The sequence below is a fragment of the Choloepus didactylus genome, chromosome 13 (assembly GCF_015220235.1).
Source record: "Choloepus didactylus isolate mChoDid1 chromosome 13, mChoDid1.pri, whole genome shotgun sequence".
NCBI lineage: Eukaryota > Metazoa > Chordata > Mammalia > Pilosa > Megalonychidae > Choloepus > Choloepus didactylus.
The window spans coordinates 96,202,176-96,263,123 of NC_051319.1; the positions used below are offsets into that span (position 1 = coordinate 96,202,176).

The 60,948-nt window shown below is 42.1% G+C and overlaps 2 long non-coding RNA genes across 3 annotated transcripts; both read right to left on the reverse strand.

Annotated features, from left to right (window-relative positions):
- Window positions 1–20,685: 20,685 nt before the first annotated feature.
- Window positions 20,686–27,280, reverse strand: LOC119507893. Its single transcript, XR_005211359.1, has 2 exons — window positions 23,842–27,280; window positions 20,686–22,079 (listed from the first exon to the last, which is right to left on the reverse strand). It is a non-coding gene; the product is annotated as an uncharacterized LOC119507893 (long non-coding RNA).
- Window positions 27,281–43,721: 16,441 nt separating this feature from the next.
- Window positions 43,722–47,561, reverse strand: LOC119507892. 2 transcript variants are annotated; one of them, XR_005211358.1, is made up of 3 exons: window positions 47,507–47,561; window positions 45,383–45,475; window positions 43,722–45,174 (listed from the first exon to the last, which is right to left on the reverse strand). It is a non-coding gene; the product is annotated as an uncharacterized LOC119507892 (long non-coding RNA). The 2 variants fall into 2 exon arrangements; XR_005211357.1 differs by lacking the exon at window positions 47,507–47,561 and adding an exon at window positions 46,168–47,483.
- Between the last annotated feature and the right edge of the window lie 13,387 nt (window positions 47,562–60,948).

Here is a 60,948-nt window from a genome sequence, read left to right on the forward strand (position 1 = left end):
CTTAAACCCAAGTCTCTTTCGCCTCAATTTCTTGAGATAAGGTGAGCCTCTTTGCCCTTTTCTGAGGCCCATCCAGCATGGCCCCATGACTTTCCTTCTCCTGCTCCTGGTCCTGGTTCCTACACCTTTCCCAGATGGGAGCCTCTTGTAATGAGCCTTGGAGAGTCTCCATGTCAGTGGTTGTCAAACTTGATTCTGCAGAGCTCCAGGAGTTCAATGCAGGAGGCTTGAGGGGCAAAAGGAAGACCAAGGGGCAGGTCTCCAGGCCCCATCCCATCCCTATTTTGATTAGAGCAGCCCTGCTTTTATCATATTGGGCTTTTGCCTAATACTGAATTTCTAAAAATTTTCGTTACTTAAAAAAAAGAGTTTGAAATGCAGTGATTTATTTCCAACCCAATGGTTCTACCAGTGAAGAAAGGGAGGGATCTGTCCAAGGACATAGCATCACAAACTGAACCAGGCAGCGTGGGAAGAGCCATGGGTGAGCCACACCAGATCCTGGACACACTCCCCAGAAGCTCAGGTTCTGATCTCTCGGGGCAGGCAGGCAGGAGTCAGGACCCGGAAGAGGGCAGAAGGGACTCCAACTACCAGCTGGAACCTCCCCGGGGGAGAAACTGGGGAAACCAGCGTGGCAAACTCAAGCCTCTTCAGGGCAGGCAGCTACACCGATGTGAACAGTTCCTTTAGGACAATACATCAGGAACGGGGGGCCCATGCCAACCTGGAGCACATGCCCCTCCCAGAGGGGTTCACTGCCTTCCTCATGCTTTTTAAATATTGGCTAGAGAAATTTCCCCTCAGGCCACTGCTTTGTTACCCTTACTGATAAGGACTGGATACATCTTTCTTTAAGGGAGCTGAGCATCCCTCTTTTGTTTTCTTCTGGGACAAGGGCCAAAATCCAACCTCCAGGTTTTGAAAATTTTAGAGTGACTCAGTCTCTTCCTTCCTTCTCCTAATCTTTTCTTCTTCTCCTCCGTTTTCTCACCTCTTGTCTCTCCTTTGCCTTTGCTTAGACCCCTCCTCTTTCTGGCCTCCCAATCCTTTTGGATAGAGCACCAGACAAGGAACCAAGAGACCCAGCTTGTACTAATGGAAGAACAACATTGTGAACATAATTAACACCACTGAATTGTAAACTGGTTAAAATGGGAAATGTTATATTGTATATATATTACCAAAATAAAGATTTTTAAAACCTGTAGAATTGTGCAACAGAGTGAACCCTACTATAAACTATAGACTATAGTTAGTAATATAATTATCATAACATTTGTTCAATTGTAACAAATGTAACACACTAATGTATAATGTTAACAATAGAGAAAACTGTGTGTGTGAGGGAGAGCATATGGGAACTTTATACTTTTTGCATTATTTGTCTAAACCTACAACTGTTCGAAAAAGTAAATTAGAAAAAAAAAAAAAGGAGAGAGCTGGGTTCCTTACTCACTTAAGTCATTTCTTCTCTCTGGGACTTAGTTTCCTCATCTGTAAAGGGCAAGTGTTGGGTCAGGTCACAGTTTCCAAACAGCAGTGACAATGATTTAATTACCCCCCTTAATCCCCCTGGAGGCAAAGTTCATTTTGACTGTTTTAATAGTGGCTATCATGTAAGCAAAGGGTTTTGTAGCTAGTAAAACTTGGAAATCGCCAGACCATGTGTAAAGGCCTTCCAGCCTTTAAATTCCGCATTTCATTTCCCTCCTCTCTTATTCTTCCGTCTCCTGCTTCTCTCTCTCCTCTGGATTCCTCACTCAGATACTAGGGTTTTGCTAGCGGAGCCTTACGATTCTTCAGGACTGCACCCCTAAGCCTGTCCTGTTATCTCTCAGGAGGTTAGGCTCTGCCCTTTCACTTGCAACATGGGAGAACAAAGTGTTTCCTCCTTGAAATTCCAGAACAGTGATCTCCCCCTACCCCCCAACACACACACACACACACACACACACACACACACACACACACACACACACACACACACACACACACACTGGGCACCAGGGGCCCTGAGATACGTATCCAGCTCCCGCACCCTGGCTCCCTGTCCCAGTTCTCCAACTCCTCCCCTCCACCACTAAACTGCCTGCTTCCCAGCTCCATCCCAAGTTGGGTTATTCTCCTGATTCAGACATTTCTGTGGTGTGAAATCATCTCCGCCCCAACCAGCTGAAGCTGGGAGCTCTCTGCCCCTCTAAAGCCCACTGGCCCTCCCTTCCCCTGCCACGTCCCCACACCCTCAGCTCCTCTCCTCCAAGCACTCAGAGTTTCCACTTGATTTCCTTCCAATTCTGTAAAGAAATGCAGATGGAGAAGCAAGGGCATGTCTGATTCAGCTCTGTCCTTCCCCCACAGCTCCTGGTGCAGTCCTGGCTCATGGCTGACTCCCAGGACATGGTGATTAAAATGAATTTGTTAATCAAGACAGAGAGAGAGATCGAGTCAAAGGAAGAGAGTCAGACATCAACACATAGAGAGTCTGAGAGAGAGGGTCAAGAGAGAGACACAAAGAAAGACACAGAGGTGGGGAGATAGAAGAGACAGGCACAGAAATAAATGTGCAGAAAACTTATCTAAAACTTGGCAGTAAGACAAAAGGGTGAGTGCATGTCTTCTGAATGTTAGGACTAAGCATGGTCTAATAAACTCATCTGGGGTTTATCTTGTTCTCTAAGGGCTGTGTCTTTGTGTGACTTGCTCTTTACTGTTGATTAGTGCTCTGACTCTGTGAAGTTGCCTGTTGACTCAAGGATTTCCATCCATATTAAAAAAGAACCCCAGAGGTTGGTTTTATTGCCTTATAGGACATTAACCAGTTTTTTTTTATCTAACCTAGCAATTCCAACATTGTTTTAGTGCCTAAATATATGTAAATCTCTCTTTGTATTCTCTTTGAATCAGCTTTGCCATTTTACTCCCTCCCTTATTAATGGGCTAACCTATTGACATAGGGTCAGTTTTTTTTTTGTTTCTACTTGTATCAGTTGTGTTTTTTACTTTTTAGAAACTAAACTTTGAGATGCAGAAGTAGAATGAGATATAGACCCAGAAAAAGGGTGAGACAGTAAGAAGCAAAGGTGGAGATATGAGGGAAATGAGACATAGACACAGAGAGAGGCAGGAGAAGGAGACACAGAGGAACAGAAAAAAGCAAGGCCGAGGGACAGAGACCCAGCAGGACACATACAGAGGCCAAGCGTTAGAGGAATCACGAGGGCGAGAAGCCCAGACCCGGGTCAGCCATGCCACAGACAGTGGTAGGCTTTGGGGAGAGGGTGGGTTGGGTTGGAAGATGGGGGTGAAGGGGAGTTTAACATTTACTTCTTTGTACTTCCATATGGGATATCTTTCACAAGCATTGTTCCAGTTTGCTAATGCTGCCTTTTTGCAAAACACCAGAAACGGATCGGCTTTTACAAAGGGGGTTTATTTGGTTACACAGTTACAGTCTTAAGGCCATAAAGAGTCCAAGGTAAGGCATCAACAACCAGGTACCTTCACTGAAGGATGGCCATTGGCGTCCAGAAAACATCTGTTAGCTGGGAAGTCACGTGGCTGGTGTCTGCTCCAAGTTCTGGTTTCAAATGGCTTTTTTCCAGGACATTCCTCTCTAGGCTGCAGCTCCTCAAAAATGTCACTCTCAGTTGCTCTTGGGGTGTTTGTCCTCTCTTAGCTTCTCAGGAGCAAAAGACAGCTTTTAAAAGCTGTCTCCAAAATGTCTCTGTAAGCTGCAGCTCCTCTCTCAGCTCCTGTGCATTCTTCAAAGTGTGCCTCTTGGCTGTAGCAAGCTCTCTCCTTCTGTCTGAGCTTATATAGTGCTCTAGTAAACTAATCAAGGCTGAAACTGAATGAGCAGGGCCACACCTCCATGGAAATTATTGGGTGGGTCGCATTTCCATGGAAAACTCAATCAAAGAATTACCATCTAATCAACACTAATTAGTCTCCCCACACAAGATTGCATCAAAGATAATGACGTTTTGGGGGACATAATACATTCAAACTGGCACAAGCATATAATAGTGTTATTCTATTTTTTTAAAGTAGAGAATCATACATAGAGGGAAAGGCAAAGAGAAACTGTGAGAGAAGCAGAAACCTCCAGAGAGACACAAAGAGCAGCAAAAGCAAAGAAGCAAGGTACTGGTAGAAGGAACGAAGCTCACTGGAGGTTGAGCCTGGAGCTGCTTGCTTTCATCATTAGTCTCTCCCACTATCCTGGAAGGATGAGGGCAGGGACCAAGAACAGTCCATGTCTGAACTCCTTGTTCTCACCAAGCCTGGAGCCTGATGCACTGTGGTGCTTATCAGAAGTTTGCGTGGGAAGCAGGGAGGAAGCTGGAGGAAGGAAACAAAGAGGCAAACACAGACGGATAGATGGAGGCCACACAGACCAGCAGGAGTAAACAGAGCCTGAAGCAAGCGGAAGAGCAGACAGGAGCCTGGGCTGGGCCTTCTCTCTCCTGGAATCTGGGCTCCCAGGCCTGCAGGTTGGTGCCTTTCGGAGATGTAGGGTCAAGGAGACAGAGGACAGGAGAGGAAATTTGGAAACTGGAGATGCCGGTTCCCTCCCAGGCATGTCAATGTCTGAAATCCTCCTCCATATTCTGTGCACCAAGAATGCAAGTAGATGCCCTGGAAAGGGGAAAGGGCTGCTCCAGGGCCCGGAGTCAGTTCTAAACCCTCCTGAGAACCACCAGGCCCACAGGCAACCACTTTTCTTTGATACATACAACTTCATAGCAGAAAGAGAGCTGAGTGCATGCCAAATTTAACTAAATTTAAGTAATGAGGTAACACAGGCCCAGGGAGAGGTAGAGAATTGTCCAAGGTCATGTGGTTAATTTTTGCAACATCAGGATAAGAAACCAAGTCTCTGTTTCCTACTTTGATATTAGTCCCACTCTGGACCGTCTATTTTCCACATAGTAGCTAGAATGATTCTTTTAAAATGCAAACTATGTCCCTGCCCTGCTTGAAACCCACTGGCAGAATTCTATCCCCAAGGAGATGTGCAAAGCTTCTGAGAAGGCTTCTTTCAGGAATTTGACTCAGTTGGGAAATCCAGCTTTTTTGCACTTTTCCTTCTTCCTGCTGCCTAGGATTCAGACATAGTGGTCGGAACTCCAGCAGATCTACTGGGCCTCTCTGAGCTAAAACAACAGAGCAGAGAGAAAGAGCCTGGCACCTGCTGACCAAGGAGCTGCCATACCAGCCCTGGACTTTTACCTGAGGGAGAAATAACTTCTATTCAAACCACTATTATCATTAAGCCAAACTTAGTTCAAATTGATTCGCCCTCTAATGCTTCCTATTCCATTAGGATAAAATACAAATTCTTTCTGTTGGCTCTCAAAGTCCTGTGTGATCTGCCCTCTGCCCATCTCTCAGACCTCAGTTTAAACTCTCTTTCTTGCTCAGTACTCTACCCACTGGTCTGCTCTCTGCCAGCCGTGATCTCTGGTTTCCTACTCGAGGGTCCAGCACGTGCTGCTCCTTTCCGGAATGCTCTAACTCCAGGGCTTCAAAGATAAGTTACTTCCCAGCCAATCTTAGCCCTACTGACTTCTCAGACAAGCCCTCCTAAACTCAGAAAGGTTCATTACCCAACCCCCAATCTCCAGTCATTCTGTTACAGAATCCTGGGATATTTTCTTTAAAGCACTTATCACTAGATAAAGGTATCATTTTCTATCACCCTCTCCTTGGAATGTTAAGTGCTACAAGAGGAGATATATGTTTGACAGTGGTGAGTTTTCCATTATGTCAAAATATTTATCAAGAATGTGGTTAAAAGGGGAAATTTTAGGTTGTGTATATGTTAGTAGAATAAAAATTTCTTAAAAAAAAACCATAAGACTGTACAATACAAACAGTGACCCCTAACATAAAACTATGGACTATGGGTAATAGTACAATAATCATATTATTCCTTCATCAATTATAATAAAGTTACCACACAAATGCAAAATGTTAATAATGGGGTAGGGGGAAATATCGGAACTCTGTATGTTTTCTGCATGCTTTTTCTGTAAATCTACAGCTTCTCTTAAAAAAATATATTAAAAAGAGCATTTATCAACAACTCACCACATGCCAGGGATGTGCTGTGGGCTGTAAAGCATGAATCAGGCATAAATTGTGTTCATGGGTGACTTTGTGGGTGAGAAAGCCACATGCATATGTAGCTAAAAGACACTAGAGAAAGTTGTTCACCCAAACCTTGAAAATATTATGCAGTGTGAAAGAAGCCAGTCACAAAAGACCACATATTGTATGACTCCATTCATATTAAGTATCCAGAATAGGCAAATCTATAGAGACAGAAAGTAGATTAGTGGTTGCCAAGGGCTGAGAAAAGCTTGGGGGGAGATAGGGAGTGACTGCTGATGGGTACCAGGTTTTTTTTTTTTTTTTTGGGGGGGGTGGTGAAAATGTTCTAAAATTGATTTTGGTGATGGTTGCATGACTAAGTGAATATACTAAAAACCACTGAATTGTACACTTTAAATGTGTGATTTGTATGGTATATGAAATATATCTCAGTAAAGCTGTTAGAAAGAGAGAGGGAGAAAGAAAGAAAGGAAGGAGGGAGGGAGGGAAGGAAGGAAAGAAGGAAGGAAAGAAGGAAGGAAGGAAGGAAGGAAGGAAGGAAGGAAAGTTCTCCCAAAGCAGAGGTACAACATGTTGAGGGATTCAGGAAGGAGAACTTGATAGTACAGGAGTCCAGTGAATGACAATAAGGATAGAAATGTGGGTACAAATTTGAGAGCTACCTCTAGTATAGCATGAACAGTTTCTTAAACGCAAATTGATTATGTCACTCTCCTGCCCAAACACTTCATTACCTGCAGGATACTGTTCAAGAGGCTTAAGGCGTCTTACAGTCTCTGCCCAGCCTGGACCCTGCCTACCCCCTCCAGCCTCATCTCTCAGCTCCCCATCTCAGCCCGAACACAGTCTCATAGATTGACCCGCTTGTAATCGCTCTACCACATCAGGATCTCTCAAACCTCCAGCTGCTTATATATATATATATATATATATATACTGTTCTCTCTGCCTGGGAAAATTTCCCTATGGTCTTAAACACTGCTCACTCCTGCCATCCTTCAGTTCTCAGCCTAAAATCACTTCCTTTGGAAAGCTTCTCTGACTCTCAAGGTCTGCGTTAGGTAGTGCCCCTGTGTGCTCCCTGGTTGTCTGTTTGCCCATCTGTGTTCCTCACTCTCCTGTGAGTTTCACAAGACAGAGACCATCCCTTGTTCTCTGTTGTGTCCCTAGCATGTTGCTCAGTTGCCCAGCCCAGAGGAGAAGCTCGATCACTCATTTGAATGAATGAGACTTTATAGGGAGATGGAAGGCAAGGAAACGGCAGGGCCGATGTTTCCTCTTAGAACGCTCTTTTATCTCTCCCCAACCCCAGTTGCACAGTTCTCTGCTTCCTGAGTCATCAGAGAGAAGTCTCAGCTTCTCTGAGGTCATTCCACAGCCCCTCGGGCCATGAATGGCTTAGGAGCCAGGGGCTAGTCAGGCTTAGGCTGAAAACACCCCTCTCCCAAGGGTTTCTGAGTCACTTTGGTTTATGAGATGATCACAGTCATCATGTTACACTGAGCGAAGTGCAGATTAATAACCCTTTTATAAAATTAATTTCACCTCATTTGTATCTCAAGATAAATTTCTACAAATCAGGTAACTTTTTCTGAAGATCAGTGTACCAGCTAGACATTTTGAAAATGGTTTAAAATATTTTCCTACATGTTTTCAAAAAACCAGTTTATTTTGTAGTTTTAGCCAAAAAGTTACCTTTTTGTGTCACTGAACTCATCTGTCATTCGTAATTTGTTTTCATACAATGAATTAAAATTGCTAAAAAATCACAGCCTTTCTGTGGTTGGATTTCAGGTGAGATGCATTTGAGGCCAGAGCTCTTCCTCTGTATTTGACTTTTGCAATATTTGATTTTTTTTTTTAATATACATAGGTGCTATAGTTATATCTGCTGGTTTAAATTCTGCCATATTTCACTTCTAACTTTTAGTGTGGAAAATTATGTTTTATTTTAAAATAAGCCTTGGTGATTTAGAGTATCTGCTAATAGCTAGAAAATAATTCTGTAATTGAGTTGTGTACTATATATGGATCATCCCTCATCCATAATGTGCCCCCAGTGCTGCTTCATTTTCCAGAGGCCTTTATGTGGAATAAAGGTTTTCATCATTAAGAAAAGAGAGAGCTCTGTGCTTCCTGGGAGGGCAGCCGAGGGATGGGTTTGGGGGCCGGGGGAGGGAGGACAGGACCAGGGAATGCCCGGGAGAGAACCGGTCGCCAGTATCCATTTCAGGGGCTCTCGAACCCCTTCACCCAGTGACCTCCCAGGGCTTCTCCTGCTCTTCCCAATTATCAAGATCATTTCTCACGTTTCTCAGAGGCTCTCAGAGGTCCAGGGTAAAAGCAGCCAAGGAAGGGCCCAGGCGGGAGAGGAGGCTGTTTCCCAAAATCCAAGGGAACCGAGTGTCCTGAGCAGGCCTTCTCAGATTTCAGACATCCCCATACCACCTTCACCATGTTTGGAATATCCTCATAACTCCTAGGGTTTACATGGCTTTTTTTTTTTTTTTTTTTTTTTTTTTTTTGAGATATATTCACATACCATACAATCATCTGTGGTTTACAATCAACTGTTCACAGTACCATCATATAGTTATACATTCATCACCCCAATCTAGTTTTTTGAACATTTTCTTTATATCAGAAAAAGTAAAAATAAGAATAAAAAATAAAAGTAAAAAAGAACACCCAAATCATCCCCCCACCCTATTTTCCATTTAGTTATTGTCCCCATTTTTCTACTCATCCATCCATATACTTGGTAAAGGGTGTGCGATCCACAAGGTTTTCACAATCACACTGTCACCTCTTACAAGCTATATTTTTATACAATCGTCCTCAAGAGTCAAGGCAACTGGGTTGCAGTTTGATAGTTTCAGGTATTTACTTCTAGCTATTCCAGTACATTAAAACCTAAAAAGGGTTATTTATATAATGCATAAGAATGTCCACCCAAGTGACCTCTCGACTCCATTTGGAATCTCTCAGCCACTGAAACTTTGTTTCAATTCACATCCCCCTTTTGGTCAAGAAGATGTTCTCAATCCCACAATGTCGGGTCTAGATTCATTCTCAGGAATCATATCCTGCGTTGCCAGGGAGATTTGCACCCCTGAGAGTCAAGTCCCACATAGGGGAAGGACAGTGAGTTCACCTATCGAGTTGGCTTAGCTAGAGAGAGGGACACATCTGAGCAACAAAGAGGTCCTCAGAGGGAGACTCAGGCACAATTATAAGCAGGTTTAGCCTCTCCTTTGCAGTAACGAGCTCCATGAGGGCAAGTCCCGTGATAGAGGGTTCAGCACCCCAGACCACCAGTCCTCAATGTTTGTGAGAACATCAGCAACAATCCAGGTGAGGAAGTCCAACACTTCCTCATTTTCCCCCGGCTCCTCAGGGGGGCCTTGCATATATATTTTTTTATTCTCTGATGTGGCTTTATTTTGTCTTTTTAAAAAAAAACTAAATAAATTTAATTTAAAGGAAAGCTTATATCATTAGTGAAAAAACAGGATCACTTGCTGTGTCTGATGGTCCCTGTTTGCCCCTCATATTCACTCTCCTCCCCACCCCCATCTGCTGGGGACATGATGTCCCCAGGGAGGGGACATGATGGCCTGCATCTCTGGGCTCCCATGCCCGCTTTCCATGTGGGATTGGCCAGTGAAGAGCACCAGGATGAGACTGGGAAAAGAGGGAAGAGTGAGGGGGTACTTTTCCCCTAGCTCCCTGCTGGGGAATTCCCACTGGTTGGTGTGTTCCTCAGCCCAAGGTCCTAGCTCCTGTCTGGCTGCCTCCCCTTGGTTCTAGAAAAGATAAAGGTGTCTGCCCTTACCCCTCAGGCCCCTTGCAATGCTGGCCCTGGGGGGCTGCACTATCCCTTATGCTTTCACAGCATGCAGCCTACACCTTTATAATTATAGAACTGTGATTAAATTCTCAAGTTACCCACTTTGAGAGTGCCATCTGTTACTGATACACTTGTCACAAATAGAAAGTCATTGGAACAATGATAAGAAAATTATGCTATTAAATTCTAACTAAACGTAAAAAAGGAATGAGGAAGAATTTCTCTAAAATGCTAAAGAGTGATCTCCAGGATTCCAAAAGGAGCCGAGAGGTCACTCTGGTGGGCACTCTCATGCACACTTTAGACAACCCTTTTTAGGTTCTAAAGAATTGGGGTAGCTGGTGGTGGATACCTGAAACTATCAAACTACAACCCAGAACCCATGAATCTCGAAGACAGTTGTATAAAAATGTAGCTTATGAGGGGTGACAATGGGATTGGGAAAGCCATAAGGACCACACTCCACTTTGTCTAGTTTATGGATGGATGAGTAGAAAAATAGGGGAAGGAAACAAACAGACAAAGGTACCCAGTGTTCTTTTTTACTTCAATTGCTCTTTTTCACTCTAATTATTATTCTTGTTATTTTTGTGTGTGTGCTAATGAAGGTGTCAGGGATTGATTTGGGTGATGAATGTACCACTATGTAATGGTACCGTAAACAATCGAAAGTACGATTTGTTTTGTATGACTGCGTGGTATGTGAATATACCTCAATAAAATGAAGATCAAAAAAAAAAAAAAAAAAAAAAGAGTGATCTCCAGGATATATCATTAAGTGAAAAGCAAACCAACAAACAGAATAATGTTTAGAGTTCAAGAAAGGAAGGAAAAAAAAAACACAGCTAAATATAAAAAAAAATTTCTATAAATTTTTAAAAAAGAAACAAATGAGCCTAATTTTATATCAAATTGGTGGTATAACCATCCTGAGAAGCATCATCTCAAGTGAATTTAAGAGTACTTTGGCTACTCACCCGTAGTGGGATACATCCCAAGGAATTACTTATATGATTACTTATTACTGTTGGGTTTTGAAACAGTAAGATAAAGCAAATAAACTATTATATATAATAAAGCAAATTATTTTAATAGTCAGCAGTCAAGATTTATAGCCTAAGAAAAGAGAAAATTTTAAATGAAAAAGTTAAATTTATAAACTTATAATCTTGAAAGGATGTCTTTTTTAATAAAAGGTACAGGATTAATTGAACATAAACATGGAAAGAAAATGGATTCTAGTCAATCAAATCATTATTCATCAGAGAAGTTAGCTATCTGATCTATGGTGTAGAAGTTCAGAGTGAGTACCTCTGGGGAGAGGAGAAGTTGTGACAAGGGGAGGCCTGTGGGGGCATCTGGGATACTGAGAATGTTCTAAATAAGACCTGAGTGTGGTTACATAGGTGAAAGATCATCAAGGGGACATGTAACAATTTTTGTATTCCATTATATGTATTTTTTTTTAAATCTTCATTTTATTGAGATATATTCACATACCACGCAGTCATACAAAACAAATTGTACATTCCATTGTTCACAGTATCATTACATAGTTGTACATTCATCACCTAAATCAATCCCTGACACCTTCATTAGCACACACACAAAAATAACAAGAATAATAATTAGAGTGAAAAAGAGCAATTGAAGTAAAAAAAGAACACTGGGTACCTTTGTCTGCTTGTTTGTTTGTTTCCTTCCCCTAGTTTTCTACTCATCCATCCATAAACTAGACAAAGTGGAGTGTGGTCCTTATGGCTTTCCCAATCCCATTGTCACCCCTCATAAGCTACATTTTTATACAATTGCCTTCGAGATTCATGGGTTCTGGGTTGTAGTTTGATAGTTTCAGGTATCCACCACCAGCTACCCCAATTCTTTAGAACCTAAAAAGGGTTGTCTAAAGTGTGCATAAGAGTGCCCACCAGAGTGACCTCTCGGCTCCTTTTGGAATCTCTCTGCCACTGAAGCTTATTTCATTTCCTTTCACATCCCCCTTTTGGTCAAGAAGATGTTCTCCATCCCACGATGCCAGGTCTACATTCCTCCCCGGGAGTCATATTCCACATTACCAGGGAGATTCACTCCCCTGGGTGTCTGATCCACGTAGTGGGGAGGGCAGCGATTTCACCTTTCAAGTTGGCTTAGCTAGAGAGAGAGTGCCACATCTGAGCAACAAAGAGGCATTTGGGAGGAGGCTCTTAGGCACAATTATAGGGAGGCCTAGCCTCTCCTTTGCAGCAACTGTCTTCCCAAGGGTAAATCCTATGGTAGAGGGCTCAACCCACCAAACCACCAGTCCCCTATGTCTGTGGTCATGTTAGCAACCATCAAGGTGGGGTAGGCGAATACCCCTGCATTCTCCACAGGCTCCTCAAGGGGGCTCTAAATATTTTTTTCCTTGTTTTTTTTTTTTTTAACCTTTTTTTTAAATCAACTGTATGAAAAATAAAAAAAAAAATTTAAAAATTAAAAATAAAACCATACAATAAAAGAACATTTCAAAGAGACCATAACAAGGGAGTAAGAAAAAGACAACTAACCTAAGATAACTGCTTAACTTCCAACATGTTCCTACTTTACCCCAAGAAAGTTACATAATATAGCAACATTTCTGTGAACTTGTTCCTACTATATCCATCAGAAATTAACAGACCATAGTCATTCCTGGGCATCCCCAGAACGTTAAATAGCTTATCTGTTCTTCTTAGATTATTGTTCCCCCTTCCTTAATTGCTCTCTATTGCTAGTTCCCCTACATTCTACATTATAAACCATTTGTTTTACATTTTTCAAAGTTCACATTAGTGGTAGTATATAATATTTCTCTTTTTCTGCCTGACTTATTTCGCTCAGCATTATGTCTTCAAGGTTCATCCATGTTGTCATATGTTTCACGAGATCGTTCCTTCTTACTGCCGTGTAGTATTCCACCGTGTGTATCTAACACATTTTATTTATCCATTCATCTGTTGAAGGACATTTGGGTTGTTTCCATCTCTTGGCAATTGTGAGTAATGCTGCTATGAACATTGGCGTGCAGATATCTGTTCGTGTCACTGCTTTCCGATCTTCCGGGTATATACCGAGAAGTGCAATCGCTGGATCAAATGGTAACTCTATATCTAGTTTTCTAAGGAACTGCCAGACCGACTTCCAGAGTGGCTGAACCATTATACAGTCCCACCAACAATGAATAGGAGTTCCAATTTCTCCACATACCCTCTAGCATTTGTAGTTTCCTGTTTGTTTAATGGCAGCCATTCTAATTGGTGTGAGATGGTATCTCATTGTGGTCTTAATTTGCATCTCTCTAATAGCTAGTGAAGCTGAACATTTTTTCATGTGTTTCTTGGCCATTTGTATTTCCTCTTCAGAGAACTGTCTTTTCATATCTTTTGCCCATTTTATAATTGGGCTGTCTGTACTATTGTCATTGAGTTGTAGGATTTCTTTATATATGCAAGATATCAGTCTTTTGTCAGATGCATGGTTTCCAAAAATTTTTTCCCATTGAGTTGGCTGCCTCTTTACCTTTTGAGAAATTCCTTTGAGGTGCAGAAACTTCTAAGCTTGAGGAGTTCCCATTTATCTATTTTTTCTTTTGTTGCTTGTGCTTTGGGTGTAAAGTCTAGGAAGTGGCCGCCTAATACAAGGTCTTGAAGATGTTTTCCTACATTATCTTCTAGGAGTTTTATGGTACTTTCTTTTATATTGAGATCTTTGGTCCATTTTCAGTTAATTTTTGTGTAGGGTGTGAGGTAGGGGTCCTCTTTCATTCTTTTGGATATGGATATCCAACTCTCCCAGCCCCATTTGTTGAAAAGACCATTATGACCCAGTTCAGTGACTTTGGGGGCCTTATCAAAGATCAGTCGGCCATAGATCTGGGGGTCTATCTCCGAATTCTCAATTCGATTCCATTGACCTATATGTCTATCTTTGTGCCAGTACCATGCTGTTTTGGCAACTGTGGCTTTATAATAAACTTCAAAGTCAGGGAGTGTGACTCCTCCCACTTCGTTTTTCTTTTTTAGAGTGTCTTTAGCAATTCGAGGCATCTTCCCTTTCCAAATAAATTTGATAACTAGCTTTTCCAAGTCTGCAAAGTAGGTTGTTGGAATTTTGATTGGGATTGCATTGAATCTGTAGATGAGTTTGGGTAGAATTGACATCTTAATGACATTTAGTCTACCTATCCATGAACATGGAATATTTTTCCATCTGTTAAGGTCCCCTTCTATTTCTTTTAGTAGAGTTATGTAGTTTTCTTTGTATAGGTCTTTTACATCTTTGGTTAAGTTTATTCCTAGGTACTTGATTTTTTTAGTTGCTATTGAAAATGGTATCTTTTTCTTGAGTGTCTCTTCAGTTTATTCATTTCTAGCATATAGAAACATTACTGACTTATATGCATTAATCTTGTATCCCGCTACTTTGCTAAATTTGTTTATGAGCTCTAGTAGCTGTATCGTCGATTTCTCAGGGTTTTCTAGATATCAGATCATATCATCTGCAAACAATGACAGTTTTACTTCTTCTTTTCCAATTTGGATGCCTTTTATTTCTTTGTCTTGCCGGATTGCCCTGGCTAGCACTTCCAGCACAATGTTGAATAAGAGTGGTGACAGCGGGCATCCTTGTCTTGTTCCTGATCTTAGAGGGAAGGCTTTCAGTCTCTCACCATTGAGTACTATGCTGGCTGTGGGTTTTTCATATATGCTCTTTATCATGTTGAGGAAGTTTCCTTCAATTCCTACCTTTTGAAGTGTTTTTATCAAAAAGGGATGTTGGATTTTGTCAAATGCTTTTTTCAGCATCTATTCAGATGATCATTTGATTTTTCCCTTTCGAATTTTTAATGTGTTGTAATACATTGATTGATTTTCTTATGTTGAACCATCCTTGCATGCCTGGAATGAACCCCACTTGGTCATGGTGTATGATTTTTTTAATGTGTCTTTGGATTCGATTTGCAAGTATTTTGTTGAGGATTTTTGCATCTATGTTCATTAGGGAGATTGGCCGGTAGTTTTCCTTTTTTGTGGCATCTTTGCCTGGTTTTGGTATTAGATTGATGTTAGCTTCATAAAATGAGTTAGGTAGTGTTCCATTTTCTTCAATGTTTCGAAAGAGTTTGAGTAAGATTGGTGTCAGTTCTTTCTGGAAAGTTTGGTAGAATTCCCCTGTGAAGCCATCTGGCCCTGGGCATTTATTTGTGGGAAGATTTTTGATGACTGATTGGATCTCTTTGCTTGTGATGGGTTGATTGAGGTCTTCTATTTCTTCTCTGGTCAGTCTAGGTTGTTCATAGGTTTCCAGGAAATTGTCCATTTCCTCTACATTATCCAGTTCATTGCCATACAGTTGTTCATAGTATCCTCTTATAATTTTTTTAATTTCTTCAGGATCTGCAGTTATGTCACCTATTTCATTCATTATTTTGTTTATATGGGTCTTCTCTCTTTTTGATTTTGTCAGTCTAGTGAGGGGCTTGTTAATCTTGTTGATCTTCTCAAAGAACCAACTTTTGGTGTTATTTATTCTCTCTATTGTTTTTTTTGTTCTCTATGTCATTTGTTTCTGCTTTAATCCTTGTTATTCCTTTTCTTCTACTTGGTTTAGGATTGGTTTGCTGTTCATTTTCTAGCTTCTTCAGTTGATCCATTAGTTCTTTGATTTTGGCTCTTTCTTCCTTTTTAATATATGTGTTTAGTGCTATAAATTTCCTCCTCAGTACTGCTTTTGCTGCATCCCATAGGTTTTGGTATGCTGTGTTCTCATTTTCATTTGTTTCTATATATTTAGCAATTTCTCTTGCTATTTCTTCTTTAACCCACTGATTGTTTAGGAGTGTGTTTAACCCCCAGGTATTTGTGAATTTTCTAAGTCTCTGATGGTTATTGACTTCTAATTGTATTCCATTGTGGTCAGAGAATGTGCTTTGAATAATTTCAATCTTTTTAAATTTATTGAGCCTTGTTTTATGTCCCAGAATATGATCTATTCTGGAAAAAGTTCCGTGAGCACTAGAGAAGTATGTGCATCCTGGTGATTTGGGATGTAATATTCTGTATATATCTGTTAAATCTAATTCATTTATCAGATTGTTTAGGTTTTCAATTTCCTTATTGGTCTTCTGTCTGGTTGATCTATCTATAGGAGAGAGTGATGTGTTGAAGTCTCCCACAATTATTGTGGAAACATCAATTGCTTCCCTTAGTTTTGCCAGTGTTTCTCTCATGTATTTTGTGGCACCTTGATTGGGTGCATAGACATTTACGATTGTTATTTCTTCTTGTTGAATTGCCTCTTTCATTAGTATGTAGTGGCCTTCTTTGTCTCTCAAAACTTCCCTGCATTTAAAGTCTATTTTATCTGAGATTAATATTGCTACACCTGCTTTCTTTTGGCTGTAGCTTGCATGAAATATTTTTTTCCATCCTTTCACTTTCAATTTCTTTGTGTCCCTGTGTCTAAGATGAGTCTCTTGTATGCAGCATATTGATGGTTCATTTTTTTTTATCCATTCTGTGAATCTATATCTTTTAATTGGGGAGTTTAATCCATTTACATTCAACGTTATAACCGTGAAGGCATTTCTTGAATCAGCCATCTTATCCTTTGGTTTATGTTTGTCATATATATTTTTCCCCTCTCTCTATTAATATCCTTTATTGTACCCATACCGAATCTCTTTAGTACTGAACCTTTCTCCAAGTCTCTCTGTCCTTTCTTTGTTTCTCTGTCTGTAGGGCTCCCTTTAGTATCTCCAGTAGGGCAGGTCTCTTGTTAGCAAATTCTCTCAGCATTTGTTTGTCTGTGAAAAAACTTAAGCTCTCTCTCAAATTTGAAGGAGAGCTTTGCTGGATAAAGTATTCTTGGCTGGAAATTTTTCTCACTCAGAATTTTAAATATATCGTGCCACTGCCTTCTCGCCTCCATGGTGGCTGCTGAGTAGTCACTACTTAGTCTTATGCTGTTTCCTTTATATGTAGTGAATTGCTTTTCTCTTGCTGCTTTCAGAACTTGCTCCTTCTCTTCCATGTTTGACAGTGTGATCAGAGTATGTCTTGGAGTGGATTTATTTGGATTTATTCTATTTGGAGTTCGCTGGGCATTTATGATTTGTGTATTTATGTTGTTTAGAAGATTTGGGAAGTTTTCCCCAACAATTTCTTTGAATACTCTTCCTAGACCTTTACCCTTTCCTTCCCCTTCTGGAACACCAGTGAGTCTTATATTCAGCCATTTCATATTATCTATCATATCCCTGAGGTCCATTTCAATTTTTTTGATTTTTTCCCCATTCTTTCTTTTATGCTTTCATTTTCCATTCTGTCATTTTCCAGGTCACTGATTCGTTGTTCAACTTCCTCTAGTCTTGTACTATGAGTATCCAGAATCTTTTTAATTTGGTCAATAGTCTCTTTAATTTCCATAAGATCATCTATTTTTTTATTTAGTCTTGCAACGTCTTCTTTATGCTCTTCTAGGGTCTTCTTGATATCCTTTGTATCCCGTACTATGGTCTCATTGTTCATCTTTAGTTCTTTGAGTAGTTGCTCTAGGTGCTGTGTCTCTTCTGATCTTTTGATTTGGGTGCTTGGGCTTGGGTTATCCATATCGTCTGGTTTTTTCATATGCTTTATAATTTTCTGTTGTTTTTTGGCCTCTTGGCATTTGCTTAACTTGATAGGTTTCTTTTAGGATTTGTAGACCAATTGAAGTCCTTATCTCTAATTTATCAGATCTACAGCTTCGTGGAGTACACTTTCTCTAACTAACCAGCAGGTGGTGTCCATGAGCCACCTGTTCTCCACAAGCCAGTTCTCCCCTGCTTTGCCTTTCTGGTGAGTGGTGGAGTGAGTTTTGTGGGGTCCAATTTGTGAACCAAGCTTGCATGTGTAATTGGTGTTGCCCGCCCTGTATATGGGGCGTGTTTCTGTGTGGTCAGGGAAGGGGGGTGGCTCTAACAGTCAAATCTCCCTGGTGATCCTGGAGTTTTAAAGCTGCTGCAATAGTCTAATACTTCAGTTCAGTCCTGCCACAGTTTGTCTCTGCCACTGACACACAAGTCCTTGGTATTGGCGTATGGCTCCTGAGACTTGCGAGTGGGTCCCTCTTCCAGTCCGTGCACCCCCTGGTCCTCTTTTGAGGGATGATTGTGCTATGTCACAGCCCAGAATCCCAGGGCGGTTCTGGGCTGCTGGGCTGTGTAGGGAGGCTCCCAGTCTGCTGAAATGATGGCTGAATGGGGCTTTGTTAATTCACACTGCTCCACCTTCCCAACTCTGGGACAACCAGCTGAGGGTGCAGGGAAGGCTAATGTCCACGCCCAATTTTGTGGTGTGTGCCTGTTATTTGAAGCACTTCCGTCACACTGGGTTGTCTGGGGCAGCTCTGGGCTATGGGGCTGGCGATGGGCAGGAGTGTTTCCTGTCCACCAGGATGATGGCTGTGAGTGGATACCCCCCTTTTCTTGGGAAGTTGTGGTGTTTAGTGAATTTTCTCAGCCACTGGATTATTGCCTTTTGTCTCAGAGCTCTCTTAGTTCTGCTCTTGTCTTGACCTGCCCAAATTGCAAGTCTTTGAGGCTTTGTGTATTGGGCTTCTTAGAGTAATTGTTTTAGAAAAAGAAAAAAAGATTAAAAAAACAAAAAGGGCCCCCCTCACAGATCTAATGGATCATTGAAATGCTAAGAGACAAAGCAATTAGGGCCATTAAAGAAAGGTCCACAGGGCAGAGAGATCAGCTTTTCTTTGGGATTTGCATATGAGCCTCAGGGCCTGAGCTCTGCCCTTCCCCTTTCTGTGTTCACCAGAACTCCAAAAATCCTCCGCTTTTATTTTGGAGTTTTTCGTGCTGTTTTTTCCTATGCCTGTCTCCTCTCTGCTGGGCTGGCTTCTCTCAGATTCTCTGGTGTCTGGTCTCAGTCTATCTATGGTTGGAGTCTGGATCAGTAGAATGAGTTTCCGATAAGAGCTGCCACTGCAGTTCTCCCTTCTCCTTCCCAGCGCTGACGGCCCCTCCTCCCACGGGACTGAGCCTGGCAGGGAGGGGCACGGTTCCCCTGGCTGCAAAAGCTTACAGATTTCACTGATCTCAGCAGTTCCACGTGTTCATGAGTGTTTTATGAAGTGTGCCCAAAGTCAAATTGCTCTGTGGTGTCCAGTCCACGCAGTTCCTGGCTTTCTACCCACTTTCCTGGAGGAGTAACTAAAACATACAGCTCACCAGTTCGCCATCTTGCCCCGCCTCCCAGATTTTGAACAGAATCACAAGGCAGTTTTAAGGTCTCTTGGTGTCAATAAAGAGATGCTTTCTCGCACAAAGCATGTAACATTCTGCTGCTGCTTTCAGGAGATCTTGGGATCCTTTGTCTTGGAACGCTGACTCGCTTCACGTCCATTATATGTATTTTATACCTTATTTAAAAAAATTTGCTTAAGGAGAAAAAATGGAAACAAGCCAAATGCTCAACAATAGGGCACACACAAACATTATCTGACATTCACCTCATAGAATTATCATGTAGTCATTAAAATGATGTCCATGCCTTAAGGATCACACCCCCTTTATCTAGTGTATGGATGAGTAGAAAAATGGGGATAAAAACTAAAGGACAAATGGGATGGGATGGGGGGGACGATTTGGGTGTTCTTTTTTCACTTTTATTTTTTATTCTTGTTCTGGTTCTTTCTGATGTAAGGAAAATGTTCAGAGATGGATTGTGGTGATAACTATGTTATCATACTGTGGACAGTTGATTATATACCATGGATGATTGTATGGTGTGTGAATGTATCTCAATAAAACTGAATTTAATAAAAAAAAAAATTTACAAAACTAGGTAAAATGAAAAAAAAAAATGATGTCCATGGTATATAATGATGTGAAACAACACAGGATGATGACAATAAGAGCTACTATTTCTCTAGCATGGAATGTGAAAGGGTTTGACACACATTAATTCGTTCCTTCAATGCTCATAGAACTTTCATGTCCATTTTGCAGATTTGGAAACAGGCTCAGAGAGATTTTTTAAAGTTGCCTAATATTAAGCCAGGTTGCATAATCTATATGATGAGTAGTACAGAATACATTTTTATAGGAAGAGAGGTGTTCATTTTTATATGCGTATCATGGTCTCTTTTTCTATTACCTGGGGAACATTCACTTACTATAATATATTTTGCTTCTGTAGGATATAAACACACACATCTTTTTACAATGGGCCTGTATTATGTCTATAAAACAATAAAAATTTTAAAACAAAAGAAAAAAACAACCAAAAATATTTGCTTTAAAAATCATTATCTTCTTTATTAAAAATACAGATTTTTAAATATGCCCACTGAAAAGACATAAGAGCAAAGACAACCCAATAGCAAAGGAAACCCCTAGCATTCCCTGGCTTCTAAATACCATTTCCCAATCAGAAATGATTGACTCCAGATCTGGGGCAGGAAATCTGTAAGATGATCCTGGAAAAACTTTATTGAACCAGAAAACAAGGAAATTATCAAAGACTACTAAGGTCCTATCAAAAGAATACAGGAGCCAACTTGAATGGGATCCCACTGGCCAAAGATTAAATCATTTGAGCATCAAAAAACAATAATGGCTGTTATGAACTGACTCACAGTAAATAAAAGTCCAGGAGTTTATAGCAATACTCAAAAACAAAGAAAAAAATAGGAGAAGGGAGGGAAGGAGAAAAATTTTTATTGATCACTGTAACAATGAGAAGCAAAAAAAATTTGTATACATACATATATACACATATGTACATATAGGTTTAATATATATGTTTATACATTAGAGGATTTGTTACAGAGATTTGACCTTTGTGGAGCTGGTTAAGCAGACTCTAAGGCTATTGCTTTCACAACTGATGTTACAGCTTGAAGTCCACAGAGCAGACATTCAAAAAGTTTTGTAAAGTACAGAAGAGCAAGGGCAAGCTGGGATTTTCTAATGCAAGCTGAACTCATGAGGATGGGCTGAAATCCATGTCAGCTTATGGTCACTAAGCTGGCACTGTAACAAAGTCATTGAAAGGCCATGCCACCATTCTATTAAGCCAGCTGCTTTAGAGGAACATGGTAAAACCAGTGAAGTCCATGAACATATACCCATTGCTGTTCCTCATCTGCTGTGAAATGACTTCTTGGTCAAAAGCAAAGATGTATGGTCTATAGTGGTAGATGAAGCACTCTGTAGTCCACAGATGATAGTTATGCAGAAGAATTGTAGTAGAGGGAAGCAAATCCATATTCAGAAGTAGTGCTTATTCCAGTAAGAACAAAACACTGCCCCTCCCATGATGGAAGCAGTCCAGTGTAACAAGTCTACCGCCAGGTAGCTGGCTGATATCCCTGGGGAGAGATACCACACTGGGGACTCAGTGTTGGTCTCTATTGTTGGCAGATTGGGTTCTCAGCAGTGGCTGTAGTCAGATTGGCCTTGGTGAGTGGAAGTCCATGTTGCGAGAACAGAACATAACCTCCATTCCTGCTGCCACGGATGCTTTGTTCATGAGCCCATTGGGCAATGATAGGAGTGGTTGAGGAAAGAGGCTGACTGATGTCCACAGAATGGTAGGACAATGAAGGTTTATTGCCAACCTTGCCAGCTGAAAACCAGCTTCTTCTGATGGTCTTTACCAACAGATACAGGGAAAGAGAACATTTGTCAGAGCAACAGCTGCCTACCACGTGCCTGGAAATGTGCTGATTTGTTCCAATAATGAAACCACATCTGGATTCACCACCATTATTTAAAATTAATTAGGATAATCTATTGTCATTCTCCAAGATCCATTTGATTTCTGCCTGAGTCAAGTAGATACTTGAATGGAGATGTGGTAGGAATCATCACTGCAGCATCTTTCAAGTCCTTGATTGTGACAACAGTCTCAGCATTCATTACCTCCAGGAATGAGGTATTGCTTTCGGCTTACCATTTTCATAGGTAGAAGCAGTCCTACTGGCTTCCAGTTGGCCTTTCCAACCACTACAGTCTTCACTCCATGAACCAGGGAACCAATGTGGGAATTCTGCCAGTTCCTGAGTATGTCTATCCCAATTTTGCATTCTTGGACTGGGGAATGAACCACAGGGTGGGTTGGGGACCCATCCTGAAATGGGCTTGAGCTAAAACTCCATTGACGACCTGACTTTTGTCAGCCCCTACTGACTGGTGGATCACATAACATTTTTGGGTCTCTAGGAATCAGAGCCAGTATCCAATAACAACCCCCCTTCTCACCCCAAAGTATTATATTTGTTTTCTCAAGGCAGTCACTGTGGTAAATAGCAGAAGATCCATTTAAGGAAGACCAAGAGGAAAAGTAACAAGGTTTTTGGCAGTATTCAGGGTCTTTCATCAAGGGGATTCAGCCTCTACTTCATTTAAGGGGTTCTGGGTCTGTAAACTGGTTCAATCTGGGAACTGTTTGAGGGGCTGTGACTGTTTTGGTTATAAAAGTAAGAAGCTCTCCAGACCTAGAACTTTCCTGTTTATCTAGATCCAGTAAGACTCTAGTAGGCTGCCCATCTACTTCAGCTCTAGGGACATCAGGATCAGCTAGCTAATGGCATAGGTCTCCTCGAGTCAGACCACTCTGATCACAGCTTTGGTTCAGCTGTCTATTACGGTAACGATGCCCACCTTGTCTTTGGTGATTACGTGCTGCTGCTTGCCCCCTGCCACCCTGGAATCCCATCATCCCCAATGAATTTAAAGCCCCCAGTTCAATGGCAGCAGTTCCCACTGTGAGTCCTGGCCCACAGAAAAGTGCGATCACAGAGCTCTTCAAGGATGCGGGGGTTGCCCTCACGAATTTATTTCTCAGGGTCCTGGTGAAAGGTGCATCCTCTGGACTTTCCCAGGATCTTGCCTCGTAAATCCACTCTAGCATTCCAATCTCTCTAAGCCTTTGGATGCCTTCCTCTACAGTATACCAAGGACATTCTGTCATTTCAACTTCACTTAGTGTAGGCCACCTCCGGGTCCATGTTTCAGTCAACCAACCAAGCAAACTGTTAGAGCCATTTGCAGCCCCTTGAGCTAACACATTGAACCTGCAATCTCTGCTTAATGAGCCCATACAAATAAATTCAGCCTGATACAACTTTATATTCCTTCCACCCTGCTCCCACACCCTTAAAATCCACTCCCACACCCGTTCCCCAGATTTCTGTTGATATAAATTGGCTAAATCATGCAATTTCTTTGGGGTGTATTGCAATTTCTTTGGGGTGTATGGCACCTCCACATGAGTCATACCTTGTGTAGCACCTTTAGGGGCCTCAGGGACCTTGAGTCTAGAGGTCTCAGCCCTGTGGCTACAGACGATAAGAGTTTTTCTTAAAACAGTCAGATTAGCTTTCAGATGCTCTAGGTGGGCCTCGAGCTGGAAATTTAAAGCCCACAGCTCAGAAATTTCTTTCTCTGTCTTTTCCAGCACACTTAGAAGTGACCAGCCAAATCCATTATACTCATTTTTACTAACATGTTCTATGGCAGCACATACTTGGTCACTTAGAGCCTTGCTTTCTACAGGTACTTGATTATGTGAATCTAAGGCTAATAATTTGAGTAATTGTTTGGCCACCCCAGGCCTGGGACTACCGGTGTCCCCTTTACTACTGCAAGCAAAGCCTTTAGTGCCTTGAGATCTGATCAGACCAGAGAACCAATTCCAGAAAACCCAGAACCAGTTTAGAAAACTCATCTTTAAGATTCTGTTCCTCTGGAACACTTTCAGTACCAAATTCTATGTCACGGTTCAGTCAGATAGAACCACCAGGAGGTATCTATGTATTTGTTTCAAGGATTTGTTATAGGAATTTGATCTTACGCTAAGCAGACTCCGCACGGCTGTTGTCTTCACATCTGATGCTGGAGCTTGAAGTTCGCAGGGTAGGTGGTCTTCAAGGGAAGATGGCTATAAAGTGGAGGAGAGCAGGGACAAGCTGCAACCCACAAGCTTGAACTGGAATCTGCGACGATGTAGTAAAACCACGGCAATTCTCACTGATCTGACCTTGATTGAGAATGTCTGCAGGAGAAGCTGGTGGCCTTCACCATGGAGCTAAATACCCATTTGGCCCAGAAGTTGGACAGCTGAAGAATACAGGCGCTGACAGTTGCAGGCCCAGCTGTTCCCTCACAGCAAGGAGGTGAGCCGGCAGATAAACGATAATTAATATGCATGAGCTACAGTGTCTGCTGCTTAAATCCTACCCTCCAAGTCTCCCACCCTAACTGGATTATGGCCCACCCTAACTGGAAACTTACAGGGAAGGGAATTCTGGGAAATGTAGCCCAGCCTAGCCAAGGTGATGCATTATAAGGCCATCACAATCACCTTCTGGAAATTGATACAAAGGAAAAGAATCAACCATTTATCCTGCCCTTCCAGTAAAACCTGTATTTCAGGGTAACCAGATAATTAATGAGGGAATGTTCTCCCTTAAATAAATGAATAAGCATTGTTAGAAATTGAAAATCACTATTTTGCTGCCTCTAATAATGCATTCAGGCACTGATCATCAATGAATGAAAGGTTGATGGAGAAAGGTTCAAGGCCAACACTTGAACCCACCTGACGATCTTAATATCATTAAGAGTGGAACAACTAGATATATGTGCTTCATGATGTGAAGCAATAGGAAATTCACAGTGACCTAAGAAGGATTCATGGAAAAAAATAAAAATAAAAATAACCTGAATCTAGATGTAATTACCAGTTTACAGAAAATACAATGAATAAAGGAACATGTCTAAAAATACAACAAGAATCCAATCACCAGGAGAGTAGAATCCAATCAGTCAAATTCAGAATGTGGATAATTCTGCAGGACAAATGACCTGGTTTTTTAAAAAAATAAATAAATGGCATTAAAAAAAGGTGGAGGTGGGGGTAGAAAGGGGAATTCCAATAGATTAAAGGAGACATGAGAACAAAATGGAGGGCATGGGCTTCTTTGGATCCGGATTCAAGACAACCAAATATAAATAGATATTTTTGAGACAATCTGGAAAATTCGAACACAGATTGGGTATTAGGCAATATTGGGGAATTACTGCTTAATTTTGTTGCTAGGCCTTTTTTTAAAAAGAAAGTCTATCTGTTAGATATACATACTGAAATATTTAAGGGTATAATGTTTTAATGTATGATATTTGGAAAAAAAATTGTGAGATGGGCTAGGTATGTAAAACAAGATCAATAAAATTGTTGATAGCAATTGAGGCTGGATGATGAGTTGATGGTGGGATAATTACATTATTCTTTTTGCTTAGGAGTAAGCTTTAAAAGTTCCATAAAACATTAAAATAGTATTAAATTAAATTAACACTATTTAATGAATTTGATTACTTGTAAAGCCTCTGAGCCTGATGTCTGCTCCCCTGTGGTTAAAAAAGGAAAGATTAGCAAGTGCTAGAAAGGTGTTAACTAGCACCAAATTAAGACTTTCTCCTCAATGTGATTAGAAGGCTTGGAAAATAATTTTAAAGAAAATAATTTACTCAACCTGCTGACTCAGTGTTATTTCATGCTAAAATAATTTTCAGAACAAAAAGTGATATGCATCCCACCTGGAGGAACCCTGGTATTGTAAAATGAGCCTAGGATTGGGAGGCAAGACATATGGACTGATTTCCATTGACGGGAAATAATTCGTGACAAATGCTTAGTCTAATTCTTGCTTAGATGTAGTCTAATGGTAGGTTCCTCTTGGTTTCCTCATCTTTAAAATGGGAAAAGTCAATCTAAAAGATCTCTAAGATCCCTCCACCTGACTCAAGCTGTAATTCAGTAAGTGATCAATAGTGTTTAACAATACATTCAGCCATCCAACAGTTATTTATTGGATACCTACTCTCTTCAATGCCTGGGGGTGGGGTTCAGCTGGACATAGCCTCAGCCTGCAGAGACCCTGCAGTCTGACTGTAACCTGCTATTTCCAAGAGAATGTGTTAGCTACTCTGAAAAATAGGCACTGGTCTGGTGGTACATTTTGGAAGGAGGCAGTTTTCTCCTCAGGCCTTCTGCTTACTCTAATGTCCTGACTCTTTCTTCCCAGGCCATCTGCATTTCAGCACAGCCGGGAGGACAGCTGTTGCATTTCTGTGACCAGAGGCTTCCAGGCGCACTAAATGACCAGGCTGTGCCACCTTATCCCCGAAGCAGGAGGTGGAGTCACTCCACCCACACACAATTACTAAGGGTGGGGGGTGGGAGGATCCTCAAGTGGAAAACCAAAGTGCTGTTACCAGAGAAAGGATTAAAGGATGTGGAAGGATAGAATGCACCAGTGCACTCCCTTTCTTATCTCACTCCCAATCCTAGAATAAACATAACAAATTTTCTCATTTCCTCTGAGGAGAGACAGTGTTCAAAATTTCAATTTTACTTTTTAACTCACCCCATCAATGGGAATCAGTCCAAAGACCAAACTGTTTCAACCTCTCTTTGTCTCAGGGTTTTGTTCTCTGTAGAATGGGGATGACAGCAGCTGAGAAGAGTCAGGGAAATAATTCATGACAAATGCTTAGCACCATGCCTGCCTTATGTTAAAAAAAAGGCTTAATAAATGGGATCGGTTTCACCACTGCTTGTCCATTCAGTTCGGTTCACCAGACCCAGAAAGCAACTTCCTGGCTTGCCCAGGCTTCCCTGAGTGTGACCCCTTTTTCCAGGGCCTTCTCCTTGATTTTCAGTGACCCCTGCCTCTACCCTCCTCATAGGAACTGACAAACCTAACCTTGGCCCGGGACACTCAGCATCAGGCCTCAGAGTCATCCTTTGGGCTGAATGATCCAAGCAGCTTTGCTAGAAACTCCCAAGAAACCAATCAGAATCTTTTTCCTGGGTGTTCTTTGGAATACTAATGACCATAAAAAAATATAGCCCAGATGCTGGGATGGATCCGGTCTGTGGTTTTTCCTGAAGACTTTCCCAAATTCCCTTGAAAGACATACCCAGCCTTCTCTCCCATAATCCTAACCCCAGGACAGCCTTATCTACCTTGTGTCAACCTGCCCTAAATTTTCCAGCTTCATCTCCAGAACAGATTATTTTACCCTTTGTCCTAACAAGGCACCCTTTAGGACCTCCCTAACGATCCTAAACCCTTTAAAATTCAACACTCAGTGGTTTCTCATCTCTCACCTAGTCAAGGCCAGGACCCCTAGCTCAGCCTTCAGGACCCTCCACATCTGCCCCTCTCCCACCATGATCCTGCACACAACCTATTCTCGGTACATACTTTAGTGATTATTCCTTGTAAGGGCACTTACCCACCTTCTTGCTTTTTTCCAAATTCAACAAACAAATACTTTTTGGGGTTTAGGCAATTCCTCTCTCCTCTGTAGAATCTGAAAGAAATTCCATATGCCTTCAGGGTCAGGCAGATATTAAGATATGGTGAAACAGTCCAGTTTAATACAAGAGGTGGGGCAGAGCCTGAAATAAGAGAGAATATGCTCTGCCTAAAGACATTCAAATTCAAAATGTTTAAAAACAAAGTGATATGACATAATAGAATTTAAGGCGGAAAAATTACTGGAAATAAAGAGGGCTAATTAATCATAAAGGAACAATTCACTCAGGTGATACAATGATCTTAAATTTTTGTGCCTCTAATAACATAGCCTCAAAATATATAAGGCAAATTTGATAGAATTACAAGAATAAAAAGACAAATTCTAAGTTCTGATGGGAGATTTTAATTTATCTGTCAATATTTGATAGAAAAAGGAGACAGAAAGTTGGCAAATATATTAAAGATTTGTACAACATGGGAAAAAAAAAAGTGATAGCCAGATAAACTGTATCTGCTGGCCTGGGACTTTCCACAGGTCATTGCTTTCACACTTTAGTGCAACCCCCATTCCAAACGGACTCATATGCAGTATGCCTTTATAAAAATAGACAAAAGTAGTTTTATTGTTATAAATTTATTTTATGATTTTAAATATATTATAAGTTATAAAATCAGTTAATGAGAAGAATAAGTATTGGTGATCACAAACACTTGAAGTCAGGGTTTAGGTGACAATTACAGTCTTAAGTCAGCCTCAGCAGCCAACTTATTGCACAATAATGTTTTCTTTATTGTATGACATTGAGAAAAATACCAATTTCCAGATTATAGTTGTAAATAGCAACAGATTTTTAAATAGGTCCCCTTGACTCGTGGGATACTTTGCAATTAAACAGAGAACAAAGGAAAAACTTTATTCCAAAGTCTGCACAAAAATAAGTTAACTTGATAGCACAAAGGTGGCAGAGACTGCAGCTGACCTCAAATATTTTATATACTTTTCTTTCTCGGGAATAGAAACCCCGATTGTTAACTGGCCACATAACAACCAGAACTTTTTTTTAAATGCATTTTCCAGTCTACTTAGCAGTCAAGCAGCCATATAACTAAGTTCAGCCCAAAAGAACATAAGCAGAAGTGTTATATGCAACTTCTGGGAAATGTTCAGCTAACTAGAATGCAGTTGGGATGGCTGAGTTTGAGTAGCCATTTTGGAGCATGCATATGGCAGAAGACCAGAAAGAATCTAGGTCTCTTATGATCATGGATCCACAATCCCAGCCCTCAATAACTTACCCCAAATTTTATTTATGTGATTTCAAAACAAAGGCCTATATTGTTCAAGACATTGTTGGTTTTGGTTTTCTGTCACTTACATTTGAAACTAATCCCAAAGCTAAACTGATGAATGAATTAACATTTGGGGTGTAATATTTACAAGTGTGTCTGTTGTTCCTATTTTAAGATTTTCAAGCAAACCTAATGTCTAAAATAGTGGTTCTCAAACGTTTGGTCCTCAGGACCCCTTTATATTCTCAAAAACTATTATGAACCCAAAAGTACTTTTATTTAGGTGGGTTACATCTGTCAATATTTACGGTATTAGAAAGTCAACTAAGACATTTTAAAACACAAGAATACATAAGCACACAGCCCATTAAAACAGAGCAATGACTACTCATCACGTAGCTACATGCCATACAGCTTCTGGAAAACTCCACCATACACACGTGAAAGAATGAGAGTAAAAAAGGCAAAGAACATCTTAGTATTTATCACGAAAATTGTTTTGATGTTACAGACTCTGAAAGGGACCCTGGGATCCCCAGACCACACTTTGAGAACTAAAACATGACATTTTAATCAAATATTTAGGGAAGCTCTGATGCACTTACAGGAATTTAAAAATTCTCTCAACATGATGATGCCTAAGATTCTGTGGTAGATATTTGTGTATGGTTTTGTTGGGTTTGGTTTGGGGCATCAGCATCCATTTCTCCTTCATTGGGAAACATGCCTTGATTTCCAGCCTCTGTTAGCCCTTACGCCTGGGGCTCCATCACCAGCTTAGAAACAGCATGTGACTAGGGCTAAGCCCTCCCGTTTCCCATGGCCACAGGGACCCCTTCAGGGACGGGCATGAGAAGGAATGTAAGACTGCCAGGGGAATCCTTTTCCCTGCTGGGCTTGAGTAGGAGTAGGTGGAAGATCCAGAGTAGCCGCATCCTTCTGAGATGACTAGGGGAGGCCTGCATGAGCACGAAACCAACAGGGAAGAGAGCAGAGTGGAGAGAGAGAGAGAGAGAGAGAAAGAAGCCGGTCCTGGGACATTGGTCTGATCCCTAAACCAGCCTGGGGCAGACACTGCCATTGGCCTGTCCAACATCCTCTCCTCTTCCACCTTATCAACAGAGCCTCATTTTGCACAGAGAGCTCTGTGTCTAGCTCAAATACTCAGCTTCCTAGACTCTCCTGCGTTCAAGGGAGGCCATGTGACCTGTGCTGGCCAAAGACTTATAAGCAGAAGTCAGTGTGTGGGCTGCTGGGGAAGCTTGTGAGATGAGGGGGACTCTTTGCTTTATCCCTGTTCTCCCTGCCTGGGTAGCAGACACAAAACTAGGAGTGGAACAGTAGGAGAATGGAAACCACAAGGAAAGGCTGACAGAAGGAGCTGCAGCACTGATAGAAAGCCAGCCTCCAGGTTTCCTGCAAAGTGGGGAAAAGCCACTGGAATAAGTTTCTGTGACACACAGCGGAATGCACTCTCAAATTGTTGTTTAGCCCTGCTCCTGGATCTTATGTTTACATGAGCTCATAAATCCCATTTTTGCTTTCTCTGATATGGGTTGGTTTTTCTGTCACTCCACAGAAGAAATCCTATTTCTGACTTTGAGGAGAGCCAGTGTTTACTTCAGCACCATTTCCAGTAGCTGTCTAGCCCCTTCCTCACATCTACGAGACAAGGTGAGCCACGATCACACCTTTAAGAGAAGGGTACCTTATGTATGGCAGAAGAGTATCACCCTGTGGCCTAAGAGGAACGTTGAAGCCGAAGGTAGAGAGAGGAGGAAAGCCCTGGGCGTAGGGGAAAGAGGAGCCTTAAGGGGAGCAGAAAGTTTGTTCTGGCTTCAGACAGGAGCTGAAGCAGTGTCTGGCTGTCTGGGTCACAAAAATAATTTCATGACTCTAAAGCCAAGCTATGTAGGGGTGGCTCCCTCCAATTTATAGAACACTGTTGTAGGCCTTTGTTCTTCTGAGGCATGTGAAGAACTGCATTCTTTTGAGAGCAGAGTCTCTTTAGGACTTTTCCTCTTCCTGGAGAGGGTCAAGAAAGAGGTGGGGGAGGCATAAGAATGAACCTGAGTGGACCGGCACTTTGGAGCCTGTTAAGATCTGAATTTAAGTCCTGAGTCTGCACCTACTTGCTGAAGAACTTGAGTAATGTATTTAATTACTCTGAGACTCAGTTTCTTCAGCTGTAAAATGGGGGTGCAAATAGTTATCTCATGGGGCTGTTGCAAAGATCAGATGAGCTATTAAAATTTAACAGGATAATGGGTACAGAGTTTCTGTTTGGGATGACGGAAAAGTTTTGGTAAGTGATGGTGGTGATGGTTGCACAACATTGTGAATGTAATAAATACCATTGAATTGTAAACTTGAAAGTGGTTAAAATGGGAAATGTTATGTTGTGTGTATATATATATACCACAATAAGGATTTTTAAAAGGAAGGAAAAAAAAAACAGAGGAAGAAGAAAAAAGATGTAACCATCGGGGGAATTGGGTTAAGGGTACATGGGACTTCTCTGTACTATAGTTTCAACTTCTTAATTAAAAAATCAAACTTTTTTAAAAGTGAAAAAAAAAATAGCAGGAAGGAGGAAAAAGGCAAAAATCCACACGTCTTGAGTGAAAGGTTTTGTGGAGTTTCCTAACAGTTGAGAGATAGGAGTGATGAGATAAAAGAATTTGATAGGAGCAGAAATGGATTTTTCTATGCAATATTAATTAGAGCATGTTTAATGTTCTTAGAGACATAAAAGTGAAGAATGTGGAGATTCTAAATGACTTGTGACTGTGGGACTTTTTCTTTTTGAATTGTGGCTCTGACAGACTGGGCCATATGAAGCTTTGGGATTCTCCTGGGCCATGCAGGGAGAGATCTGGTTCTTTACAAAAGCAGGAGGTGAGCTAAGCTGGTTCCCTTTCACTGTTCCTTTCCCCTACCCCCACCCCAATTGTGCTGTGAACAGGCTGCCCAGCACCCATGTCCAACATTCCTTGCAGAAGAGTTTTCAGAATAAGGACAATAACAACACCCTCTGCCCCTGGGTCTTTCTAGCACCTCTATAAGGCACTAAGACTCTTGGACCCGTTATCTCATTTCACCCTCCATCCTCTGGAATGGATCAAAAGCCTCCTGTGCCGGGGGTCAAGGGGAGGCCCAAAGAGCAGGGATGAGCTAAACCATTTAGACGCTCCACCTTGTATCTCACCCAGAGAGCTTCCTGTTGTCCCTTAGGCCAGATGAATGGTTCCTCCCACTCCTTTGCCCAGGGGGGAATTGATAGCAGGTGGAAAGCCCTGCTGCTGCAGTGTCATCTGCATACAACACAGAAAGCTGCCTGTGACAGAGACCTAGCCAGGCCATTGTCCCCACATACTAGGGTCCAAACCTTGGCAGGGTTTGAAGCTCCATTGGATCAGTTTGCAGTGTTGGGGGCTGACCCATATTAACAAGGTGAGACACATGCTCTTGGTAAACGCCAACATACTCACTTCCTCTGGGGGATGGGCTCCTGCGCTGGCAGAAAGTTTTGCATCCACACCTCAGGGCATATTCCTTCTGAGCCAACAGGCTGAATTAGACATCAAGAGAGTTTTGGAGGTGCCCAAAGTTGGGGCAAAGGGTGGTCCGAAGGGATGGGACGTGATGTAGTGTTCCTGCTCCATGGCAGTCTATCCTTGTCTTCACACAAAGAGCAATAGTGGGAGGCAGTAGTTCTTGGCATAGAGGTTAAAGTATAGGTTTTGGGGTTCCAGTGTGGCCTTGGGCAAGAGGCTTACTTCTTAGGTTAAATTGTGAGGATTAAATGAGATAATGCACGTGAAGCACTTAGCTCAGAGCCTGGCACATGGTAAGCATACATTAAAATCAAGCTATTATAATTAATGGTAATGGAAAGCATCAGAACAAGTCAGTTCTAGGCCCAGCCCTGCTGTAAATCATTGGCCACTTAAGTAAAACCCTCAACCTCCTTGGATCCATGCTGCTTCTTTCTCTGAAACATGAAAGGGTTGAACTAAGGGTAGGCCCTTCCACTATGTCTGTTCTGAAACTCTTGAGGGGAAGTCTGAGCCACTCGCTTGCTAAGAAGCAGCTGCTGCTTCGAGGCACTGAGTTTTCAATGCCTCAGTAAACTACACCCTCTCTGGGGAACTCGCAGCCCAAGAGAGAAGGCTGCTGAATGACAGAGAGCTTTTCAAGATATTTGGCCTGGGCTGTGCTGACTTAGAAAGAACAACGAGCATAGTTCTTAGCCCTAATGGTAAAATGAAAGCCCCTGCCAATCCCCAGAGAGAAAGCCCATTGTCAGCTCACGTATGGGGGCAGGGCTTTCACAGAATTCTAGAATGTCAGAGCTGCAAAGCTCTTGGGGAGTTTCTAGTTCAGGGGTTTTTAAGCCATGTTCTGTTAGTGCTTCCACAGTTTCACAAACGATCAACTTTCATCTCATTTTGCGTACTTCATGCTGTATCTAAAACTGTGATTGAAATACAAGGGAGGGACCTAAGCTGGTCACTCATCAAATTTTAACACACCAGAGACCAAATTCCATTAACATGTTGTGACAGCTTCTCCTGGTTGTCCCCTAAATCCACCCTTCCCTGTTCCTTTGTTGTAGAAACTACAGTGGGCGGGCCCATGGCCCCTCAGGTTAAAGACTTCATTCCCCTTGCAGCTAGGAATGGCCATGTGATTAATTCTGGCCAATTGGATGTATGTGAAAGTTACGTGTGAAACTGTCTGGAAGTTTCCTCAAAGTGAGGGGACATGTCCTTTTTTTCATCCTCCTTCTTGCTAGTTCTAACTTGGACATGACGGTAGAACTCAATCAGTTATCTTGGACTTTGAGGTGAAAACTCCCTGTTGAGGATGGTGAACAGAAGCAGGGAAGAAGCCTTGGGTGCTCAACTTTTTTACCTCCAGACTTCATTTATATGAAAGACACAAACGTCTATCCTATGCAAGCCACTTTTACTGTGGGCTTTCTGTCTTTTATAGCCAAATCTAATGACTACATTTATGTTCCCAGTGATTGACTTTATAATATATTTGTAATGTCATATTTTGATAGTTCACTAAATGATTATAAGAACACATGCCTTGTAAATAATACCCAGGCCAAGAAATGGAATTGCAGCCAGCCAGAAGCCTCACATGTCCCCCATCCCAATCACAACTACCTCCCTTCCCCCAAAAGTAGCCTTCATCAGGTCTGGTTAAGACCAGGGCAAGCCAGGCCAAAGGGTAAAGGTTGAAACTGATTGTGTTTTAAAACTTCAACTTCCATATGAGACCAAGGGAAGAGATATCTATTTGGTACAGGATCTAAATTTTCTAAACGGTACAAATCTACAGTCGATTTGTTCAAACACCACAATTGCATGGAACTTTGAATAGGAAGTGAGATACGGTAGGTTAGTATAGGCTGGAGTGAAATAGTGACACATCCCAGAGTAATTTGGGCAGATAATAAAAAATATATTTACAGCCTCCCCCTCCCCAGCCCCGAGGATCTGGGGGAAGGTGCGGATGTGTTGGACATCCTCACCTGGTCTGGTGCTGATGTTGTCACAAACATTGGGACTGGTGGTTTGATGTGCTGGGCCCTTGAGCATGGGACTTGCCCTTATGAAGCTCATTACCACAAAGGAGAGTCTAAACTTGCATGTAACGGTGCCTAAGAGTCTCCCCCTGAGTACCTCTTTGTTGCTCAGATGTGGCCCTCTCTCTCTAACTGAGCCATCTCGACAGGTGAACTCGCTGCCCTCCCCGCTATGTGGGACCCGACTCCCAGGGGTGTAAATCTCCCTGGCAATGCAGAATATGACTCCCGGGGATGAATGTGGACCCGGCATCATGGGACTGAGAGTATCTTCTTGACCAAAAGGGGGATGCAAAATGAGACGAAATAGTTTCAGTGGCTGAGAGATTTCAAATGGAGTCGAGAGGTCACTCTGGTGGACATTCTTATGCACTATATAGATAACACCTCTTAGGTTTTAATGCATTGGAATAGCTAGAAGTAAATACCTAGAACTACCAAACTCCAACCCAGCAGTCTGGACTCCTGAAGACAATTATATAATAATGTAGATTACAAGGGGTGACAGTGTGATTGTGAAGACCTTGTGGATCACACCCCCTTTAGTGTATGGATGAGTAGAAAAATGGGGATAAAAACTAAAGGACAAATGGGAGGGATGGGGGGATGATTTGGGTGTTCTTTTTTCACTTTTATTTTTTATTCTTGTTCTGGTTCTTTCTGATGTAAGGAAAATGTTCAGAGATAGATTGTGGTGATGAACGCATAACTGTGTTATCATATTGTGGACAGTGGATTGTATACCATGGATGATTGTATGGTGTGTGAATGTATTTCAATAAAACTGAATTTAATAAAAAAAAAATTAGCCTGAAGATAAATGAAACAGAGGATAAAAAACAATAGAATCAACAAAGCCAAAAAAAAAAAAAAAAAAAAAGTAGCCTTCATCCCGACTTTTATGGTAAACATGTCCTTGCATACATGCCTTTAGAATTTCATAATTATAGAACACTTAACTTGAAAAATATTTTGGTCAAAGCCCACCTTTACCTATTTATATGGGATGCCACTTGAAACCTTGACAGAAGGGTTCCCCTGGTCAAAATGAGAAATCACTGAAATAGGGCAACCTCCCTCATCTTAACAGAGGAAGAAAATGAGGCCCAGGGAGGGGGAAGAACTTTCTAAGTTCAACCAGCAAATTGGTGGCAGAGCAGACTACAATTCAGGTTCTTTCTGACTCCTCAGCATTTGCACTTTACAATTCCTCTCAGGGGAAGGGACCTAGATACAAGGTGATAGACTTGCCCAATGACTCAAGGATGGGAAAGACTTGCAAATACAGCCTCCAGAATGGGGTATTCCATCCTTACCCAACAATGAACCTGGCTCTTTCCACGCAGCCCTCAGCATAGAGAGGCTGCCGAGGACCTTGAAGCATTCGTCCCAGGTGGCTTTGCATTTTAGCGCAAAGAAATGCACCTGCAAAGGTTGAATAGCAGACACAGAGCCATGCAAAAGGAATACTAAGGGGATAAAGGGATCTTGTCAGTACTCCCCCCAGAACCCAGCACAGGGGCCTATCTCCCATGGTGCAGTGTGCTCTGAGCCTGACACATTCAGGGCCCCAGAGATCCCTGTGGTTAGGTGTGACAATGAGTCTCTGGAGACTAAGAGAAATGTGATGCAGAGACACAGACTAGAGGAAACCCAAGCTCTTCTGCCATATTCCCTAGACTTTTCTGACCAGCGTGGGGCTGCTCCTAACTGAATTCTAGGAGAATCCTTCATACTCATGAATGCCAAGTATTTTACATTGTGAATGATGCCCCTCATGCTTTCATCTAGAACATGGCAGTGTCTGAGGTCCCTCATTGGCCAGATTCTCTCCCTGTCCTAGAGCCTTGGATGCTTAAGGGTAGACCTGTTGGCTTCTGCTTTATCCTATGGGTTTGAGTTAGCAAACAGCATTTAGCAAAGATGTTAACAAGTGCTCTGTGAAACCCCCCAAAAATGTGTTCCAAGGACAAATTATTTGGGAAACAATGCACTCCTATCTCCGTTTTGAAAATTCACAAAGTACTGTATTTTAGCACATCAAATGCTCTGAGAATTCCTGCAATATAGAATTTTGCTTGACTTTGATGAACCTGGAATTTCCTAGACTTTTTGTGTTTGGGACCTGTGTTTCACCAATAGCATTCTGCAGAAACTGTTTGGCAAGTGATGCTGCAGCCTCTTTGATGGATAAAGAATGCATTTCTTTATTCATCATATAAGGACATATTTGGACAATGTGGCTAGAAAATCACCTTTCTGGCCCAGGTAGCCCATCTCTCTGGAAAAGTACTGAATTATCCCAAATTCTATAAAAATCCACTCCTAATAAACCCAAGAAGGAACTGCAGAACTGACCTAAATATGCCCAGTCTGGGGTGGGTTCCCGGGGCAGAGCTGGGCTGGGCCCCACAGCCTGGCGCTGGGCTTGTTGTACCAAAAGCCCCAGCCAGCCAGCAGCCACCCAGTGTGTGTCTGGACTTGTTTTTTCCTTCCTTTTGCTGCTCCTTTTAGAACATAGCTGAATGGCTCCAGTCTCTCAGCCCTGTTCCCAGCCAATGTTTGGACCCCTCAGAGTCTGGCCAACTCCTCTCCCACCAGCTTCGATAAACACCTCCCTCCATGCTAGGAGCTACAGCACTGGGCTGTTTTTCTCCTGCATGCACCCCAGGAAGCCTCTCCCCTTTGCCTGGGCTTCCTTCCCAGGGCCTTGGCTGCCAACCCATTTTAAACTCATCCTCAGCCCAGTCAGTCACCTGAAGAAAAAGGCTCACAGAAAGCCCAAGATGAAAGGGTCTTTAATCCTGTGACTTGTTGAGTTTTGTTTTTAGCAGGAGAACCTCATTTTCAAAACAAATTATTACGCAGATTTTACCAGTTGATAGAACAGATGAAATAAGGACATTTACTTATAATAAACATCTATTATAATAAACTTATTTATTATAGCAAAACATTGGGAAAAAACTAGTCCATCAGTAGGGAACTGGTTTAATAAATTATGGTGAACTCATACAATGGAATACTATGCAGCCATTTAAAACCTAAGGCAATTCCCAACAATAATTTTAAAAAATCTTTATTTTGTATGGATAATATTTGCTTAACAGTTTCTTTTTAGTACAAAGACAAAGATTACCATTAGGTTTGTTATAAATTACCACCCCCTGTTCAAACTCATCTAATGTTTACATGGTTCTTAATAATGGTGACCAACATCCTGGTTTGCCCAGAACTTTGGGTTTCCCAGGATGCTGGATGTTTGGTGCTAAAACCAAGAAAATCCCAAGCAAATCAGAACAACTTGGTTATCCTATACTTAAAAGAAATTAGCACTTTAGTTTAGATAGATGGTTATTAATTTTAGCCCATGTTAATAACCAGAATATTCACAGATGCAATTTAACCAGAATTTATACTTTAAATAAAAGTATATAAAAGATATTGTGGTAAAGTAGAAAAAAAGTCAAAGTACCAAACACTGTGCTGGGTGTGCTCATTTTTAAAGTTTTCTCTCTTTTTTTCCTAAAGATCAGAACTAGGGAGCGGTGGGGGATTTATCCACATAAATAAAATAAAGCTTGCGACTTCTTATCTATTTTTGACCCTATCATAAGAAAATAGTTAGACTGATATTCATGAAATTTTTTTTCATTAGGATGGTCTGAGTTAAAATATAGGCTGTTCGGCATATGAACAAATTCATTCTGGGAATCCTGGAGAGGATGCTCAAGTAGATAAGTGGTCATTCTCCAGAAAAGCTGACCTTAATTAAACTGGAGGGGCCTGTAGCAATTGGAAAAGACACATCAGATGGGCTCAGGTCCACTGACAGAGAAAACAGTGGTTTTCAATGAGAGCCCAAAATGAAATGTCACAAGGTCGACTCTCCCAATGGAAGGCCTCAGAATGCGGTTGAGCTCTTCCCACATGAGTAAGCAGAAGCAGATGTCCACTGGACACCACTGCTGCGTACCTCAGGGTCTCCATGCTTGGGCTGCATGGCAGGAGCAGCCAAAATCTGTGGGAAAATGGCCCCTCCCAATTTCCATCTTCCAAATCTGGCAGGCTGCGTCTAATTGACAAAGCCTCATTTTCAATGAGAATCGTAGCTGCAGGGAAATCTGGTGAGCGTGGTTTTTTAGCTTTCCAGCTTCGTGTACAGGAAAGTACGCAGAGGTTGGAATAGATGTGGGGCACCAATTAACTATACTGACCTTCTGTGGGAGATTAGCTGAATAAATTAAGGTACGTTCTTGCAATGTAGTGTTTTCCAGCTGTTAAAATCAGTATTTTTTTTTCAGTCATTAAACATTTTTTAGCCATTTAAGTTGACAAGAAGGGACAGATCTTCTTAGAAGAACTGAAAATAATATATTCCAAATAATATATATATATATAGGTACTCCCCCTTCCAGGAAATGGATCTTATTTCCCCACCACCCCACCACCACACCTCTTGAGTGTAGCTGGATTACTGACTTGTTTCCCAAGAATAGATTATGATAAGGGAAAAATACTGACTTTACAGTGGAGGAATCTGACAGACATTCCCTCAAACAGGTGATCAAGCCAACATCACCAGTGATGAGTCATGCAGGTCTCTTATGCCCCTGGTATTATGATAAGAAATGCACTTCACCTCAGTGGTTCTCCTCTCCCAAACCTGTATCTCCAGTCTAATCATGTGAAAAACGCCAGGCAAACCCAATTAGAGGAACACTCTACAAAATATTTGACTAGTATTCTTCAAAAATATCAGTCATGAAAAACAAGGAATGACTGATCAATTGTCACAGATCAGAAGAGACTAAAGAGGCACCATGGCTGAAGGCAATGTGGTCTCCTGGATGGGATCCTGGAACAGAAAAACCAGGGAAATCCAAATGAAGCCTGGAGTTTAATTAATAGCAATATACTAATGTTCATACCTCAGTTTTGACATATGCCAGAGTTTTGTAAGATTAATATTGGGGAAGCCAGGTGAAGGATAAATGGGAAAACTCTGTACTATCTTTCCAACTTTTCTGTAGTTCCAAAATCATTCCCAAATAAAGGATAATTGTTGCTCTTTGTTAATATGAAAATGTATCCATGAACTATTTAGTGAAAGAAGTAGATTACAAAACATCTATATGAATAACATGACTAATGTTTATCAAGTGCTTACCATATGCCAGCTCTGGTGCTAAATGATGGACATGGATTGTCTCATTTAATTCTTAAAACCACCCAATGATGTTAATGCTATTATCCCCAATTTACAGACGGGGAAAGAAAGGCCTAGATGGGTTAATTAACTTTCCAGTAAGATAATGGAGCTAGGATTTGAACCCACATGGTCTAATTCCAGAGCTTGGGCTTTGAAATGTACCATATATCACCATTTAGGTTTATATATATTTACTTACTGCCAAAAAGGGCCTGGAAGGATATACAGCAAAAAGGAGGAGAGGATTTTCCTTGCCCTACAGGGATTAGGGGGGCTGTTTTAATTTACGGTAAGGTTATTTTAAATTTTTACAATGATCCTATATCATCATAAAAAGTTAGACATTTCCAGTAGGACTCTTTGACTTCTAAAGGCCTATGCAGTGCCGGCATTCTAGGGTTCCTGGGGGCCCCTGCCATCTTTGCAGGTTTGGCCTGAGACATAGTGGGTGGGCCTGAGGCTGGAGGGGGATCTGACCCTCTCAGGGACCCCAGGTTGCTCTTCCAGTCTTCAGCTTCAGCCTCTCCCTCCAGCCCTCCCTGCTCTTTCATCGGCTTTTCTGGCCTCTCTAATTACTAGGTGTGTAAGGGAAACCATAGCTTCTGCTTAGGCCAACAAAGGAGTTAAATGCCCACAAATGGCTGCCTCATTGAGAGCCATTTCCAAATTGGGCCCTGGGAGGGGCAGCAACTGTACCCGGGCGTAAGAGGAGGAAAGCACTGGGGAGAGGCCTGACATTGGGTGTAGGCTTGGTTCTTCTACAAAGTGGGAAGATTCAGGGACCACATTGTCTAAACTGTAAGACACAGTAGCCAGCACTGTCTGAGCACCTACCACATGCTGGGTGCTCCACGTGCACTACCTGGGAGCAGGTGCCGTCCTGCGCTCTCCTGGATGAGGAGAGGTGGAGTAACCCACCCAGGTGCATTCTGATGACCTCATGCTCTCTCAACTCCTGCTCCGGCTCTTTCCAGGTTGGGTTGGGAACCGTGTGAACTGGCATGGGATCAGTAGGGCCCCTTTCCATCTTTTCTTGGCTTCCACTATCAAAAAGGCATCAACAAAGAGGCTTGTGCCCAGGTGGTCCCACTAACTCAAAACTCCATCCCTGAGGGAGAAAATATGGGATATTCCTTGTGGGGCAGGCCAGCGAGGGGGTGGTAGGCATGGGAAAGGGAAAGGACTTTCTGCCTCTGAGGAGTCACCAGGGGGAAGAGCTAGACTGATGCCCTGCATGTCAGGACAAACCCAGCACCAATTGTGAGAAATGCCGGGGAGATAAGTGTGGGCTCAATGCCACAACTTTCCCTGCCAGAGCTGTCCAGAGCACAGCAAGCTGCTCCTGCTCCCTCTCAGAGGCAGTGCAGGCAAGCCTTGGGGACCACCCATCAGAGGCAGCAGATGTGGATGTGGGGCTGGATGATGTTACAATGATCATAATGGCCACACTGAGCACCTTCTGTGTGCATGCCTCATCGTACTTAACTCTAAGAAGAAGGTATTATTCTCATTGTTTACAGATGAGAACACTGAGATCCTAGAAGGTTAAGTGACTTGCCCAAGTTCACACAGCTTGTAAACAGACAGTCTGGGACTTGAACCCATGTCTGACTGCAGAGCTTGCATTCTTATCCAAGATACAGCCTCCTTCTAGGTGTCTGGGGATCTGTGGTTCTAAAAGGATCAGAATCCAAGGAGCCCAGGAGAAGGAGACCAACTGGAAGTGACACCCTTTTTTCCAGAGGCTCTGATCTTTTATTTCAAGGCTCAGGTCAGCAGTCACGTTCTCTGCCCAGGGACATGCAGGAAGCAGATTAGGAAACATGTCCACTTAAATGAAGTGGCCTCAGCCCCTGAAGACATGGAAATCTAAAAGCAGCTCTGATGGTCACTCCCAAGAAATTACAGACTCGGGCTTTTGAAGAGACTGACACTAATTAGAGGAGAAAGCCACAGAGAGGGCCACGACCTGCAAAACAACCCCTCACCCTCCCACGTGGTGTAGAACTCAAGGTTCCACTTTCTGCTTTTCATGGTCTGCCAGGGCTAAAGGATCACCAGGTCAGAAACATTTTCAACTTTTATAATTGTGGAAGATTTTCCAGCTTCAAATTGTATAACTGTGAAACTTTCTGTTCAAACAAAAAAGCTCGGTTTGTGGAATGCCATTATCGAGCAATAGGCACACGGTGATCTTAGTTTCCACAGTGTCATGTAAGTTAATTATTATTAGGATCCCCATGTGGCAGATGAGGAAATGGACTTGCACAGAATTATCAGTAACTTCCCCAAGGACACACAGTTATTAAGTGGTGGTGGAGGATCTTGAATCCAGATTCGCTGAGGTCCAGATCATGGTTGAGATTGCTGGCTCGAGGAGGAAGCCCAGTAGATAAGACTGTTAGATGCGCAGCCTTGGTTTGGCTGTGGATGTGTTGGGTTTGGAGAATCGAGCCCTCTGAGACTCTCCCTTGTGCCCTGTACTTCTGTTATCTCCAGAGAGCAGTTTAAAAAACTGGACACAAGTCAAATCCCCATCAACAGGGGCATGAATAAACGAATTGTGTTATAGCCAAAGAATATGGATAAAGCTGAAAATAATTAAGCTGAATGAAAAAACACCAGACAAAAATGGCATGTATATAAAACTCTAGAAAATGCAAACCAATCAATGGTGACAAAAAAAGCAGATCCATAGTTGCTGGGAGGTTGGGGAAAGGATGGTAGATATTCCCAGGGGTGCAAAGAAACTTTTTGCATTGATAAAGATGTTCACTATGTTGACTGCTGTGATGTTTTCACAAGCATGTGTATGTTAACATTTATATGTCAAAACTTAAATTGAATATTTTAAATGTGTAATTTGTTGAATGTCAATTAGATTTCAATAAAGCTGTTTTTAAAAAAACAAAATCCAAAAGTTAAAAACTTATATTTAACAGCATGCAGAGAGGGAAGGTGACTTGTGCACAGTCACTCAGCACAACAGCTCCTGCTGTTGAGTGCTCTGCCATGGTGGAGCACACCAAAGGGCTGGAGTGGCTTTCTTCTTTCCAGCTGTGGCAATACATGGCAACACACAGGGTGGATGGGTAGGCCTAATGAGTCAAAGTTGGCTCAGCTTTACCCCATCAGTCATGGCCAGATTTTCTTCAAGGGACCCAGGAAACAATGGCACATTACTGGGAACACCCCAGGGTTGGCTGCAGGTTGGACTCACAAAGGATGTTTGAAAAAAAAATACAAACCTGCTAAAAGGATTAGGCCTGGCCATTTCCTCCTCTGTAAGATGAACTCAGCAAACCTCTATCTTATGGGGACCATCTGAGGATGAAGTAAGATCAATTCAAGTGCATGGCACATGATAAGCACCCCCAAAATGACAACCTTCACCCATCCATCCACCAACACTTAGTTTGTGGGAAGGATAAATGCCTGACCTGATACTTGAGGACAGGAAAGACACGTGGACAAAAAGCTTTGCCACAACAGCAAAGCTTACAAGACAAATGCTTTAAGGGCCAAAAGGAGAAATGAATGACTCCCATTTGTGGTGAGCCTTCGAGGAGACTGTGGCATGTAAGGGGGGGAGAGGGATTTGTATATGGAGATAAGGAAGCAGTGTGGAGGCAGGCAGAGGGGATCCACTTCTAGGGGGCAGGGTGAACAAGAGCTAGAGACAAATGAGGAGCCGCCCGGCTGCAGTGAGAATCGAGCAGGAAGGACGGGAAAGGATGGAAAGATGGGCTGAGGCCAGGAGTTCACATCGCACCCCACCCCCACGCCCACCCACTCTACAGGAGCCCTTGCTTTGCTCTGAAATCTCGTTTGCTCCGTGGACAGCCAGCCTCAAAGAACAGAACCAAGGGCCTCAGCTGGGAACTTGGATTCCAGCTCCCGGGTGGGTGGGAAAGGGGTGGCAGGGGGGTGCAAGGAAGAGCCCAAAGAGAGGAACCTCTCCGAGAACCGCTCGCCCTAAAAGGCACTGGTGTTTGGACACCTGGGAGTTTCCAATGGGCCAGGAAGCCTGAACCAGTTCTTCTGGAGAAATGGTGAAAATGGAAAAAACCCTCAAGTTTGTGCTCCCAGAGACTGCCTTAAACTTCTCAGATCAGAAACTTCTCAGATCTGGAGACAGAAAAAAAAGGAGGTGAGGGGAGAGGGATTGAATCAAATCCAAAAGACACTGCTTCCTGGTGGCCAAAGAACCCATACACCATCAGAGCTGCAAAGGCCAGTCCTCCCTGAACAGTGGAGTCCCTGGGCCCCTTAGGGTCTGGGAAGATAGAAACGACTCTGAGACTTGTTTAATACTTTAACAACAGGACTGAAATCATGCAAGCACACCAGTTAAGAGTAAAAATGACATCTTATTTCTGTCTGCCAAGTTCTAGGTCTTCACTACCCTGAGGTGCAGGTCTTAAGACACCCATTGTACAGATGAGGAAACTGCTTCTGGAAGAGATTAGGGGACTGGTCCAAGGTCATGGGTGACCAAATACAGGGCCAGGTCTTATCTCGGCATCCAGCAATGATGCACTCCTAGTTAGTGCCCAGTAAATGGATAAAGCAGTGATTCTCAACACATGGGCCCCTGACCTTTCAGAAGGTCCATGAGTTAAAGAAGTTATTTCCATAGGACATTATTTGCCTTTTTTACTTTCTTTCTCTCACAAGCGTACAGTGGAGTTTTCAAGTCTGCATGATGTGTGATAATCTCATCTCTTTGGTGGCTAATGGGATGTGTGCTGTGCATTCTTGCATTTTAAAAATTCCTACTTTAATTTCTAATACAGTATGTATTGATGGATATAACCAAAAGCTTTTCAAGATCCTCAATAATTTTTAAGAATGTTAAAGGGTCCTAAGTCTAAAAAGTTTGAGAACTGCCATTTTAATACTTTTTTAAATTTTTAAATAAAGTTACACAGGCAGACTAAAACATTCCCTTTGTTTTGACATAATTGAACAGCTCTGTGAGGCACTAATTCTTAAGTCTGACTGGAATTCTAGTTGTCATTTCTACAGATCTTTGAGTAATGAAATACTGAAAAACGAGCAAATGGGTAATGTTTCCTGAGTGATTTCTACCTGACAAGCACTACTCTAAGTGATTTACATGTATCATCTCATTTAATCCCCACAACCACCATTTGCAGTAGACATTATTATCGCATTTTGTGCATGTAGATGCTGAGAAGTTAAGAGGCCTATCAAAGGTGACCTACCTGGGAGGTGCTAGAGCTGGGACTCCAACCCAGGCAGTTTTTCTTTATAGCCTGTACTCTTTCCTACTAATCTAACTGCCCTGATTAACATTAGGCATCCCTTAAATGCAATTCACTTGATAAACAAAAGTTTTTTAAAATATGGAGTTTAAGAAAGGAGTGACAAGAAAGTGATCTGGCCCAACTTCTTCACTTTACAGATGCGAGAAAATGAAGCTCAGAGAAGGGAAGCGACTTGCCAAAGACTTCATAGCAAATTGTCAGATATGGAACCAGGGTCCAAGCCTGTGACTGGCGCTCTTGAAACTCCAATACAAGTGAACATGGCAAACATCAAGGTCTGCAAGTGGGCAACATCAAGACCATGCATGAGACAGCATCTCCAACGAAAGCAGCTTGATTTTATTGCAGGGAAGCTAGGGAGGAGCAGGGTTTAGTGAGGGTCTCCACAGGAACTCCCATCGCTGAGCAGGAATGCCAGGTCCCATATCTGTTTGGAAGCCAGGAAAAGAGAGGATCAGCCGTCCTAGCAGAGAGAGATGAGAAGTTAGGTGAAACAAAGGCGCCACCTGCTGTGGACACAGCAACAATGCAAAAGCAATAAAGGTTCCACTAAGAAGCGGTTGTGAGGGGTGAGGTGGGAAACCCTGGGCAGCAGGACTAGAATCCAGTGTCCAGCCCCCCACACCGCACCCACAAAGCCTGTTATCCTTGGTTCGACCAGAACTCATTACCCTTGCTAAGCCAGTCACTGCTCAGGCCCTCTTCTGGGGAACTCCCAGGGCTGCTGGGGTGCACAGCGAGCTATACTCCCATTCTGTTTCGGGCTGAGGTTGGAAAAGCAGTGAAACACGATCAAGAGCAAACAAAAATGCCAAAGCCAGATAATCAAGATGACATCATAACCAACAGACACTGAAGGTTCCTCTCTCTCTGCTGTTCCCAAACCTCACTGCAAATAAGTCACCAGGGAACCTCTTAAAATACAGACTCCAGAAACAGAAGCTGCCTGGGTGCTTGGGGTAAAGCTTGCTAGATCTGTGATTCTTACCCAGTGTTGTGCATCTGAATCTCTGGGAGACTTTCATAAACTACATATGTTTATTGAAACATTCACAGACAAAATTATATGACGTCTGGCATTTGCTTCCAAATAATCTGGAGGGAGTTGGCCAAAGATGAAAATAATGATGGCCGTGATTTGATAATTGTTGGATCTGGAGGATGGGTATGTGGGGATTCATCTTACTTTTCTGTTTGTGTATGTTTGAAATTCCCTATGATAAAAAAACTCAAAAGAAATAAATAAAACTCTCATGGGAAGAACGCACGTTAAGCTACACACGGGTTACAACCAGCATGTATTAAATAAAATTCATATGTCCAGGCCAAGAGTTTCCAGTTCAAGGTGTCTGGGTTGGGGCTCCCACATGTATACTGCCAGCTCAGAAAGAGGTGTACCTCTCCCCTCCCTCCATCCCTTCTTGTCGCAGAGCACATTTACAGAACACAGTCTTACCATCTGACATGGAGGCCCAATGTGAAGCAGACAAAAGCAGGGTGACCTGGGACAGAGAGACCCAGAGCCCCACCTGCTCATCTTCTCCACAAAAATCCCTAGAGACGGAGGAACAGTGGGATGGACTCTGTTCTGCAGGATGGTGGAAACTGTTAAAGTTTTACCTTCCTGTGAGATAATCCCCCATGTTTAGAGGGGACTGCACAGTAACACCCATGAGGCAGGACAACAGGGTGGAGGTCTAGCCCCATTTTACAGGTAAGGGGAACATATCTCAGGGAAGTGGGGAGACAAGCCCAGAGCTGAATTGGAATCCCAGAACCCCAATTATTCATCCAGGGCTCATTCCTGAACATGAGTGACAGCCATAGGGGGTCACAGGAAAAGGGGTGAGGAAAACAGACTCCTCTGTCATCTCCCGATGTCACCATATACACAGGACACCACCCTAGGTCAGATTCCAAATACCTGCTTCAGGAGGGAGGCTGTACTTGCGGGGGACTGCCTGGGACTGCCAGTTGGCTGTAACTAGTCTCTGCTTCAGGAGCTCTCTGTGGGCACATTCACAGCGCAAATGCCACCGGAAGTCTGCCTCAGCCACTCATCCTTGTGAGGCCTGGGTCCAGTCACTTTCCCTCCCCAGGGGAGCCAAGCCACATCAGGGGTGGCAATCATTGTAATTCACACGTCAAATGCACTAACTGGGGAGACACAGCCAGTTGTTGTGGCTCTGTTGTGGATTCTGAGCCTGGCTGGGCACAGTGGGGAGGATGCAGGGTCAGTGAGTAAGATCTGCCAGGGATCCCGGAGGGAAGAGAGGGCAGAGTGGGGGACTGTGCCATTTATCTGCCTCCCCGAATGACGTAAAATCTAAGGGAACTTCCAGCTTAGACACAACATTGTTTTGCACCAGGGGCCAAGGGCATGCTCAGGAAACTGAGGGCAGTTCCTAGTGGGGAGAAAGGCAAAGTCTGAATTAACTTGCTTGATCAGTGCTTAGCAGAATGAGGCATAGGGCACAGGTTTCATCTCTGATGGAAAAGTCAATTTATCAAAGCAAAAGGACATACTGCTCCAGGGTCAGACACTCCTAACTTAAACCCTGCTGACTATGAAATAAGGCACCCCCCTCCAGTCATAAATGGGAACCAGACAGTGCTCTGCCTATTTGCAGGGAGCTTTAAGGATTCTCTGAACTTTGTGATTTGCATTAAATAATAATAATGAAGTATTTGTAACCTCTCCAAAGAAACTCAGGGTGCTCTCCTGCTCTACTTAAGAGTTAGCCCCTGTTGTGAGGGGTGGGCAGGTTTATTCAACCAGCAGAAGCCTCACCCACCTGCCCCCTTTGGTCCATCCTGCAGGTTGGAGTCCCAGGTCCCTGCTACTTGGGGCCAAGGTAGGAAACGGCCTTTCCGGTTTTCTTCAGGGTCTCCAGCAGAGCGTCTGTGCTGTGCCCCGACTCAATGCAAACCTTCTTATTGGGCAGGTCAATTTCAAACTCAACTCCTGCAGGAAGAGGAAACAGGGTGTGGAGAAGGGGAGGAAGCAGAGACCCTCCCAGTTAGAGGAAGAAAGAACTCAGGCTCCTAAATTACCATTCACAACCAACCTTTCCCTTTCCTCTAGACTAGGGGTTAGCAAATTTTTTGGCAAAGGGCCAGATAGTAGTTATTTTAGGCACTGCGAGCCACCTATGGCTTCTGCTACACATTCTTCCGTGTGTGTGTGTGTGTGTGTGTGTGTGTGTGTGTGTGTGTGCATGTTACAACCCTTTAAAAATGTAAAAACCTTTCTTAGTTCACAGGCTGTACAAAGCAGGTTATGGGCTAGATTTGGCCCACAGGCTGTGGTCCGCTGATGCCTGCTCTAGAGGAGGGCTTATTTTAATTTTATTTTCAATTTATAAAATAATACAGACATGCTATTATAAAAAAAGGTAAAAGCAAACACTTCTGAATAAATTTAGAAAGTAAAAGTCCCCCTACTACTCTTACCCCTAGAGATCACTGTGGATGGTACGTTATCTTTCCCCTAGAAAGCAAATAAAAAATAACTGCCCTGAATGGCTTCATGCTATATGTAGACAAGTCTTACTATATTTCACTCTCCAATATGCAGGATACCTTGCCATTTTAGCACACACAAAACTACTTCATTTTTCTAGTTAACAGTTACATAGTGTCCTATGGATGTACCACAACATTTAATTAGTCTCCTGTTGAAGGACATTGAGGTTGCTTCCAATTGAACAACACTACACTAAACATCCTTGAATATATCTTAGTAAATTTGTGAAAGAATTTCTGAACCATGAATTCACAGAAAGGGAATTATGGGACCCCAGATGGTTAAACATGAACAGATATTGCAAAATGCTCTCCTGAAAGGCTGTGCCAATTTAAAGCCCCAGCAGAACATGGAGCGACCAAGGTGAGTCCTGATGAGACAAAGCCCTGGTTGGGTTCTAGGCTTTGGTTTCACAACTGACTTGCTGGGTGACCACGGCGGGTCCTGACTAGTCTGGGCCTCAGTTTCACTATCTGTGCATGAAGTGTGCAGGGTGGCCAGCCCCGGTGAACTTTCCAGCGCAAGTGTGCCATTAGTTTATGATTCCTCAGGCCTGGCGCTGCCCATCTAGGCCCCAACCAACTCAGAAGACCCTTCCCCAGAGGCCACTCAAGTAGGAACAGCCGTGAAGGAGGGGAAGAAACTGGACCATGCTCACAGGCAGAGCCACAAGCACCAAAGTGCCTTAAAAGTCACATAATACAGGGTTTAGTGATAATCTTTATATAATGGATACCTGGGTGGGGTGGGGGTGGGGTGGGGAGTAGTGTCCTTGCTGCACCATGGATTTCTGTCTTTTGGTTCAGAAGTGTCTCCTTCTTCTTTGGAATAAACATTTTGGTGGCACCATAGAGCTGGAAGAAAATCTGGATCATCCAATACAGTGGTTTTCCAACTGTGCTCCTTGAAACCCAGGTTTCTGGGCAGGTGTCCTCAAATGGTGAAAGGCAAAAGCAGGCCGACCCCCACTTCACTCAGAATGCCGCTTTGTAAACAAGGGCTTCCACGCAGAATTTTATTTTTAAAATATCCACATCAAAAGCCAATAAAGACTGACATACCCATACTACAGCTGGGGGATCTGAGTCCCCAGGAAGAAGTGCCCACAGTCACATGGCAAGTCAGCAGTCAGGTTCTTTCCCCCGTTTCACATCCTTCCAAGTTAAGATCCCAGTTCACGGGACCAGAAGCTGGCCACTGACTCGCCATGGATTCGGGGCAAGTCATTTCCCCTCCCGGGCATTGGCGTCAACATCTCCACTCCACAGACCGAAAGTACAGTTCAGAGGATTGCTGTAAGTGCCGAAGAGATCACGATGTCCATGAGGAAGCCCTTTGCGGACTGGGCATTATTATCATATAAGGTTTTAAGAAAGAAAATTCTTAGAAGACTGGCTGGGCCTTGACACTATCAGAACTCTAATCACAACTCAGTCATTACCCCACCGAGCTTTCTCTGGGTCTCAATTTCCCCTGCTGTGAAATGAGGGGGTGGGGGGATGACAACAATGACTTTCTAAACATATCCGAAAGAGGTGCTTTAGGAGTCCTTTACACAACCGATTTAAAATTTATTTTTTAAAATATTACAATTTTTAAAATCATAAAAATTAGAAACTACCCTCAACTGTGTCATATATCAAAAGCTAACACACAGCAAACACTATAATGCCTCACCAATATGGACTAACTACAATGTGTAAACTCAGAACAGAATCTTAGAGCCCAGCTTATCAGGGGAACACTTACTGTAATGGTCCCTAGATTATAAGCTCTTACAGCAGTCACACCTATTCCTGAACTGTAACGGCTATCCCCAGATTCTGAGATGCTGATCCCTTTGTGTATAACCTGATCAATCCCTGGAACTCTGGGTATACGTGTGACACCTAAAACTCAGAGCTACAGCTTGGCAGATATGAATGTCAGTATTAGCGCATACTGCAACTGTTAAAAAAGCTGAAAAAGAGTCCATACTTCAATTAGAGATAAGAATGGGTCAGATCTAGTTAGGACTAGGGCAAATCAGGCCAAAGGGTAAAGGATGATACTGACTGTGTTCTAAAACTTCAACTTCCACGTGAGAAGACATGTTTATTTGGTGCAGGTTCTATATTTCCTAAACAATTTAACTTGTACAGTTTGTTCAAATAGCTTAATTACATGGATCTTTGAATAGGAAGGTTTGTATAGGTTAGAGTTAGGATTTGTATAGGGTTAGGGTTTGTAACCTGGTAGGTTTGTATAGGTTAGTGAGAAATAGTGACACATTCCAAAGTAATTTGGGCAGAGAATGAAAATATAAATGCAGGGCCTTCCTCAGGAGCTGGGGGAAAATGCAGAGGTGTTGGACTTCCCCACCTGGATTGCTGCGGATGTTCTCACAAACATTGAGGACTGGCGGTTTGGTGTGACAAGCCCTTGATCTCGGGACTTGCTCTTATGAAGCTCGTTGCTGCAAAGGAGAGGCTAGGCCTCCCTATAATTGTGCCGGAGTCTCCCCCTGAGTACCTCTTTGTTGCTCAGATGTGGCCCCCTCTCTCTAGCTAACCCAACTCAGCAGGTGAACTCACTGTCCTCCTCTCTATGTGGGATCTGACTCCCAGGGGTGTAAATCTCCCTGGCAATGCAGGATATGACTCCCAGGGATGAATCTAGACCTGGCATCGTGGGATTGAGAACATCTTGACCAAAGGGGGGATGCGAAACGAAACAAAATATAAAGTTTCAGTGGCCAAGAGATTCCAAATGGAGTCGAGAGGACACTCTGGGGGGCATTCTTACCCACTAGATAGATAACATTTGTTAGGTTTTAATGTACTGGAATAGCTAGAAGTAAGTAACTGAAATTATCAAACTGCAACCCAGTAGCCTTGACTCTTGAGGACGATTGTATAACAATGTAGCTTACAAGGGGTGACACTGTGATTGTGAAAGCCTTATAGATCACACTTCCTTTATCCAGTGTATGGATGGATGAGTAGAAAAATGGGGACAAAAACTAAATGAAAAATAGGGTGGGGGGGAATAATTTAGGTGTTCTTTTTTACTTTTTTATTCTTATTTTTACTTTTTCTGGTATAAGGAAAATGTTCAAAAAATAGATTGGGGTGATGAATGCACAGCTATATGGTGGTACTGTGAACAGTTGATTGTGCACCACGTATGACTGTATATGTAAATATATCTCAATAAAACAGAATAAAAAAACTAAACAATAGAAAGTAGAACAAAAATCAAAAGGAAAATTCAAGCAAAAGCACATACAGACATACAATGAAAATTAAGTTTCTACCCATTCTGTAACACTAGCATCCTTAGTTAAACTCCTGGAGGCAATCATTAGAATAAAAATCAAATTAAATTAATTCAATCAGATTAACCAAAACTTAATCAAATTGAAATTACACAAACATCTCTCTGAAATATACACACCATTTATCACAAATTGCAAAATATACAATTGTTCTATATCTTGTATTTTTATTTTCAAAGACATCTTAAAGACTGTTTCATATCAGTACATCTTATTTTTAGATCTGTAAGGAATTGGTTCTCTATTGATGGACATGTAGTGAATTTTCAGATTTTTGTTATAAACACTGGCTACATTGAAAATCCTTTTGCATATATATTTGTGCTCATGTAAAAAGCTTTACCTATAGAATAAATTTCTTTTTTGCTAAGCCAAATGGTATACACATTTAAAACTTGTTAGGTATTACCAAATTGCTTTGAATTCTGTTATCAACAAAAGTATCAACCAAATTGCCTTGAATTCTGTTATCAACAAAAGTATATGCGAATCCTGTTTACCATGCTATATATTATTAAACTTTTAGTCTTTCCCCACAAAGTCATGTCACTGTTTTAAAAGTTGCATGTTTATAACTTTGAGTGAGGTCAAACATCCTCTCTTTTAAATTTAAAAGTCTCTTGCATTTTGTTTTCTAGGAACTTGCTTCTCTTTGTTTGCATTTCCAATTCCAGGTGATTAAGTTTTTGACTACCCTGAACTCATTATTTTCTAATTTTATTATATTATGATTAGGGAATGTGATCTCTTTGAGCATAACATTCGAAATATATGGAGATTTTCTTTGAGTTCAATAAATGTTCTAATTTTTTAAACATTTCATGATATCTGAATAGAATATGCATTTTTTTGTTTTTTTTCTAAATTGGGAATAAAATTATAAATACAAAAAAAAAAAAAAGCTAACACACGGGAATCTATGGCCAATCTATTTGTGACAAGAATGCCACATCCACTCAATGGGGAAAGAACAAATGGTGCTGGAAACACTGGATGTGCACATGCAAAAAAATGAAAGTGGAGCCTTACCTCATACCACATACAAAACTTAATTCATAATGGATCGAAGACCTAAAGATAAGAACTAAAACTTGTATTTAGGGGAATGTCTTCAGGACCTTGTATTAAACAATGTATTCTTAGACTTTACATCAGAAGCATGAGCAACGAAAGAAAAAAATAAATTAGACTTCATCAAAATTAAAAACGTTTGTGCAAAATACTTTATCAAGAAAATGAAAAGACAACCTACAGAATGGGAGAAGATATTCAGAAATCATATATCTGATAAAGGTTTAATATCCAGAATACAACAAAAAGACAAAAAACCCAATTAAAAAAAATGGGCCAAGAACTTGAACAGACATTTCTCAAAGAGGATATACAAATGGCCAATAAGCACACGAGAAGATGCTCAGTATCATTAACCATTAGAGAAATGCAAATCAAAATCACAATGAGATACTGCTTCAAACTCACTAGAATGGCTATTACTTAAAAAACAGTAAAAACGTTGGTAAGGATGTAGAGAAATAGGAATCCTCATGCATTCCTAGTAGGAATATAAAATGTAGGAATGTAAAATGGTGCAACCACTGTGAAAACAGTTTGGTGGTTCCTCAGAAATGTAAGTACAGAATTATCATATGATCCAGCAATCCCACTTCTAAGTATATGTTTGCACACCAATGTTCATAGCAGCATTATTCACAACAGCCAAAAGGTGGAAGCAGCCCAAATGTCCATCATTGGATGAAAAGATAAGCAAAATGTGGTATACACATACAATGGAATATTATTCAGCTGTAAAAAGGAATGAAATTCTAATACACATCACAAAATGGATGAAACTGGCAACATGTTGTATGAAACAAGCTAGATACAAAAGGATAGATAATGTATGATCTCACTTTCATGAAATAACTATAACATGCAAATTTACAGAGATAGCAAGTAGATCACAGGGTACCAGATGTGGGGAATAGGGAGTTAATGCTTAATGGATACAGAATTTGTTTGGGGTGATGGTAAAATTTTGGAAATGGATCTTCGTGATGATAGCACAACATTGTGAATACAATTACCCTGAACTGTATACAGTACTTGAAAGTGGTTAAAATGGGAACTATTATTGTGTATATATGAAACCACAATATAAATGAAAAGAAAAAAGTTAACACACTGGAGATCACCAAGAAATTAACTAGAACTGCCAGGGTTCTAGATCTTGACTGTGTGATCTCAACCAAGTTACCGAACTTCTCTGAACCTCAGTAACCTCCTACTTAAAACAGAAATAGTCCAATTGTAACAAAGGCACCACACTAATGCAAAGTGTTAACAATAGGGGGGTTTATGGGAACTCTGTATTTTCTGCATGATTCTTCTGTAAACCTACAACTTCTTTCATTATAAAAAAATTATTAAAAAAATGAGATAGTCAAAGAACTTACCTGAAAGGGCTGTGGTGAGAATTAAATGATTTAATCCATATAAGCACTTGGCAGAGTGCTTGACACATGCTAAGAGCTCAAAAAATTGTAGTTGTTTTATTATTATGAGTTTAAACAAAAGTTTCTCCTGCGGCATGTCTGCATGCCTTGGAACATGATATAACCGTATGTGTAGCCCCCTCCCCACTCCAGCTGAGGGCCACTCACTCACCTCCCAGCTTGTTGAGAACCCGAGTGACTGCATTAGCACAGCCCTCACAGCTCATGTCCACGGAAAACTCGTGCTTCTGAAATCAGCAAAAGGAGATCATGAGTGAAGTCCTACAGAGGGACCCACAGATCCAATCAGCACAGGCACCCACTCAGGGGCCAAGACAGAAGGCAGAGATGGGCAGGATCTGGCTAGCTTCAGACTCACCAGTAGCCTGATGAATGCACAACTATGTGATGATACTGAGAACCATTGATTATACACTCTGGATGGACTGTATGGTATGTGAATATATTTACATTGAAAAAAAAATCTTGTCTTTAAAGGGTGGTCCTCAGACTAACAGTATCGACATTATCCGGAGCTTATCAGAAATGCAGAATCCCCAGTCCCCTTCCAGGCCTCCTGAATCAGAATCCTCAGTTTAACAAGACACCCAGGTCATTCCTACCCACATTACAGTCTGAGATGCCGCTCTAGAACAGAGATCAGCAATTCACAGGCTACCTGTGACTTGGTTTTTTTTTTTTTTTTTTTTTTTTTTTTTTTTTTTTTAATCATCATTTTATTGAGATATATTCACATACCACGCAGTCATACAAAACAAATTGTACTTTCAATTGTTTACAGTACCATTACATAGTTGTACATTCATCACCTAAATCAATCCCTGACACCTTCATTAGCACACACACAAAAATAACAAGAATAATAATTAGAGTGAAAAAGAGCAATTGAAGTAAAAAAGAACACTGGGAACCTTTGTCTGTTTGTTTCCTTCCCCTACTTTTCTACACATCCATCCATAAACTAGACAAAGTGGTGTTTGGTCCTTATGGCTTTCCCAATCCCATTGTCACCCCTCATAAGCTACATTTTTATACAACTGTCTTCGAGATTCATGGGTTCTGGGTTGTAGTTTGATAGTTTCAGGTATCCACCACCAGCTACCCCAATTCTTTAGAACCTAAAAAGGGTTGTCTAAAGTGTGCATAAGAGTGCCCACCAGAGTGACCTCTCGGCTCCTTTTGGAATCTCTCTGCCACTGAAGCTTATTTCATTTCCTTTCACATCCCCCTTTTGGTCAAGAAGATGTTCTCCGTCCCACGGTGCCAGGTCTACATTCCTCCCTGGGAGTCATATTCCACGTTGCCAGGGAGATTCACTTCCCTGGGTGTCTGATCCCACGTAGGGGGGAGGGCAGTGATTTCACCTTTCAAGTTGGCTTAGCCAGAGAGAGAGGGCCACATCTGAGCAACAAAGAGGCATTCAGGAGGAGACTCTTAGGCACAAATATAGGGAGGCCTAGCCTCTCCTTTGCAGCAACCGTCTTCCCAAGGGTAAAACTATGGTAGAGGGCTCAACCCATCAAACCACCAGTCCCCTATGTCTGTGGTGTGACTTGGTTTTATAAATTAAGTTTTACTGGAACACAGCCAAGCTCATTTCTTTACCAGAATAGCAGAGTTGAGTAGCTGTAACAGAGACCATACTGTCTGTGAAGGCTAAAATATTTACTATTTCTGTCCCTTTTAGAGCTGACTTCCGCTCTAGAATAATTAGCAAGATTCATCAGTAGTTAAAATGGCTTCCAGTGCTGCAGCAAAACTTTGGTGTCCCAAATAAAATGCTGTAGTCCGCAAACTCAACTCGGATTTGTCTTCTGACTAGTATGAAGATATGGAAGGTGCCCTCTGGGGCTGCAGGCTCTGGCAACTGGCCAAGTGAGGCACCCACAACAGCTCCCTTTGTGCCAGCTGTCCAATCACCAAGACTCCACACCCCAGGATGCCGGCTTGAGGACATTTTCCCAGATCATTTTGGGAACTTAAGTATGTAAGTGCTTGCAATCACCAACAGATCAGCACTTCATCTTCAGCAAAAATGAATGAATGAATGAATGGATGGATGGATGGATGAATAAATAAATAAATAAATAAATAAATAAATAAATAAATACATGGACTTTAAATGAGAAGTAAGATCTAGGCTGCGTTTTCCAAGATTGCTTCATAGTGGACACTAAATGAACTTCAACTGGAGAATTGATATTCTATAAAAGACATCAGTGAAAGATTGCTTTAGAACCTAGATGGAAAGGACCTTATCAAGTCCTATGGACCATCACTATGGAAGTAAAACTACAGAGAATTTATCCCTGGGTCCACCTGTCACAAATAAAATATGCTTCAAGCCCTTGAGAAGCTACTCCTATTTTGAATCTCAAGCTAAAATTGACATGAGGATTCTGCAAGAAGATGGCATCTGATGTAGACAGCTTCTGCCCAAGACATCAGAACAAGCAGATGATGCCCAAGATCACAGATCAAGACACACCTGAATTTCCTTCTTATTCTGTCTCTTCCTTTTCACTGTCTACAGTCTCTTATTCATCTTATACCTCTTACAATACCCAATCTCCACCCCAAATGATATCCTACCTTCACTATGATTGTCTTTTTTTTTTATTATTGTGAACTTTAACAAATATACATATAAGTGATAACTTTCAAAATATGATTTCACAAGTAGTTAGGAGCAAATTTCAAAGAATGTCATTGGTCACAGTTCCACAACTCCAGCCATTTCCATTATTGTAAAATATACATACAGACAGTGTCATCTCTCAATGTACAGCTCGACAAGCAGTCATATAGTCATATAGGTAATTTTTAATGTAATTTTACTGAAATGTATTCACATACCATACAATCATCCGAAGTGTACAATTGTTCACAGTTTCATCATATAGTTGTGCATTCAACACCACAATTTTAGAACATTTTCATTACTCCAAAAAATAAAAATGAAAATAAGAATAAAAATAAAAGTAAAAGAGAACACTCAAAGCATCCCATATCCCTCCTCCCCGGGTAATTTCAAAAATTATTATGGGTTACAGTTCCACAATTTCACTTCTTTCCTTATTATGCACTACAAGGTACATACAGAAAGATGAAGACCTTCAAGGCACAACTAAATGAGCAGCTATAGAGCACATCCCAAAGGATGCTACAGGCTACACTTCCACCATGTCATTTACCTCCTTCCAGCTATTCCAACACCCCAGCATCCAAAATGCATATATATATAATTATATCAAGTTTCAGTGTTCATAGACCCGTGCTAAATCTTATCTCATTTGTTGTTACCCAGTCCTCTTGCTTAATCTCGTTCTCTATCTTCAGGGGTGCCTAGGCGTGGGTACCCTGACTTGTTCATATTAAAAGCGGGTATCTACAGTATGGGGTAGGGGGGGCTGCATCTGACGGTTGATCTTAAAGAGGCTGTTCCCTGAGTTTTAGGACTTGTCTGGTATAGGAATACTCTGGTATATTTAAATTTCTGGAAGACAAAATTTAGTGAGTGTATCTTTTATAGAATCTCAGGTAGGGACCTAGGTATTTGGGGACTACTTTTGGTAAGGGCATGGCATGCTATGGTCATTTGGGATGTCCAGATAGAGCTTACATAGGAGAAACCTTCAGGATAGCCTCTCGACTCTATTTGGGATCTCTCAGCCACTATGACCTCAGCTTGTCACCTTTCTTTATTTTCCCCCATTTGGTCAATTTTCAATCCCTTGTTGCCAGGGCCATTCTCATTCCTGGGAATCCTGTTCCATGTCACCAGGGAGATTCATTCCCCTGGGAGTAATGTTCCTTGTTGGGGGGAGGTGAATGAATTTATTTGCTGAGTTGGGCACCATGATTTTCTTGTATCTTCTCTTTACCCTATTTCTGCTCTATGTATTCCTACCCTGAACCCAATTTCTGTCCTTCTAGTATACCATATAACAAATGAAAACAATCAGAGTCACTGCTGGCTCTGTGCCCATCCTCCACATAGTCCTATAACAGGTATTCCTCTAATAACTATTCCCCTTAACTTGTAGACTTAGCACCAAAAGGAAACATCAGGTATCCAATTAGATAGATCTCCTTTTTGAAATGATTCTGGGCTATGCCTTGAGAGCCCCCAAGAGTAGAATTACAATGAGGCCCTCTCTAACCTAAGGAATGTGGTGTTTTGCTAAAAACCAGACAGATAAAAATGGCTACCCACAGGGCATTATAAATGTTCAGCTTTGAAGGAAGGAAGGAAGGAGGGAATGATGGAAGGAAGGAAGGAAGGAAGGAAAGATTCATCAGTGGTTTGCACTTATATATCATACAAAGTTTGAATGTTTACAAGATTAATATAAAAGCTAAATTTATCGAATGCCCACTACATGCCAAATGCTCTTTAGACAGTAACTAAGTTAGCCCTCATCCAGCTTGGAAAGGGAGCTATTTTACTCAGGAGGAAACTGAGGTTCCCAGGGGCTAACTAAGCTGCCCACAGTCATATGGCAAGTAAGTGCTGAGGATGGGATGTGAATCCAGGCTTTTCCTGGCTTCAGGGAAATCTTGCTGATTCTGGAACAGCAAACTGCCCTGCCACCCACTACCCCCACAATCCTAACTCTTAGCAGGAGCTGAGTGTGGGAACACCTTCTCCAGGATAGAGAGAGCACAATTTTGGGCTGCCCAAGGACCAAAAGTTAATAGATATCTGAAACTTTCTGCTGTTGACTATAGGGAATGGGTGTCCTTTCATCCTCCACAGTACAAAGGTCAGAAGAAGACAGGAGGTGGCTGCTGGAAGCAAACATAGTTCAGCATTCTCCTCCCCCAAATGAGTTGCAAAAACAAAGTTGGGGGTGGTGGAGGATCTGCTTAATGGACAGAGTAATAATCTGTTCAGGAGATTCCCCAGACTGGCTCCACACTTGTTGCTTGATTGGTCAGTTCTGGCCCCTCTAGGTCTTAGCTTCTCATATAAAAAATGAGTTCTTAAAAGTAGATGAAACAGATGAGTAGAAAAATGGGGACAAAAACTAAATGAAAAATAGGGTGGGGTGGAGGGTGGAATGTTCTGGGCATTCCTTTTTACTTTTATTTTTTATTTGGAGTAAGGAAAATGTTCAAAAGTTGATTCTGGTGATGAATGCACAAGTATATGATGGTACTGTGAATTGTTGACTGTACACTGTGGGTGATTGTAGGGTACGTGAATATATCTCAATAAACCTGTATTTAAAAAAAAAGGAGACGAAAAAGGCCAATAAGCTGTACAATTCTTCAGTCCTTGGACACCCTGGTGACTGGATGTTTATTAGTACTAATATATTGGAGTTCCTGCTATGTGCCAGGCATTGTTCTATGCACTTTACTTGCATTATCTTATTTAATCCTCACAACAATCCCATGAGGAAGGTATTATTATTCCTTCTTTACAGTGAGGAGAACTGGTTGGAGGTTAGATCACTTGCTTAGGGTCACACAGCTAGAGAGAAGAATGACCTGGACTGGATGTAGGCAATCTCCAAAGCCTAATCCTGTACCACTGCGGTCCTTGTTAATACTGTGCTCAAATCTGCCTGCCTACAGTTCCACTCCTCTCTCTTGTCCTGGATCTACCCTAGAGCTACCATTTCTTGGGGACTAGCTATGTCAGTGGCTGTACTACATATTTGACTGTCATTCTTCCAGTATTAACAATAGTCCTTTGAGGTCAGAGTTTTTATCCCCATTTTACAGATGAGTAAACTTAGGCACAGAGAAGTAAAGCAACCTGCCTGAGGTCACACAGCTGGCAGGTGGGGGCATCGATTTTCACAAAGGTTTCTGGGATTCCACAGCCTGTGCTAAGTGCTTGTCTGAGAAATCTCTGAGATGAGACACTCTTCCCCTTCCAGTTTTGGAGGCAATCTCTGGACTACTATCCTCCTTCCTTCAGCTGTTCATCTCAAGATACGGAGTCAGTGCCTTCCCCATTCCCATCATCCTCTCCAGAGAATCTCTGGACAAAGAAAGATGATCCTCAAGCTGGCCTTTCCCTCACTGCCACTCCCCACAAAAACTCTGGTGGCCTCCACTTTCCCGGTCCCAGGGTGATTAGTGCTATCCTCTAACATTGCCACAGTGGATTTGCCAAGCCGGGAGGGCGGATTCTGTCAGGCTTTTTGTACACAGTTTGTGTCATCTGAGGATTTGTCTCAAGGCACCTGGCAAGACCCAAAGAAATTGAAAACTGAGAAGTTTGTGGCTCTACTCAGGAGGCCTGTGGCTCACCTGTTGAGCTCTCCAAAGACAGGCTGCTAAGACATGGGTCATCTGTGGAACACCAATGAGAATTCACTTGGAGCAGAGCCAGGAACTAGGCACCCTGGGGCAGGGCGGGGGTGGGGGGTGGGGGACGTGCTAACACCACATGACCCCAACCAGGATCTCAGAGAGGTGATTGGAATTGCAGCTTCCTCCCAAGCCTGTGTGACTGCTTTTGCACGTTTTGCATGTTACTTCCCTGTGTGGCAGGAGAGGAGGGACTGGGAGCCTGAAGATAAGGGGTTTAATCTTGGTTCCACCCACTTCCCAACACAATGTTGAATAAATTACTGAGCTTTTAAATTTACCTGCAAAAGGCCTTAACTTCTTATCTACAAAATGAAGCTATAAGCAAGGATGTAAGTGCAATAAGACTGAGCTGTAAAGGCAGGTTAAGACCTGCTCATTCCTCCTCAAACACTGCCACTGAGTGGTGAATTTGGGCAGGTCCCTGAACCTCTCTGGAGCTCATGGATTCAGGTTCAGAAAGTGACAGTTAGAAAAGGTTAAAAGCACTGTCTCCAGTTTCGTCCAACACTGACCTGGAAGTAGGCCAGAGCGGGCAGGGGAAGTGAAGAAAAA